Source organism: Ochotona princeps, chromosome 16 (genome assembly GCF_030435755.1).
Source record: "Ochotona princeps isolate mOchPri1 chromosome 16, mOchPri1.hap1, whole genome shotgun sequence".
Classification (NCBI taxonomy): Eukaryota; Metazoa; Chordata; class Mammalia; order Lagomorpha; family Ochotonidae; genus Ochotona; species Ochotona princeps.
In genome coordinates this window covers 10563597-10633031 of record NC_080847.1, presented here as the reverse complement: position 1 = coordinate 10633031, position 69435 = coordinate 10563597, and the positions used below count along the sequence as shown (strand labels likewise).

The 69435-nt window shown below is 51.0% G+C and overlaps 3 protein-coding genes across 8 annotated transcripts in view; 2 read left to right on the top strand and 1 right to left on the bottom strand.

Annotated features, from left to right (window-relative positions):
- Positions 1 to 9493: 9493 nt before the first annotated feature.
- ZNF23 (zinc finger protein 23) lies at positions 9494 to 22607 on the top strand. 6 transcript variants are annotated; one of them, XM_058674595.1, is made up of 6 exons: positions 9494 to 9628; positions 11428 to 11626; positions 14877 to 14941; positions 17500 to 17626; positions 18200 to 18313; positions 20410 to 22607. In XM_058674595.1, the coding sequence occupies exons 3-6, from the start codon at positions 14918 to 14920 to the stop codon at positions 22182 to 22184; spliced, it is 2040 nt and encodes a 679-aa protein (XP_058530578.1). In that variant the 5' UTR covers positions 9494 to 9628; positions 11428 to 11626; positions 14877 to 14917; the 3' UTR covers positions 22185 to 22607. The 6 variants fall into 6 exon arrangements, with proteins under 6 accessions (XP_058530578.1, XP_058530583.1, XP_058530580.1 ...); XM_058674600.1 differs by having other exon boundaries at positions 17450 to 17626; XM_058674597.1 differs by lacking the exons at positions 9494 to 9628; positions 11428 to 11626 and adding an exon at positions 11745 to 11962 and having other exon boundaries at positions 20413 to 22607.
- Positions 22608 to 34575: 11968 nt separating this feature from the next.
- Positions 34576 to 36773, top strand: TLE7 (TLE family member 7; the record flags this gene model as incomplete). Its single annotated transcript, XM_036492766.2, has 6 exons — positions 34576 to 34935; positions 35048 to 35289; positions 35464 to 35605; positions 35714 to 35867; positions 36187 to 36260; positions 36508 to 36773. Coding segments are annotated over 6 exons (1077 nt in total), but the record flags the coding sequence as incomplete, so codon positions are not given.
- Positions 36774 to 53804: 17031 nt separating this feature from the next.
- The window catches only part of CALB2 (calbindin 2), a 19141-nt gene continuing 3510 nt past the window's right edge, over positions 53805 to 69435 (bottom strand). The window contains exons 2-11 of the mRNA XM_004584009.3: positions 63586 to 63662; positions 62640 to 62729; positions 61086 to 61166; positions 58137 to 58193; positions 57806 to 57883; positions 57324 to 57379; positions 56987 to 57026; positions 56778 to 56831; positions 56372 to 56443; positions 53805 to 53941 (exon numbers count right to left, since the gene is read on the bottom strand). Coding sequence (XP_004584066.1) covers positions 53825 to 53941; positions 56372 to 56443; positions 56778 to 56831; positions 56987 to 57026; positions 57324 to 57379; positions 57806 to 57883; positions 58137 to 58193; positions 61086 to 61166; positions 62640 to 62729; positions 63586 to 63662 — 722 coding nt within the window. The 3' untranslated portion in view covers positions 53805 to 53824. The remainder of the gene's footprint in view (positions 53942 to 56371; positions 56444 to 56777; positions 56832 to 56986; positions 57027 to 57323; positions 57380 to 57805; positions 57884 to 58136; positions 58194 to 61085; positions 61167 to 62639; positions 62730 to 63585; positions 63663 to 69435) is intronic.

Sequence of the window (69435 nt, the reverse complement as noted above, 5' to 3'; positions counted from 1 at the left end):
TACCAGTTCAATCCCTGGTGGCTCCATTTCCAATCGAATTCCCTGGTCTTGTACTTGGGAAGGCATCTGAGGGTGGGCCAAGTACTTGGACCTGTGCCACCTGCAGGGGAGACTCAGATGGAGTTCTTGTATCCTGGTTTCCAAGTAATGCAGCCCCCTACTCTGTTTCTCCCTCCCTTCATACTTCTCTCTCTCTCTCTCTGTTTCTCAACTCTGCCTTCAAATAAATAAATAAATAAAGAGGGAGCAAGGGCAAGGCACTCAGAGGCATTGCACGTGGGTTTGGATTCTGTGGCAGTGGTAAATCTTTGTTAACAGCACAGGGCACGAAGACCCCAGAACGGGTGTATCTGACTGGTTTACATCACAGAAGAGAAACCACCATGTATGGAAACAAGAGTCTTCCTCAGAGGACAATGGGCATGGGAGGTGGCAAAGGGAAGCTGAGCCAGTGTGGAGCAGATTGGAGACAGAACTTGTGTTTTTGTTGTGTCACCAGCCTAGGACATAATGAAAGTTAGTTTAAAATTTATGAGGTCCAGCCCACAACCCCCAGAATTTATTGTTTGGGCAGCCGAAACTGGGAAAAGCAAAACCGGGGATCAGCGAGGACTACTGTACTTCTACAGTGTAGTTTCCCAGTGGGGTGGTAGGGGGAAGGGGATATGCTCGCTCTTAGCCTAGTTAATGCTTGTAAAGTTTTTCTTGGCCACAGTAGTTCCCTGCTTGCTTATTTGACATAATTTGCCTCCACCCATTTTTAAAGATTTATTTTTTATTGGAAAGTCAGATTTACAGAGAGAGAGTGAGCAGAGAGAAAGATCTTCCATCCATTGGTTCACTCCCCAAGTGGCAGCAACAGCTGGAGATGAGTTATTTTGAAACCAGGAGCTTCTGCTGGGTCTCCTACACATGATTCTGGTTCCCAGGGCTTTTGGCTGTCCTTTGCTGCTTTCCCAGGCCACAAGCAGGGAGCTGGATGGGAAGTGGAGCAGCCAGGACATGAACTGGCACCCATATGGAATCCTGGTGCAGGCAAGGTGAGAACTTTAGCCACTAGACTATTGCGCTGGGTCCCCAGTTTTGTTTTAGACCACCACATACCTATTCTGAGTGCTTAACACAATCGCAAGTTAAAGAGTTGTCTGAATGAAAGCTACATGGGAACAATAATTCTTCCTCTTACTGCCAACCAGACTGCTTGACACAGGTGTATGCTTCCATAAACACGTGTTGATTGGGAAGGGAAATATAATTATGATGTGAGGTTGTCGGTACATGGTAATATAATGTGAGGTAATTGGTATATAACACGGACTACAAGCCAGGCAGATTTCACTTAGATTGAAGCCTCCAGGATGCAACTTTCACACTGAAACTTTAAGGGTGAGGATTTAAGCATTTCAAGCCCCAGCTTGGTGCTGGGCATCCTGTGTGGAAAACCAATGTGTCCCAGGTGCTCCACTTCCCATCCAGCTCCCTGCTCATGGCCTAGGAAAAACAGTGGAAGACAGTCCAAGTGTTTTGGTCCTGCCACCCAGGTAAAAGACCCAGAACTTGGTTTCTGGCTTCAGTCTTGCACAGCCAGCACTGGCTGTTTGAACCAGCAGACCAAAGCCCTTTATCTGTGTATCTGCCTTTCAAAAAATAAATAAATCTCTAAAGGAGAGGGCGCAGGCAGGGATGCAGCTTGGGTAAGGCTATTGGGGCAGAGCAATAGCAAGCGCTACGGTTCTGAGTAGGGACCCATTGTTTTTTGTTTGTTGTTAAGATTTATTTACTTGAAAGAGCTTCATAAAGAGAGGGAAAGTCAGAGACAGAGAAATATTTCATCTGCTGGCTCACTCCCTAGATGACTGCAATGGCCAGGGCTGGACCAAGCTGGAGCCAAGCTGGAGCCAAGCTAGAGCCAAGTGCTTGTTTCAGATCTCCTGCGTGAGTGGCATGGGACCAAATACTTGGGCAATCTTCCACTGCCACTATTAGGGAACTGAATGGGAAATGGAGCAGTTAGGATTCAGACCGGTACCTATATGAAGTGCTGGTGTTGCAGGCAGTGGATTACTCTCTGTGCCATAAAACCAGCCCAATCAGTCAGGGTTTTTTGTTTAAGATGTATTTATTTACTTGTGAGGCTCTTAGAGAGGGAGGGAGATCAAGATCTTCCATCCACCGGTTCACTCCCCATACAGCCACAACAGGAGCCTGGAGCTCCATCTGGGTCTAGTATTTGAATGACAGAGGCTCAAGCCCTTGGGCCAGCCTGCTGTGCCTTCCCAGGCACACAAGCAGAGAGCTGGCTGAGAAGCAGCGTGCTGAGGTCCGTGCAGTGGGTGTGGGTGACACAAACGTGTGAAGAGAAGAGCTCCCCTGTTTGACCTGGCCCACAGGAGTTTCCAGCTGTTTGGGAAGGCCTGGTAGATGTCTCTCCAACCACCTTGACGTAGTCTCACCCCCTTTTGCTTGGACACTCAACCATCCCACTAAGAATTCTATCATCTATTGAGGCATTGTTGTTTGCCCGTGTGGGATGGTTTTTGCAACCGATGTGAGCTTGGGAGTTAATGTCGCTGGTAATGTCTTGGTGAGTGGGTCTTTAACAGTTTACACACAGGAGCACAATTAAGATTGTGCCATTTTTGGACACCGTATTATGTGCCTATAGTTGTAGGGAGATTTAATATTTGAAACTTTTGTCTTGGATTTTTATGTTTTTTTCCTTGTGACATATTTTTTCCCATTAAATGATGGGTAAATTGTAGAAATAGAAATGTGGTAGGAATGTATTACTGATTAGCAGGTAATCACTTGTGCCTTAGCCTTGGAGTCCTGGCTGTCATTCCATGGCTACTACTGAAGAATGAACAATGGCTTACTTTGAAGAATATGAATACAATATTTTGCAGAATTATCTTTAATTGCTTAGCCATGAAGTACAGACAGAATGACCAAATGTCTGTACATGCCGCTTTAGACATGAAGTGATGATAGAACAATTAAATGTTTGTGCAGCAGCTTGTGATATGGCTGGGTAAATAAAAAAGGACAGCTTCTGGAGCTGATACAAGAGGATACCAACTAACAGTGTCTGTGTCTTTCCTTATTACCGACTCCACACATCCTTTTTGAGCTCCGAACTCTGCTGGAGCTAGCCTCCAGCAGTACAGTAGTTGGGACCTGAGTGGGTGTTCACAGTAACAACCCCTATTCAGTTATTTCATATTTGTACTGTGATGTCGGGGGGTTGGCTGGGCAGAAGCCAGGAGCAAATTTTGGGTTTTATTGATGGTTGCAGGACCCCAAGGACTTGGGTCATTTTTTACTGTTTTCCCAGGTATGTTAGCAGGGAACTGGAAGAGAAGTGGTCCATAGGGGATGCTAATGTTGCAGGTGGCAGGGTAAGCCGTGTGCCGCAACACCAGCTCCTGACATATTTTATGTTTGAAAATTTTTACTTTGAGGGAGACACATACACACACACACACCTGCACACACACATACACACAGATACCCCACCAGCTGGCTTACTCCTCAGATCAGATGGGGTGTGCTCAAGTCAAAGCCAGGAGACCAGAACTCCATCCGTTCTCTTAGATGAGCGATAAGGACTCACATACTTTTCTGCCTTCCCAGCAAATGCATAGCAGGAAGTCTACCTTAATTGCCGGGCCATATACCTGATACTCAACTTGCTGCTTTCTGAATCTCTTAATTTCTGTTTACTCATCGTGTAGAGAGAACAAGAAAAAAAAAAGCCAAATCCCACCCTTGTGTAAAAGGGCATTACAAGAATTAAATGAGAGCTCTGCATTAAGCATGTTGCATAATGCCACACATCATAGACTGGTAGTGAGATTAAATTACTACATTCGTGGATTGGTTTGCAGGAAAGTTGACATTTCTAAGATAATAATAATACTTTCCATAATATTTCATGTTTTTTTTATTTTTATTACAAAGTCAGATATACAGAGAGGAGGAGAGACAGAGAGGAAGATCTTCTGTCCGATGATTCACTCCCCAAGTGAGCCGCAACGGGCTGGTGCTGCGCTGATTCAATGCCGGGAACCTGGAACCTCTTCCAGGTCTCCCACGCGGGTGCAGGGTCCCAATGCATTGGGCTGTCCTTGACTGCTTTCCCAGGCCACAAGCAGGGAGCTGGATGGGAAGTGGAGCTGCCGGGATTAGAACCAGCACCCATATGGGATCCCGGGGCGTTCAAGGCGAGGACTTTAGCCACTAGGCCACGTCGCCGGGCCCTTCATGTTTTTTGTGAATTTGTTATGTTTCTTGTTAAGTGTATTCCTCGTGTGTGTATATATTAAGTGTGAGAAAGCAAACTTATCAAGTTCTCACGCCTCTTATCTGTGCACCTCTATGGTGTCATGGTAACCAATAGACACACCTGCATGGCTAACTGCCCACATGGCTGTTATGTAACTGATTGGCTCGTGGCCACTATTGTCGATAAGCCCATAACAGCTACTGGGAGGAGGGGGGCATGATGAGACGCGGCTGCTTGTGGATCGATGGGGACACACGGATATGACTGCCTGTGGCTGTGCGTGTGTGTGTGTGTGTGTGTATCCGGCCACTGTCCCAGACACTAAGATAGATCTCTCCTGTGGTCCTGATGCCTTGGAGGGGCTGGTGACTGTTCACTGTGCAAGTGAGGAAAGAGGGTGGGAGCCCTCAAACAGCTCCAAGTTGGCATCTGAATTTGCTTGTCCTGGGTCCTCAGTTACTGGCACGCAGGGAGGGTGCATGTTTGGCTTTGGTTTGCTGTTGTACGTGTGGTGTGCATGTTTTGTTTTATATACTGTTTCTCTGGGGAAGACAATATTCTCTCATGGTCACAAATACAGATCTAGAATCCCAAAGTAATGACTTCACTTTTTAAGTCTCATTTTGTCATTTTGATGAAGCGATAGTATTACCTATCTCCTGGCCCCTGAATGAACACAGCATCATTTCAATTGGTGAGGGTTGAATCGAAAAACTTTTTGTGTATTTCAAGGGAGCAGGGAATGCCTGATCCCTCAGAGCCAGGGGATTCCAGCAAGGGAGACAGAGGCCCACGGCTAGCTAGGGTCTCACCAGGTCTCTCTTCCCATCCTGAGGGGTTCTCGGCAGGGCTGTGGCTCTGGGATTCCTCTCCTTCCCAGTGGGGTAAGGAAGATGCTCACCTCTGCACCTCTTGGCCCCTGTGGCTCTCAAGGAATGCTGCTAGTAAGTGAATTTTTGGAACGAGGTCAGGTCTCCGTTCCCCTTGGACCCACATTTCCTTGGGCTCTACCATCTTCTAGCCTGTGTCCATGGGCTTTGTGCCCACTGAGCCGCTCTGCTGTACATTTCTCTTGATGCAGCAGGCCTGGCACTGCAGGGAGTGGGGAGGGGATGTTGGGACACCAGTGTGAGACACCAGCCAGAGCTCCATTCCCCAACCCCTGTTTTCAGGGTGCCCAGTTTGTAGACTTTCCCGAGAGAGAGGATGGTTACCTGGGGGCACAACATGGTCCCCCTACAGGCAGGGTTAGAAACATCTGCCAAGGTCGGCAGGTAGGCTTGGAACTGGCAGCTGTGGTCCCTTGTTGGGCGTATGTCTGAGCATTTGCTGTATGTAGGACTTAGCTCAGGAAGCTATGGATGGTACTAGTTATGGAGACAGATATGAAGATGTTCATTCTTGGTAGTGTGTGATATCAGCAAGAGGCCGTGGGAGCATTTCACAGGGTTAGGGGATTCCATATTCCATTTCGGAAGATCAAACAAAGCTCCTTCAGTGTCAGGGTTGTTTGTTCCCAGTTCCACAGAGAAGAGTGTTTTTGCAGGGAGGGTGTTGTGGCATAGCCAGTTAAGCTGCTGCTTGGGTTGCCTGCTTCCCATAATGGAACACCAGTTTGAGTCCTGACTGCTCTGTGCTTCCCATTCCTCTTGCTGCTAATGTGCCTGGGAGCGAATGATGCTCCAGGTACTCCCGCCACCCATGTCCTGGGCCCTCAGGACAATGATGCTCCCGCCAGCCATGTGAGAAACCAGGATAGAATTCCTGGTCAGGCTTGACTTGGCCCAGCCCCAGCTGCTGTGGGCATTTGAGGAGGGAATCAGTGAACGGGAGATCTTTCTGTCCCTGTCTGCCTTTGAAGCAAATAAGTAAATCTTCAGATGGGGGTTAAAAAGAAAGATCATCTGCTTGGAGAAAGTGACTACAAGATCTAATATAACTTCTGAGATAATGTATTCTCAGACAGAGGGTTGACACGTACCAGTAAAAACAAATAATCCAACTAAAAAATATACTAAAGCAATGAACAGGCGTGACACCAAAAATGGAATATAAATGGCAACTTACTGTGTGAGAAGATATTCAGTTCCTTTAGCCTCCAGAAAATGTGATTGGAAGCCACAATGGGATACTACATACCTGCCCTGTATAACAACATGTGTAATTGTGAAGAGCTTTGTGGTTGAACATGGGGAAATCATAGGAGTAATTTAAACATGGATGATTCTAGAGCCTGCCTGTGAGCGTTCATTCTTCTTTTTTTTATTAAAGATTTATTTATTTATATTACAAAGTCAGATATACAGAGAGGAGGAGAGACAGAGAGGAAAATCTTCTGTCCGATGATTCACTCCCCAAGTGAGTGCAACGGCCAGTGCTGTGCCGATCTGGAGCCAGGAGCCAGGAACTTCCTCCAGGTCTCCCACGCAGGTGCAGGGTCCCAAAGCTTTGGGTCATCCTCGACTGCTTTCCCAGGCCACAAGCAGGGAGCTGGATGGGAAGTGGAGCTGCCAGGATTAGAACCAGCGCCCATATGGGATCCCAGAGCGTTCAAGGCAAGGACTTTAGCTGCTAGGCCATGCTGCCAGGCCTGCCTTCATTCCTCTGTCTTTTCTGGTAAGCAATGAGGAGCCTAACACTGAGGGCCAACAGCCTAGGAGTCTGTAGTCACTGCCACTCTGTGTTACTGTGGTATGCTTGTACCCCACTTTCACTGCAGTTAAGGGATCCCAGAAAGGAGTCTGCCCTGAATTTTATATCCTGGAGTAATACAATCACAAGGGGGAAAAAAAAAACCATTGAAGAACATTCCCAGCAAACACATTCTGTGGTGTTCTTGAGAGCTACAAGGTGCCAGGAAACTGGATGGCACCCAAAGAAGGCCACCCCAAGAACAGTCCTGTATGTGCTTATCTTACTTACATGACAATGTTTATTCAGCCAGTTGTTACTCAGTATGCATTTTGTAATAGGAACCATCTGAAATACTGGGAATATAGCAATAAAGAGAGTTACTCTTCTACAGGAACATTTGTACTTCAGTTCTGCAGACTTTGGGAGAGTCATCTGTGTTGGAAAGTTCATTGATCCAGGATTCAAAATCCAGTGTCCTTGTGCCCCTGCACTAACGTTTGTTTTATTGGGTGCTTTCTCTTTGATATCTGTGTTCCTGGGAAGCTCACAGGGAAGCAGTTGGATTAGTATTCTCTAAACACCCTGAAATATTGGCACTCTCATCTCTAGTAGAATTCTGCAATGACATTTGCATTTTCTGTTTTTTTATGTCAGGTGTTGCGGTCACGTTAACACACAAAATTTTTGACCAAAGAGACGCAGCAATGGAACATGGGATGCCAAAGAACACTTCTCAGGAAACCAACTTTTCAGAAACACACCAGTGCGTGCCCACAGCGACACAGATGGCAAGAAAGAATGAGAGTGTGCCATGCAAGGAAGCCCTTCAAATGTGAGGAGTATGGGAAATCCTTCAGCTTTTTTTTTTTTTCCTTGTTCCATTAGACACCAGAGAATCCAGCCTGGGGAGAAACATTACCCATGTGAGGAGTGTGGGAAGTCCTTCAATGGCACTTCCTCGCTGGTTCAGCAGCAGAGGATCCACTCAGGGAAGAGGCCCGGTCCCTGAGTGGCATGCAGGAAGGCGTTTAGTAACAGTGCAAGACTCATCAGGCATCAGTGGATCCACAGAGGGGACAAGCCTTATCCCTGCCAGAGTGTAGGGGCAGCTTGCCCAGTAGTTCTCAGCTAGTTATACACCAGAGAATCCACTCTGGGCAAAGAACCTACCAGGGCAGTGAGTGTGATGAGCTTTTGGGATCAAGTCCCCGCTAAGCAGACATCCAAGAATCCACAGTGGAGAGAAACCCCAAGGGTGCACTGAGTGGAAGAGCCAAGTCCAGGTTAAGCAGGCATCAGAGAATCTACAGCAAAGGGAACCCCAAAATCTATGAGTGTAGCAAGTGCAGGCAAACCTTTAGTATACCTTCCCAGTTACACTCTCATGAGTATGCCCATTCCAGAGAGAATGCCTGTGCTGGACTTCGGTGCTTTTGGCCTCCTAACTTTTTTGTGTCACATTTTCATGGTGGTTACTGTGCTGCTGTTCCTCTTCTCCTCCTTCTTCTTCTTCTGTTTTTTTTTTTTCCAGATAGTGCCAGCTCTACCTAATAGTTCATGTGTCCCAGATGGGACTGTGTTCTGAGTTGCAGTGGTGGAAAATGTGACTCATACCAGTCCCTCTACACTGTTCATTCTGCAGAGCCACAGTGTTTCAAAGACCCACAAGGGGCACTGTGATTTATAGTGCCAGATCACTTAACTTACTATGAGGAGAAATATATTACCTGATGCTAATGTTTGTCCCCAAACCATAAAACCTGGTCCCTAATGTGTCAGTGTTTGGAAGTGGGCTGATGAGAAAAGTGCATGGAATTCAAAAAGTTTTTGGACCAAGATAAATGTATCTTTCAACCTCCGTTAACTTTTTTGAAGTACTATAAGGTGTTTCACACCAGGGTGTGGGATTCAGTAACTGCCCCTTCTCTACCTTGCTACTGTATTTGATCACTTCTGCACAATTATCAACCAATAAACGATGCACAGATCTGTAAACATGACATTGTCATAACTACAGGAACATGGTGCCAACCTTCTTTAGTCATTTGGTTTGCCTAATTTCATGGAAACTTGCTAAAAAGCAGGCTCAGAAGCTGTCTACCCAAGAGAGCAGACCTAATACTTTGTGTGTTTCTGGAAAGAAGTTAGAAGTTGGAGGTTAACAAGGCAGGAGAGGGTATATTTGAGTCAACAGCCTGACTCCCAAGTGGTCATAATATATCTTCCTTCTCACATGCATAGTAGCTTGCTTCTTACCCGGGAATTTCCTCATACAAGTACTGAGTATCTTTCTTTACATGGCAAACCACATTCCTCCCCTCCCCCAACCCTAACCCCACCACCACCCCTTGAAGGATGCTGGCTTCCAGAATAGCATAGTGGTCCTGGGACCAAATCCCACAGTCCAATTATGAACTGATATTGAAGGTCCTGTGGAAGGAAGAGAATCCCAATCCTCCTCTTAACATGATTAGCCTTCTAAAACACTAATGGCTTTCAGAGGATTACAATCTCCAGGTACCCAGATGTGAAATGCCACCTGTGCTTATACTGCCCTCCAAATACAGAGGAATGCAGCAGAAAACAAAGACTGTGGTTCTGTCCAGGGTGCTACCAGCCTCACGGGATCTTGGTGGAGCTCTCCAAGGTCCTGGGTTGGCCTCTGGTGCAAAAGTTTAACCCTGCTACAACACAGTGCCGGCCCCCAAGGTATCCTTTCACTGAATATATATATTTTTTAAGATTTATTTTTATTACAAAGTCAGATATACAGAGAGGAGGAGAGACAGGAAGATCTTCCGTCCGATGATTCACTCCCCAAATGAGCCGCAACGGGCTGGTACGCGCTGATCCGAAGCCGGGAACCAGGAACCTCTTCCGGGTCTCCCACGTGGGTGCAGGGTCCCAAAGCCTTGGGCCATCCTCGACTGCTTTCCCAGGGCACAAGCAGGGAGCTGGATGGGAAGTGGGGCTGCCAGGATTAGAACCGGCGCCCATATGGGATCCCAGAGCGTTCAAGGTGAGGACTTTAGCTGCTAGGCCATGCCGCCTAGCCCTTCACCATATATTTGTAAAAACATTTATTTATCTGAGAGATGAAGACCTAGAGACTGAGAGAGTTTCCCATCTGCTGATTCACTTCTTAAATTACCAAGACAAGCTGAAATTAGAAAAGCTTCAATCTAAAGCTGCCACATGGTAAAAGCAACCCAGCTACTTAGGCCAGCACTGGTGCCTCCCTGGGGTTGCCTTCCAGGGGCTGCACTAGCAGGAAGTAGCAGTCAGGAGCCAGAACCAGGAAACAAACCCAGGTGCTCAATGCCAGGAGTTCTCCTCACCAGCCTAGCTGCCTGCTGTCTCCCTCTCTAACTGTACCTTATTAAATCCTCAGATAGAGATTTATTCTCTTCCAGGAGTGCCACAAAGCTCTCGGTGCACAAGGTATTCTGGTCTATTGGGAAAATAAAAAGTCTTTCATATGTCTTGTTGGTCACTCCCAAAGGTGAAAAGCCCAGTTACAAAGCTAGAGCTCGGCCTGTTCATTTTTGCACAGCTCTGACAAATGCTGATGTTCCAGTATAAAAGTACTAAAAATTCCAGAGATCACAATTATTTCATTCAGAACTCGAACAAAAGGACCGTTCACTGACTTCTGGAACACCAACCTAAGATGTAGTTGTGCAGCTGTGGCATTCAAATTCTGTATGGAATGGACACGTCATTAGCTTTCCCACAGCATTTACACATCTGAGTAGCATGGGGTCCAGCATTGCAGTATGACAGGTAAAGCTGCTCACTACGATACCAGCATCCCATATGGGGCCCCCGTTCATGGCTTGGCTGATCTACTTCTCATCCAGTTCCCTGTGAAAGTTTCTGGGAAAAGCAGCTCTGAGTGTTTGGGTCCCTGGTACGCAAATGAAGGACGCAAAAGAAGCTCCTGGTTTCTGCCTTTGGCCTGGCTTAGCCCCTGCCCTGGGGCCATCTGAGCAGTTAACCAGTGGACAGAAGATGTCTTTCTCTCTGATTTTCAAATAATATATATTATATAATTATATAAAATAAATATATATTTATATAATCATATAAAAGAAAAAAATATAGATGTTTTAACACGACAAATTATGGGGCCATCATTGTGGCATAATGTGTTAAGCTGCTGCTTGCAGTGCCAGCATCCCACATGGGTGCTGGTTGGAGTCCAGGTGATCCACTCCCAATGCAGCTGTCTGCTGATGTTCCTGGGAAAACAGTGAGGGTGGACCCTTGCACCCACGCGGGAGACCCAGATACAGCTCCTGCCTCCTGCCACTGGGTCCATCTAGGGAGTAAACCAGAGGACAGATCTATTTTCCCTCTCTCTCTGTAACTCTGCTTCTCAAATAAATCTTCAAAAAAAGTTACAAAGTATGTTTTTATTTTTCCTTTGTTACATTTAATGCTTAGCACCAGTTTTTACAACGCAAGGATTATTTATGAATATCTACGCCGTTATTTCTGAGTTCCAGGGCAAGGAGAACAAACTGCACACCTAGAAACACTCCTGGGAAACGGGGCGCAGGGCTCGGCAGTGAGCGACGATCCAGTCCAGTCGCCCCGCAATGCCTCTCGCTCGGCTCTCATTCTTGCCTTCTACCGGAGCAAGAAGACCCGCGAGCGCGAGCGATGACGCACTTCCGGCTGCGCCGCGGCCGCGCCGTTGCCGAGGTGAGGGAAGCCGTGGAGGCGGTGGGCGGTGGGCGGTGGGCGGTGCCCCAGCCCCAAGGTTCCGGGCCGGCAGCCTTCGAGTGGGCAGGTGGGCCGGGCTCCGGGACTCGCGCTGTGGACTCGGCGGTCGTAGGTGCGCGAAGCGGGCACAGCCGCCCAGTGCCCGCGGTTGGCGCGGGAATAACCCGGGCGTGGAGGCGTGCGGTGCGGGCCGCGGCGGCACGGGGCGCCCTTGGCTGTGGTGAAGGCGTGCGGGGGGCGGGTTGTTCGAGAATGGGCCGCGCGCCCCCAGGGATTCCCGCCTCGACCCGACCCCTCCGGGCGGCCTGCAGCCAGGTGCGTCCGCACAGGGAACGGCCCCGCGGGTGTTGGGGTTGTGGGTGGGCTGTGACCAGGCCGTGGGTTTGCTGTTGTTTGTGTTTGATTTGGGGTCATCGCTGCTTCATCGTGTGTGTGTGTGTGTGTGTGTGTAAAAGCAGTGCTTTTTTGGGGGGTGGGTTGGCTTTAACATATGTATGTATGAGTAGTAACGTGAGCATCACCTAATTGAGAAAGAACAGGACGTGTCCTGCTGCGTCCATCCGTGTGCTGCCCCTCATCACCTGACCCTGGGGAAGGGGGGGAATACTCAGGGATAAATCTGCACGTGTGTCTGTAATTATTTTGGCTTCATATAGATAGCGTAGTCTTTAGTCGTTTGGGACTTGCCTAATGTTCCATTGGGAGAAAGATTTGGGCTTATTTCCAGATTTTTGTTGTTAAAATAGTATTGATGGTGAATATTTTTGGCACCTATGATGTGCCTGCGTTGTTCAGATCTGAGGTTTGTTTCGTGTATATATATTTTTTTAATTTGAAAAGGGAGAAAGTGAGAGACTCTACCCAGAGTAAAGGTGTTAAAATGAGCTGTGAGTGCAGAACTTTAGCTTCTGTTGAAGGTCAGTACTCCTGTGTTCACCTTCCTTGTAGGAAACACTGATCTTTATCAATGTGGAACGTGGGCGGAGCTCCATCCTGAGGTGGTCTTTCGATGCGCTTGGCTCCTGTCTCTGCCCCTTACCATTTAGAGCGCTCACATCAGTACTGTGAGACTGGTTTACGTATTAGTGTTGTGCTGACATTAAAAGAAATGAAAACGTTTTTGTTTTGTTTTTGCTGCTTGTACTGCAGCTTAAGGGGTGTTAACATGAGCCATTTCTTAAAGATTTAAACAGATTTGCTTGTGAGGCGTGTGGGCCCAGTGTCTTGTAAGAGTTAGCTTTTTATTGGCTGCCTTGGTTTGATTGGGTGAAATTATTACATAGAAATCTGTATAATGCGGTATAGTTGGTAGAGTCAGTTTTCTAAGTTCAGATGGAATTGTACATTCTTCGATTATAGAATCAATTTTAAATACCATAGGATAGTATTAAGTTTTTTATGTGCTTATTTATTTTTTATTTATTTGAATGGCAGGCAGCAAGATAGGGAAAGAGAGAAGGGTTGATGTTCCATCTGCTGGGTCGCTGTTTGCCGGAAGCCTGGAGCTCAGCACAGGCCTTGTGAGGCAGGAACCAGTGCCTGGTGGTATCCCCGCTGCCTGCCAGGACACTGCAGCATGTTAGCAGGGCCAGGTCTGTGGTACAGGATCTGAGTGTTGGAGCCACTAGGCTAAATGCCTGCCCTGAGGTGTTTTTTTTAAATTGACACTTCAGCTGCATACCCACACAGGAGCGACACACACACGCAACCCAAATCCTCAGGATTCTGTTACATAGAAGTCGATAGATCTCTTTATTTAAGCAGTACTTACAAATACAAAAGAAGTTAGCAACAGGTTGTTCTGAACAGTTTTTATGTCAGTGGTAATTAAAATAGAGGTGCCAAGGGGACTGGAGCAGTAGCCTAGTGGCGAAAGTCCTTGCCTTGCACATGCCAGTTTCCCATATGGGCGCCGGTTCTAATCCCAGCAGCCTTGCTTCCCATCCAGCTCCCTGCTTGTGGCCTGGGAAAGCAGTCAAGGACGGCCCAAATCCTTGGAACCCTGCACCTGCGTGGGTAACCCAGAAGAAGCTCCTGGCTGCTGGGTTTGGATTGGCTCAGCTCTGGCAAGTTTGGTCCCTTGGGGAGTGAACCAGCAGACAGAAGATGTTTCTCTCTGTCTCTCCTCTCTGTATGTCTGCCTTTCCAATAAAAATAAATGAATCTTTTTTAAAAAAATTCATTAAACTAAAAACAGTTGCTGACTAACTTTAATATTGCAATTAAAATAAGAAATGTAAAACTTTGGGAGCTTGGCTCATAGTATATTCAGAGGGAAAATTGTGGCCTTTTGAATTTTAATTGCCAGATTGGGAGAATGAAAACACATGAACAAATCATGCACTCTTACAAAGATGGGGGAAAAACATTTGCAGTCCAGCTTTCCCTAGAAGCAGCGTGTAAGGCGAGGATCTGTGTCTGACTGTTGAGGGATGTGGCTGTAGGGACAGAACACAGGAGAGTGAGACTGAGAAGGAAGGTGAGTATGTTAACCTCAGCAAAGAGAGACTGAGGGACCCGCCTCGCGCTGGAGGAATTAAGCCATTGCTTTTCATGTCAGAGTCCCCTCATGGGTGGCAGGGGTCAAGGCACTTGGGTCATCCTCCACCGCTTTCCCACGTGCATTAATGGGAGGTGGGTCAGAAATGGAGCTGTTGGAACTCAAACCCATGCTGTTCTGAGATACTTCCATTGTAGGTGGTAGCTTAACCGGCTGTGTGGCAACACTGGCCCTGATACACTTTGGAGACTGGTTCTAGCCACAGGAAGAAAATCAGAGAGTAACTGGTTCTTGTGTCTGCTGAGCAGAAAGCACTGAGTGGCGGCATTCTGGATGCTGTGCCCTCCCAAGATTCCCATAGAGGGGCTAGAGGCTGCCTCTCTGCGGTGTTGGGGGAGGGGAGGATGGAAGGAAGCTTGGCCTGACTTCTCCCACAGAGAAGTCGAGGTTGACATTTGTTTAAGGAAAGAGAAAGGAGTCCAAGATCTTAGTGATGTTCTGTCTGCAGCAGACTTTCTTCCATGAGCCTTTGTTATAGTCGTCTTTAAGATCTGCGCATGTGTTACTTATGCCCTTTTGTGTGTGTGGTTTGTGACCTGGTCGTTTTCGGTGGGCACTAAGCCAGCGCACAGGTACCTCCCTTCTGTTGGTGCTCCTGTCCACTGCAGGCTGCCTGTGCTGCCTGCCTTGTGTTGTCTCACGCGCATATCTCTTTCTGTTTCTCCTTAGCTCCAGCCCTTCCTTGAGAGGGAGACCAGGTGACGACCACCATGCTCCTGACTGCCTGGCCCCAGGTGAGCTGGAGTCCTGCAGCCCGCGCTCTGGGGAACACAGAGAAAGGGCACTGGGGAGCCTTGGGGTGTGAGCTGGGACTTGTGTTAGAGAATGAGGCCAGAGACTGCCCTGGGGAGGAGAGGGAGGCAGTGTAGTGAGCACTTCTGTACTCAGGAGCCTTCCCTGCCAAGGGCTGCTCACGTAGAATGATGTAGAATCACAGGAAGGGATGCTTGGGGCAGTTGGTAAAGAAGAGTTGCAGCAGTAGCAGAAGGCTGAGAGTGGCTGTTCCGTGATGTGGGTAAAGGAGGAGACAGTAGACTAAAGGGTCAAGAGAGAGGAATGGCAGGAAGTCCTGTAGGGTGGAGTGTGCCCTGGTGTCCTTGTGAGACATTCAGATTGAGGTGCAAGTCGTCAAACTTTTGTTCTTGGATAGAAGCTTCCAAGCCTTTCCTTTGCACTATAGACCCAATCTTCCATACACATTCAGGAACTTCAAGGATCCCCTCTCAGGGGCCTTCCCTAAGACCATCAAGGAGTGAGGCGACAGTGCTCTTCAGCTGAAACACTGGAGACACACGGGTGGTGAAGAATGTCTGTTTATTTTAGAGAAGTCACCAACTTATATAGGGTAGGAAAAGGGGACAGGCAAAAGGCGGTCCCAACAGTACTTCCACCCAGCGACATTGTGACTGGCTAACAGATATGTCTATCTCTCTGGACCCTCCAAGGAAGTTAAAGGTCAGGAAGCACAGGAAGCTGTGTCTCAGGGCAGACTGGTTAGCTGCTGAAAAGCAGGATGAATGTCACATTTGACTTCCCAGAGTTGTTTACCAAGGAAGTCCTAGCACAGTTCATTAAAGGGGCAGAGAAGAGAGACTGGGGTGCAGCCCCTTGCTCTTGCTGTATTCCCAGTGAACAGACCATGTTGGGGTCTCAGGCAAGGGCACAGTGTGCCATGTGCCTGTGGCCTGCCATATGGGCTGGGCAGGTGGAGATCCAGGGTGATCTCCCACAATCCCCAGGTTGCATCTGTGGACCGCAGGTTGGGAATAAGCATTGTAGTTTGAGACTTAGCACACTTAGTGTGCTGCAGGCCCCAGCCAAGCGCTTTGCATGGGTCATTGTCTTCTCTGGGAGGCACTATGTCCTATTCTTTCTACCACAAAAGGGAAAAAAAAAGGGGGGGGTTGGAAGAGGAGTGGAGCAGCCTGCCCAGAGCCCCAGATTCACAGTTAGCTGTGTGATGCATAGCTACTCAGCAGGCCGAGCACTCTAGAGCCAGCTGTGTCTGGAATCATTTCCAGGAGACTTTGAAAAGCCAGGCGAGCAGTAGGAAGGCAGTGCAAATGATGCAGCGTCTTCGAGGAGAGCAGTTGTCAAGACAGAGGGATCCAGTTCAAGTTATGCTTACAGTGGAGCAGAGTTGGAGGGTCGGGAGCTGAGGTGCAGTCGGGGAGAGGGCAGAGTCAGGAATGGGCTCCAGGTTTCTGGGTGAGGTTCCCTCATGGATTTTGCTAACATCAGCTGAAGAGTGAATCCAGGTGGAGGTGCCCTCTCACTTGGAAAAGGGAAGTGTGGTGGTACACAGGGAAGGCATTCAAACTTTGCAGAGAAGTTCCTTGACTTTCCCAAGACCCCCATGGAGAGAACTCAGAGAAACATCTTGTCTGGATGGGACAGAATTAATGGTGGGTGGTGGTCAGTGGGAGCCAGGAAGACAGACGCTGCCAGTGAGTCCCTTGTTACAACAGAAGGCTGGAGTGGGCAGAGTAAGAGTGGGCAGACTGCAGCTGCCCCGGGTGGCACAGGGCAGGTGATGCTGGGAACCACACACACTACAGCCCTGAGTGACGGTGTGTGCTGAGCACTCATGCAATTTAGTTATGCAGAGAGAAGCTGAAAGGGAGTCAGTGGTCAGGGCTGGTCTCTCCTTTCCTAACCCTTCTTGGAAAAGCTGAAGGCCAGGGAATGGTTAGAAAGAATTGGTCTGGAACCAGAGAGGGCAGCAGAAAATAGAAGAGCTGCAAGGAGTGGTGCTGAACTTCCTAGGCCCCAGGGGCCTGAGTGGAGGTTGTACCGCCACCTGTTGGGGGCCAGAGGTGGAAGTCTGGCAGTGGATGGGGCTGCTTGAGCTGGAAGCCAAGACTCTTGTTGGGGGTGTGAGGTGTAAGGGTGAGGACAAGGTGTGGAAGTGGAACAGAGGAGCCGAGACCTCACTGGATAAAGTGGGAGTGCTGGTGGATCTGTCCTGCTTGCCCACACGGGTGTGAGGTGTGTTAAAGAGAGCAGTTGCTTTAGGGAAGTTTACTCATGGGATGTGTTTTTTCGCTCTGCTAACTTGTATTAACTTTTTTTTTTTGCATATAAAGAATGGCATGAGGTTTCTTTGCTGTGACAGAAGTCAGATATTTTTGTGATTTACTTTCCTGACACCTTTTCTCAAGACTTTTTTTTTTTTTAATTAATTTTGTGCTCTCACAAGCTCCCTCCCCAAGCCCTTATATTGCCCTCTGCCCCCCACCTAGGGCCCGAGCCATGGAATTGGCCCTAGGGCAGCGGGAACCTGTTGTTTCAGAAGTCGGTGACCTTCGAGGATGTAGCTGTGTACTTCACCCAGACGGAATGGGATGACCTATCTCCTGCCCAGAGGGCCCTGTACAGGGACGTGATGCTGGAGAATTATGGCAATGTGGCATCCCTGGGTAAGGCCTCTCTTCCTGGATCTTCACTGTGCTGTTTGGGGACGGGGTTCCTAGTTTCCTTTCCCATTAAAGATGCAGGTAGGGTTTATAGTAATTGCTTACTGAGCAGGAACCCCAAGACTGTTCGTAATCCCCTGGACTCAAGGCTTGCTTGGAGCCCTAAGTCCTTTTGGACCTGATGTGAGACTTTGCTGGGATGGCTGTGCTCTTGTGATGTGCCTATGGAAGCTGTGTGGTGGACACTACACTTTGGGGTCCCTGTCACCTTTCTTATATGTTGAGACTTTCCAGGGATCTGGGTGGGTTCTGAGTATTTCACTCCATATTGCTTTGGACAGAATCTCCCTGCATGAGGTTTTTAGGGTCCCATCTGGCAAAATCTGCCTTCCCCACCCCTTTTAAAGCTCCCTAGCTTTTGAGAAGTGTGACTGCCTTGTCTTTTTCCATAGTCCTTGTCCTTGAGGCCCCCTGGGCTCCAACCTTGCCTTCCCATTTCTGAGACAAGCTCAGAAGAGGCTTAAAATTGTCTATGGGAGACTGTTCATCTATTTCTGTTTCCCTCCTCAATGCCAGGGTTTCCACTTCTCAAACCTGCTATGATCTCACAGCTGGAGGGAGGAGGTGAACTGGGGGGCCCATCCCCTCCAGCCCCTGGAGCAGGAGCACGCCCCCAGAACTCCTGGACTGGTAAGGGAGACATTTACTGCTCATTATTTGGGCACATTTAACCCTTGAGGAAGAAAGCCAACATTGGCAGCATACAAACATCCAACATGCAGGATGCAGTTTACGTAAGCTTTGGTGATTTGGAGTTAGGGATAATCCATTCTGTTTTGGTAGTTTACTGTGTCCAATTTTAAGAGCACTTTTTTTTCAAGTACCTCATTTTCTTTCCAGTTCAATATTTGGCATTCTGTTTTTGTCAGTCAAAATAAATGGATTTGGTCATTTTTGAGGCTCTTTGCCATTTTCTGAGTGTGATCTGCTTAATGTGGAGGTGCAGATTAAGAGTTTGTCCACACAGGAATACAGAAGTGGCAGAAACATGATTTTAAAATAGATTTTTCTGGGTTCCTATTCCAACTGCTGATTCCAAGTTTTGTGATGCAGCATGTCAGTCCTGAGTGCTCTAATATTCAATATTTGTATCTCTGAAAGTGGAGTACAGAACAGTAACAATAAATGAGTCTTGTGGGTAGTGATACTCAACTTGCCACAGCTGTCACATGGCCGTGACAGATATGGAGAAGATGGAAGATGTTTATTGCTGGTTATACTGCTACTTCTGGAAATGAAGATTGTGGAAAATGACATGAATGTTGGCATCGGCCACAATGTAGGATTTGATAAATAGAAGATCATTAGCAGGTAGAAGCTGGCAGAGAATCTGAGTGGTTGATCTACATTAGGAAGAACAAATACTGATAAAAGGGGAAGATGTCCACCCTCAGAAAACCGTATACCAGTTACTGGAATGAGATTGCAATGAGAGATATTTCACCTAGCACTCTGAGAACTATTATATTACATGCAGTATTGGTTACAGTGCAGCCGAACAGGAATAGACTTCTGGGAGTAAATGTGATTCCAGGATGACGGCTTTGTGCTTGATAACCTGGACATTGCCCGCTAGGACTGAGCCTTCTAGAGTAACTGAAGCTTTATTATGTGAGTGTATGTATAATACATAAATTTTATATTATATAAGATCATATGTATAATAAAATATTGGAAACTGAATTTTCAGTATAATGAGAATGGTCAAGTGAGATACTATTGTAAAATGAATATTAAGAAAAACATTTTCAGTTTTGAAAAAAATGCGTAGTTGCGTTTAGAAAAATGATTTAAAGGAAAATGATTGGTGAAATGTAATTGGTTGTATTTCAGGTAACGTTTACTTTCTTTAAAAAAAACTTTTTTTAAAGAAAAAGACAGTTGAAGGTTTGACATGATGGCTCAGTGACTAAATCCTTGCCTTGCATGCTCTGGGATCCCATGTTACTATCCTGGCTGCTCCACTTCCAATCCACCTCCGTGCTTGTGGCCTGGGAAAGCAGTAGAAGACAGCCCAAAGCTTTGGGACCCTACACCCACATGGGAGACCCAGAAAAAGCTTCTGGCTCCTGGCTTCAAATTGGCTCAGCTCCGGCTGTTGTGGTCACTTGGGAAACGAAACCGGATAGAAGATCTTTCTCTTTGTGCTTCTCTGTGTAAATCTGACTTTCCAAAACAAAAGGGGAGGGGAGCAGACAGACAGATAGACCTGCCTGCCACCTGCTGTTTTTCTCCCCAGATGCCTGCAGTGATGAGGATGAGGCTGGGCCAAAGGTATGAGCCAGAAACTCAATCCATGTTTGCCATATGGATGGGCAGGATTTTAATTGTTAAAATTGTCATCACTGCCTCCCAGGGTCTGAATGAGCAGAGCTGGGTATTGAATTCAGGTACTCCAGTATGGCACATGGGCACCTAAACTAATAGTTAAACTAAACGCCTGCCCTTTATAAATTTGTGATAGTACGCTGTACCAATAGCAGATGTCTGGTAAAAGAATACCATCTAAACTTGTGCAGGTACGCTCTGTTTTCACCACAGCAGTGTTGCCCAAGGACGTGTTTCTAAGGGTGTAGCCCTGTCGTAAATGGTGTCTGGCTCTACAGGTGTGTATGTATATGTCTGTCCTGAAAAGTCCCCTGGTTCCTGAGGTGGTTTCTGTATCACACTTCTTGTTCTTCTAAGGTGTTTCTGACATGAAATTTTATGTTTTGTGTTTGTCATAGTAGATACTGGTATCCAGACTGGCAGTCAGTTGACAAAGGACAGACACAGTGAGAAGGATGGCACATCCTTTATGTGTCACAAAGTCTGCTCCCAGGAAACAGACGTCTCAGAAGTTCTTACTCCAGAGCCTCCACAGGAAGTCCACTCGGTGGGAAATGCGAAGGTGGAAAAGAGCAGTGCCCTTGCTGGGACAGTGAAAGAGGAGGCAGACCCTGTAGAGGAGGGTTTCTCTCACCTGAGTCCAGGCATGAGCGGGTGTCTTAGCCCCTGCACAGAAGGGCAGTCCCCTGTGTGTCCAGGATGGAGGAATGCCTTCAGCTTTGATGTACAGCTTGTTACACATGAGACAGTCAGTTCTGTGGGAAGACCTCCAAAACATGAAGAATCTGCAGAAACCTTTACCTGTGACTCTCGCTTTAATCAGCCTCAAGAAAGCAGCACCGAGGAGAAGGCATGTCATCAGTGTGTGGAGTGTGGCCAAGGCCTCAGTGTTAATGTAAAACTAGTCAGGCTTCACAGAGGGGAGTGCGGGAAAAGCTTCAGCTACAGCTCCCACTACGTCACGCACCAGACCGTTCACAGTGGGGAGAAGCCCTACCAGTGTAAGGTGTGCGGGAAGGCCTTCAGCATTAATGGGAGTCTGAGCAGGCACCAGAGGATCCACAGTGCAGAGAAGCCCTATCAGTGCAAGGATTGTGGGGATGGCTTTAGCTGTAGATCCACCTTTATCACCCACCAGAGGGTCCACACTGGGGAGAAACCTTACGAGTGTACGGATTGTGGGAAAGCATTCACCGTTAATGCCAAGCTCATCCAGCATCAGAGACTCCACACTGGAGAGAAACCCTATGAATGCAGTGAGTGCGGGAAGGGCTTCCGGTGCAGCTCCCAGCTGAGGCAGCATCAGAGCGTCCACACGGGAGAGAAGCCCTGCCGGTGTCAAGAGTGTGGCAAGGCCTTCAGCAGTAATGCCAGACTCGTCCAGCACCAGAGAGTCCACAAGGGCAAGAAGCCCTACACTTGCCCTGAGTGTGGAAAAGCCTTCAGCGTCAAAGGGAAGTTAGTCCAACATCAGAGGATCCACACGGGGGAGAAGCCCTATGCATGCAGCGAGTGTGGGAAAGCCTTCAGATGTAGCTCCCAACTTCGTCAGCACGTGAGGAGCCACACAGGGGAGAAGCCGTATGAATGTAGGGAGTGTGGGAAGGCCTTCAGTGTTAATGCAAAGCTGACACAACATCACAGGATCCACACCGGCGAGAAACCCTTCCAGTGCAGTGAGTGTGGGAAATGCTTTACTGCCAAAAGAAACCTTCTTGATCATCAGCGGATCCACACAGGAGAGAAGCCTTACCAGTGTAAAGAGTGTGGGAAGGCCTTCAGCATCAATGCCAAGTTAACCAGGCACCAGAGAGTGCACAGTGGCGAGAAGCCATTCAAATGCACACAGTGTGAGAGAGCCTTCAGCTGTAGTTCTGATTACATTGTGCATCAGCGGATCCACACTGGCGAGAAGCCTTTTCAATGCCAGCAGTGTGGGAAAGCCTTTCACGTCAATGCCCACTTAATCCGGCATCAGAGAAGCCACACTGGGGAGAAGCCCTACAGGTGCGTGGAGTGTGGCAAAGGCTTCAGCTTCAGTTCTGACTGTCTTATACACCAGACTGTCCATACTTGGAAGAAGCCCTATTTGTGTAATGTGTGTGGGAGAGCCTTCAGGTTTGGATTCCAACTTAGCCAGCATCAGAGGGTACACAGTGAAGGAAAAGCCTAGCAGTAAGGAAGGTGTGGGGTACTGCCAGGGCTGGTGCCATGCTGGGTCAGATAGGAGCTTCACTCTGGTGGGAAACGCAAGAGAAATGAGGGCAATAGTCTTCTGTGGAAATGTTTTTGTTCTGTTTTATTCGTTTTTTAATCAGGAATGGATGACCAATTAAAAAGTCACTTATTTTAAAATACCAACAACCAATTAGAAAGTATCATGGAGGAAAATAGCCTATTCCCAGCAGCATCACACGAAGTTGATTTTCTAGAAATGGGAAATTGTTTCGCAGGACCTCAATGGAGAAAATTACAGGCCACCAGAGAGTCGAATAAATATGTGGGGAGAAGCCTTGTTCTTAAATCAAAAAATACATATAATAAAGATATTCACTTTACGTTAATTTCTGTTTAATTTTTGACACCAAGCATGCATTACTTTTGTAAAGGGGGAAGAATAAAAAGTTCCTTTAAAAAATATATGAGTAGGGCCCAGTGCGGTAGCCTAGTGGCTAAAGTCCTTGCCTTGCATGTGCTGGGATCCCATATGGGTGCCAGCTTGTGTCCTGGCTGCTCCACTTTCCATCCAGCTCCTTGTTTGTGGTCTAGGACGGCAGTCAAGGATGGCCCAAGGTCTTGGGACCCTGAGCCCACGTGCGAGACCCGGAAGAGGCTCCTAGCTCCTGGCTTCAGGTCAACTCAGCTCAGCTCCAGCCGCTGTGGCCACCAGGGGAGTGAACCAGCAGACCGAAGATCTTTCTTTGCTTCTCTCTGTGTATCTGCCTTTCCAATACAAATTAATAAATCTTTAAAAACATATATGAGTAAGCATTTTATTTTTATGGAATAGAGAAAACCTTTCTAAACATCAGGTGAAGGCTAGAAACCAACCACAAGAAAAGTGCTGGTAAGTTCAAAATTAAGTGCTTTTGTATTTTTTCCTTTAAAATAATCCCAAATAAGGTTAAAAGATGAAACACTAATAGATTATGAGTCAGTGACTTTATAAAGTTTGTTATTAAGTTCAGTGTCAGTGTTGCTGTTTGCATGGCGCAGCAGTATGTATTATTACACAGCATGCCGTTCAGCCCCAAGGAATGCCATTAACTGACCCTGATCCTAGCCACAAGGCTGAGGAACGTCAGGATGCCATCAGGTATAGATGCTCCGTAGTATAAAATGCAGTCAGGATAGAATGGTAGAGGGTTTTGTCTAATTCTAGAAACATGGCTCTTGAGATCTGAGATCTGCGTTGAATTCCTCCTCATCATGGTGCTTTTAGAAGTCTTGAATGAATGCCATCAAAATCTTGGAAGCTTCAGGATATCCTTCAGAAGAAATTAATCCACTAAAAAATTATAAGTAGTAAAAACATCCGAAACTGTTAGCTGAACAGCAGGCACGAGACAAAAATGGAGAGCAGGATCAAGAAGCGCAGGTGGGCCTGGAGACAGGAGAGCCTGCCCTGCCGCACGCACTGCACACCTGCCTACTGTGAGTTCTTGCAGGGCCGGTGTCTGCCAGCCCCAGTATTCCGCCGTGCTAAAGCTGAGCTGTAGGTAGCTTTTGGTTGGTTTCAGTTTAAAACTGGAAGAGTACTTCGTTTCGGCCAATTTACCTTCTTGGGGATGTCTCTTGTCTTCAGAGTCTTCTGTTCCAGGTCTTTTCAGCTAAGAGGAAATGCTGCATTAAAAAATGGCCGCTGATAAGTGAGAATCTCCACCGCTAAAACATGCCCCTAGAGACAGTGCTCCACAGGTAACAGGCCGCTCCAGGAGCCATAAGGAGGGACGGCGAGGCCGGGCCACTGGAGGAGGCAGCCTGCAGTCAGCTGCGGGCGGTTGTAGTGAAGCAAGACAGAAGTCCTGTCGATGTCAGAAAGGAGGTGTGAGGAACTTGGAAATGAAGTCTCAGCTTCTGTGGTGTACAGCAAGACTCTGGCTGTTTGGTAGGAGTGACTGAGTGTAAAAAGAAGATTTCTGTGTGTGTGTGCTGCCACTTCTGATAGACATTAACAGAAAATTGTACTAGACATTCCCCAAACCAGATGGGTGTCTCACAATTTGGTTCTGACACTACCTAAAAATAATGGCATATCCCACAGGTGAAGGGCCCAGTTTCACAAGCTCCTATCCCCCGACCACTTTGTGTCTGACTTGGCTACGAATTGGAGGTTCCCATGGCCCTCTTTTCTCCTTGAAGAATTTCCTATAATAGCTCACAGTCATCAGGGAGAACAATCTTTGCTAGTGAGATCTCTGTGGACCGTGCAGAAGGGTCCTAAGTGTGGGAACTTTTGCCCACATGACCTTGGGGTGCACCTCATCTGACACCTTTGCTTTCAAGGAGGCACCATGATGAAAGCCATGGTGAAGGTCCCTGCAGCTAGATGGTAGGGTTGTTTTTCTGGTATCCTAGACTGTCACCAGGAGACACACTATTAGCATAAACTCCTTCAGCTTGAGAAGGAATTGCTGCAGGTGGCAAAGGATGGCCCAAAGCCTGTGTGGGAGGCCCCGGAAAGGCTTCTGGCTTCACATCAGCTCAGCTCTAGATCAGCTCAGCTCTGGCCATTGTGTCCACTTGGGGAGTTCTAGACCTGTCACTGGGGAAAATTCGGGAGTTTATGCCAGAAACTGGGAACAAAGACCAAATACACCACTGGCAGAAATCCACTCGCTTGGTTCACATACAATTTTAAAAACCTATTTGCCGTGCTTGCTTATTCAAGGTGGTGGCTTGAATAAAAGACCCATAGGATGTTCACAATCACAGCCTATGGAAAGTAGATGTTTTCCTCCACTGTAGCTACATTTCCTTCTGAAATGCCTTCATTTACATACACATAACAACTTGAGTGCTTTCCTGTGTACCTTTCACTGACAGTCCGTGCATGCTACGCCACTGACAGGCAAAGGAACAAGCTATCTTTCCGGCCTCAAGGCCTGCAGGAGATGGGTTTGATTCCTCTTCATGACACATCTACCAGCCACCATGGCGGGGAACTGCTGGCCCATATATGGAACAAAAAGGGTGAGAGCTGGATTCTGAGAAATCGCTTCCCCAGAAAAACTGTAATAATTCATCCTGTGTATTAGAATGTACCACCCCTTCCATTAAACAACCTTAGATAGTTAAACACAATTCAGAGGTGAGGCACTTCTGAGTGAGCCTGACTTCTTGCTTTGATGTGTCTCCTGTCACAAGAAGATGCTGCTTGCTGTATGCTCTTCTTGGTCTCTCATGGATCTCTCACAGTGAAGCGAAGAACGTGGGTACCAGGCAGTGCATGTGTAATGTTTGGCACCTCCGTCTAGATCACCAAGATCTAGTTTACATAGAACTGTTTTTAATGGAAAGGCAGATTCATAGAGAGGAAAGACAGATCTTCCATTGCTTGTTCCCTCCCCAAGTGGCTGCAATGGCCAGAGCTGAGCTGACGTAGAACTGAGCTGATCTGAAGCCACGAGCCTTTTTCGGGTCTCCCACGTGAGTAGTGGGTTCCAAGGCTTTGGGCCATCCTCTACTGTTTCCCAGGTCACAAGCACAGAACTGGAGCAACTGAGACAGGAACCAGTGCCCAAATGGGAGCCTAGCACTTGCAAAGTGAGGATTTAGCTGCTGAGCCATTGCACCAGGCCCTAGTTTATAGAACTTTTAAATACCTCAAAAGGAATCCTGATTTCTAAGCCATCCTTCTCAATCCCCTGCCCCACCCTACTTCCTAGCCCTTGGCAGCCACTAAAATGCTTTTCATCTGTATTGGTTTTCTCACTTTTTCAATATCTGTTTTTCTTTTGAGTATACCTAGAATTAGACTTGCTTGATCAAGCGATAATTCTGTATTTCACTTTGAGGAATAAGAAACCTGTATTCCATAGAAATTGAAATATTTTATATTCCCATCAATGATGTATGAGGTTTCAATTTTTCTATATCCTCACCATCGTTATTATTTACCACTTTCTATTGTTTTAACTGTAGTCAACCTCGTGATAATGAAGTGGTATCTGGTTTTGATGGTTTGAGGAAAGAAGGAGGGAGAAAGGGAGTGGTCTTCCAGCCGTGGCCACTACCACCATGGCAGGGCCAGTCTGAGGCCAGGGGCCCAGGGCTTGGCCATCCTGCACTAACTTTCCAGGCCATAAGCAGGAAGCAACCAGGACACAAAGCAGTGCTGGCACCACAAGCAGAGGGAGGCCTACTATGCCACAGCACTGGCACCCAGAAGCATTTTATTTTTTTGATGCTATTGTAAATAGGATTTTCCCACTCCTTTTCACATTGTTCATTTCTAGAATATTGAAATTGCTTTTTGTGTGTTGGTCTATTCTGGGGAATGTACCATCTGCACTTGAGAATTCTTCCATTGTTTCCTAGTGTTCTGAATATGCCTGTTCAAGTCTGGTTAGCTTATTGTGTCGTGCAAACCTTCTGTTTACATATTGACTTTCTATGTGTTTATATCCAAGTGGAAGGTAAAGTATTGAGGTCTCCAGTTACTGTTGGGGTGTTGTTTATTTCCTGCTTCAACTCTCAAAATTTTGCCTCATATTCTAAAACTCTGTCATTTCAAATGTGTCTGGATCTCTCCAGGCTGCCGAAACAAATGCCCTAATTGGGATAGCTTATAAACAGTAGAAATGTGTTTCAGTCCTGGAGGTTGATCAATGCAAAACCAAAGTGCTGGGAGACTCAGTGTCTGGTGAGGGCCTTGCCCTTCTTCCTGTGCATAACATGACGGAGGGGGCAAGACTGCTGTTGGGGACTTTTGCATGAGGGTAATAATCCCAGATGACTAGGTTTCAATAAATTGGTTGGGAAGTAGGGATACAAATTATAACATAGATCATGGTAATGTGTATATGTTCACAATTTTATATTGTCTTGAAGAATCACTTTTTTAAGGCTTATTTTTTTTTTTATTGGAAAATCACATTTATAGAGAAGAGACAGCGCAAAGGTCGTCCATCCACTTGTTCACGCCCCAAATGGCTTCAATGGCTGGAGCTGAGCCAATCTGAAGATAGGAGCCAGGAATCAGAGCTGCTTCTGGGCCTTGCATATTGGTGCAGGGTCCCAAGCCCTTGCCTTGGCTATCCTCCCTCTGCTGTTCTCCCAGGCCACAAGCAGGGAGCTGGATGGGAAGTGGAGAGGCCGGGACATAAACCGGTGACATATAGGATACCAGTGCTTGGGGGATTAGCCAATCAAGTCCACATGCTGGCCCCTGAATCACCCTTTTATCAATATGTAATGCTCTTCTTTGTTTCTTGTAGAGTTTTTGTTGTTGTGATTATTTAATGTTTCACCTAAGATTTATTTTATCTGTTATTCAGCAACCATAGTTCGCTCTTGGTTTCTGTGTGCATGATCTATCTTTTCCCATTCTCTCACTTTCCACCTATCTTTGTTTTTGCATCTAAACTGAGTCTCTTATAGGCAATGTTTAGGCGGATCATTCTAAAAAATCCATTCTGGGCCTGGTGCAATAGCCTCGGTGTTAAATTCTTGCCTTGCATGTACTGGGATCCCATAGGGGCACCAGATTATATCCTGGCTGCTTTCACTTCCCACCCAGCTCCTGCTTGTGGCCTGAGAAAGCAGTAGAAGATGACCCAAAGCCTTGGGACCCTGAACCCATGTGGGAGACCCAAAAGAAGCTCCTGGCTTCTTTCCAATAAAAACAAATAAATCTTAAAAAAAAAAAACACAATTCTTGTAATATTTATCTTTTCACTGGAGTATTTCACTCATTTATTTGTTGTAATATCTAATAAAAGGATTATTTCATTTACTTTGCAATTCATTTGGTTTTATTGTACCTTTTTTATTTCTTCCCCCACTACCACTGTTTCTATTTAACTGATTTTTTTTTTAGTATACCATTTGATGCCTTCTTTTTTAAACTTTATTTGAAGGACAGAGCATCAGAAAGAAAGTGAGCTCTTCCAGCCGCTGATTCACTCCCCAGCTGTCTGCAATGGCCAGAAGTCAGGAACTCCATCTAGATCTCTCACGCCAGTGATAGGGATCCCAGTACTTGAGCCATGACTGCCGTCGCCCAGGATCTGCATGGGCAGGAAGCTAGAGTGGAAGCCGAGGTGGGACCTGACCACAGGTACTCCAATGTGGAATGGAAATATCCCGAGTGGCAGCTTAAACCTGGTGCCACAACGACTGCCTTTGCTGAATACGAAATCTTGGTTGATATTTTTTTTCCTGCATTTTGGCTTCCACAGTTTCTCATGAGAAATTGGCTGTTGATTATAGTGAGAGGTCACTTGTATGTAATGAATTGTTTCCTCTCTTGCTGTTTTCAAGAGTCCCATGGTCTTGGTCTTTCAACAAAGCGCCTTCTGCTGGCCTGCTGGCACCCTGATGGGCCGAGAGATCTTGCTCCCAGACGTCTGCCTCTGGCTGTGTCATTTGTCCATGCAGGGACAAATGTGTGCAGGGAGGGGTGGTCTGCAAGGGCTCCTCAGGCACCTGTGGGTTCAGGCTGGCTCGCAAAGCCCCACACAGGCGTATTTATTCATGTCCACCTGTTCTCAGTAGCAAATTTATTTTGAGAGAGGGAAATAGTTAATAATAATAATAATAATAATAATATCCTTCTGTCCACCTCCAGCCCATGGATTGGCTTGGTGAGTTTCAAAAGTTTTGCACATTCCATACTGGGACTGATTCCCACCTTGGTGGGGGTGCAGACAGCAACTCACTGTGGGTTCACAGTTGCAGAAGGACAATCCTGAAAAACATTTGTTAGTGTCTGTTTGACTCAGAAAACAGAAAGACTTGGTTTTAAGAGCCTTAAAGAGAGAGATTTACATATCCAGCAAAGTTAAAGGTTGAGAAGTTAGTCCTGCATGGTCAGGAAACTAATCATTTAGGGTGGGGAGTGGGAGACATCATTCCATCTGGCTTTGTCAAGACAACCGTAGGCGGGACTCCAAATTCAGTTAAATCCATAGCAGGCTAATTTTTAAGTTGATGGTTTTGTATGGCCCTTTTGTATGGTGTCTGCTCCAAAGAGGGGAGCCACTGAATGAGAAAGAAACTTGAGGACAGAGCAGCTTCAGTGGGAGGAGGGTGTCAGGACGGGGGCACCTGGAATAGACCAGTAGAGGGGAACACCCCAGCTCAGCACAGTTGCCCCTCCTGCCAGGATGGGGCCCCAATGGAGGGAAATTGCTAGAAATACAATGCCTGGGGCCTCACCCCAAACCACCCAAATCCAGATTTCTAGGGAGTGGACCCAGAATCTGTCTTTGGAAGCCTGCATGGGTGTGATGCATGATTAAACCTGACAAGGTAGGCAAGGTGTCCTTGGGGATGCTTGGCTTTCCAGGTCCTTGTTTTTTGGAGGTGCTGTGGCATGTAGCGTCAGGCCAGCATCAGGAAGAGAAGTTAAGCAGCCGCTCCCTCCCAGGATTCCTCATTATTGGCTTCAGCCCAGTGGGCCTTTCTGAGCAAGAGGATCGCCTGCTGATGAGCTTCTGCAGAGCGGCTCAGTGCAACTCCTGCTTCACCCAGCTGTCTCCTGTGGTGCAGCTACAATCCAGTCCCAAGGCTGCTTTGCCTCCAGATTTCTGACTCACCGTGAACTTGCCTTCTGGATTCCCCTCCTTTCTTCACATCCCCCATCCACTCAGGACTCAAGTGCTAGTAGCTCAAGTTGATTGTGGTTGTGCTGGGTAATTGGTAGGCCTGTCAGGCCTGGGATCCCTGGCCCAGGATCAGGTTCTAGGGATTGATTATCCACTCCTTATATTGGGGCAGTGCCTGGGAGGGGAAGGGAGGATATCCTGGCCCAGCGGGGTCGTTGCTTCACCCACCTCCCATCCTTGGGCTTTGAGCTTCTGCCTTCAGAGGTAAGTTTCCTGCGTTTGGAGGCTGTGAGTGCTGCCTGTACTCTCTGCCTCATCTTCAGGCTTTGGATGGAAAGTTGTTGGGGTGGGAGAGGGCCTTGTGTTGCCAGCTCTGGGAGTGAGAAAGGACTCAGGAACATGGCCTTACCCTTTTGCTCTTTCTAGAAAGCTTTGTGTTCTTGAGGTGAAATTCCAGTTGATGTGAGGTCTGAAGTCTTGGTCAGACAACTGCACTGCTTTTAAGCTTCGCATACAGCGGAACAGTAGGCAACTGTCCAGCTCCTTAGGAGTCTGTCACAATAGGCTGCGCTCCATGCATTCCTCCTCACCCAGGATGCAGCCCTGGGGACCTCAGGTAAAGGAGGGGTGGAGTGTATCAGAGAGAAACAACTAATGGAAGGTGCAGGGGGAAAGACGAGAGGGAAAGGATTTAGCTGAAAACAAGGCTGCAGGTCCAACGGTTCTTAATGTAGGCTCAAAGTCAAAATCCAGCAACATGGAAAAACGAACCAAATCTGCCAGTGGGAGAGCTTTCCTATTGTTGCTTACTTGCAAATTCCCACGTTTCAGAAATTATGTTTTCCAGATGGTTCTGAACCTTGCATTTCTGCCCCATTTACAAATATACCTTGGTGTTTTCCCTGCCGGTGCCTGAGCCCTTGTTATTTTTAACAGCTGCATATTCTTTCACTGTAGGTGAAGCTTACATAGGTGAAGTTTACATAGACTAATTTTAAAACTCCCCTCTATCTTTTTTAACTTACTCACTTGAAATGCAGAGTTAGAGACAGGAAGGGGCACACAGAGAGCTTTTCTATCAACTAGTTCTCTCTTCAGATAGCTGCAAGAACTGATGCTGGGCCAGGCTGACGATGGCAGCCAGGACCTCCCAGAGTCTCCCACATGGGTTGCGGGGGCTCCAGTGCTTGCTCCATCCTCTGCTGCTTCCCAGGTTATAAGCAGGAAGCTGGGTCTGAAGTAGAGCAGTCTGGACATGGACCAGCACCTGCATGGGATGCCAGTGTCACAGGTGCAGCTTTACCTGCAACACCAGAATTCTGGCCCATCAGTTCCCTCTTACAACCTTCAGCTTGTATGTGAAGAGGGTTCTTTCACAATTAAAAATTAAGGTTTTTTTTTTTTGCAACAAAATAACTTTATCCTCTAATTCAGTTTCCCATGAAGGTGTGTTTATTTTTGTTTTTTTGCCTTTCCCTCAAATTATTTTTGCATATATTCAGTTGCACCTTGTGGTAGATCCCTGAACGCAGAAATACAAAGGCAGAGTGGTGATGGCGGTGGTGATCACCTTCATTCTGTGGTGAAAATGGGAAAGGAGGCTGGTTAGATGCTGACAGGGCTGGGCCAGTGCCTCTGGCTTCTCTGTGCTTCCAGCCCTTTAGTCGTGGTCCCAAGCTCAGTGTCTTGAGCTTCAGTATTTAAGATCAGTAAACTGTGACCCACCCAACTAAAGAGGAGAATTGGCTGCGTAAAGTTCAGGGCCAGCTAGCAGAGAAAATGACCAAACTCTCCTCAACCTCTTTGCCCAGGACAGGCAGCCTGGCCCTCACTGGGGCCTGCTGGAGCCCTGGGGCACAGCCAAGGACTGAGTCTGGCTGCTGAACTGTTGCTTCTCACTGGGCTAGGCTTCCCCTCTCCGCCAGGTTTGGTATTCTCTATGTGCTCTGGTCTCCACAGGGCCTTCCTAGGGTAGACTGTGATAGAGCCTTCTTGAAGGAAGGCACTGGTCCACCTGAAATTCTTAAGGCTGTCAGCACAGTCCACAGCTAACCACACTTTTCCATCTACACTAATGTGAGAGGACTATTTCATGGGAAGGGGAATGAAAAGAATTTTGTTTAGGGTCAGGCACTGTGATGTTGTATCCTATGTGGGCACCAGTTCAAGTTCTGCTTGTTCCACTTCTAATCTAGCTCCCGGTTACTGCTCTGGAAAAAAACATAATAGAATGGTCCAAGTTCTTGGGCCCTTGTGCCTTCTAGAGAGACCCAGAAAAAAAATTAGACCCCTGGCTTTGACCTGGCACAGGCCCAACTATTTCAGTCATTTAAGGAGTGAACCAGTGGATAGAAGATTCTCTCTGTCCTCTCCTTGTAACTTTCTTTTTAAATGATTTTAATGATAACATAGTTGATCATAGTGGGATGGGTCAAGGATTAGGGAAAAGTGGATGCAGTCGTCTCCAGATTTTCTATTTCTCCATTTGGAGGAGCTGTGGACAAAGGGGGAAGCTATACCCAGCTTACCAACCACGCTAGTATCCAGGGATGGGGAATGGTCATCCGACATCAATCCAGAGTCCTAAACTCTGTCTTTCAAGTAGACAAAATATTTTAAAAAGGGGGGGTGGCTGACACAGTGGCACAGTGCTCTAATCCTCTGCATGCTAGCACTGGTATCCCATTTGGGCGCCAATTTGTGTCCTGGCTGCTCCACTTCCAATCCACCTCCGTGCTTGTGGCCTGGGAAAGCAGTAGAAGACAGCCCAAAGCTTTGGGACCCTACACCCACATGGGAGACCCAGAAAAAGCTTCTGGCTCCTGGCTTCAAATTGGCTCAGCTCCGGCTGTTGCAGTCATTTGGGGAATCAACCAACAGAAAAAAGACAGGAAAATTTCACTTTGGTGCAGAAATGTTTTAAATTCACTCATATGAGGAATCTTCAACATTTAGGAAAATACTGTATTGTGGCTAACCTGTGTGGATTTAATTTTTTTTTTTTTTGCACTAAAATAAACTTGGTTTCATTCTTCCACTGCCTGTGAAGTGCCCTGCCCTTAGTCTCATGAGGTATTGAATGTCGTCCTTGTGATTCCATTCAGTTAATACTCAGAGTTGTTTCAGCAGGCAGTTGTTCCTGACCCAGGCATGCGTGCCGCATAGGACACCTGTGAGGCTCCTGGGGGATGTTGAAGCCCTCGGAGAGGGCCACAATGGGGTACAGGGGTTCCATTGTTCTGTGTTTTATTTTGGGGCTAAGCCCTTCTCTGAAAAGTCTCTGGCAAGGAGAGGAGGTGAGTTAGATTTTCTGTGGTCAGAAACAATCTGTGAAAGGAAAGTTGTAACACGTGGTGCCCTGTTTCCAAGTCACTCACACTAGCATTAGGGAAAGATGCGAGTCTGTGGCCCCAGCCAGGGAAGCCTCAGCAGGGCCAGCCTCCTGGGTGCCTTCCATGTAGACCTGTAGCACCTGTATGCCTTCCTTCTCTACCCTGATGCAGGGGTCAGGGCCGGCTGGGGACCTGGGACCTGCCCTGCCGGTTTCTTTCTGGAGACTGCGAACCGGTGGCCTAGGTGCGTCTTCGCTGACCTCTAAAATGAGTGGAGAGAAGGAGGAAGCCTTCTGTTTGAGGATTCGTGGTAAAGCAGAGAAGATGCTGAACCCGGAGGAAGGTTCTGGGGCTTCCTCGGGGCCTGAGCAGGGAGGGCAGCAGCAGCTGGGCCAGCCGCAGGGAGCAGCTATTTCTCAAGACAGAAGTGAACTGTCCCAGCCACAGGGGCCCCTGCCAGCTGCTGTCACACCTCAACCCCAGACCAAGCAGCTGGAGCTGGCAGGAGCAGCAGAGGCTGGGGCCAGGTGGGTCTGGCTGGAGCAAGACCCAGTGGGAGGTGGCACACTGTCCCTGAGAGAGGCTGTCCCGGAGCCCTGAGCTTCCCATTCTGTCTGTTCCCCTCCCCGCCCCCCATCTGTCACAGCTTTGAGCCAGGATCTGGGCTTGGTAAGTAATGGCTGTGATAGGGTGGAGGGACCAGGCTGGCTCCAGACAGGTGTCAGGAGAGTGCGGGGCTCTCTGGGGGTGTTGCTGTTTTTTCATTTTTTCCTGCAGGTCAGCCCTGTTCTCAGTGCCCTCCTAGTGAGGTTCAGGAGCTCCTCAGAACCATTGTGAGTGTCATCTTGACCGTTGGGCTCCTTCCCTTCCCACCTGTCTCGCAGTCAGGTCAGGGGGGGTGTGGGCGGAGTTGATGCTTCCCTCTCCCCTGTGGGTGGTGGGTGTTTAGAACAGAGCTGTGCTCCTCTGGTCAGCATCTTATGAGTGAGGCCTCTAGGTGACACTCGTTGGAGAATTCTTGCCCAGAGGGATGAGGAGCCAGGTCATGTGTTCAGGGCCATGGATGGCTAGCAGCTCAGTGATGAGGCCACGGATAGGCTGTCTCCAAGGCTCAGGCTTAGTCGGGACAGCCAGCCATCTCCTCTCCCCAATCCCCCTGTTGGGGCTCAATAAATCCGAGCGAGACTCTAAGGTAAGTGAGGTTTTAATTTCTAGTCCAAGGGGCAACCTCTTGCCATAAGCAGGAAGTGCCCTGAATGAAATAATCATGGGGTTTTTATAGTAGGAGTCAAAAGCTACGTGACAGTGAGCAAGTACATGATTAGGGGCTAACAGTGACACAAAACAAAGCATGTGATAGGAATTTACAATGCATAGGCTTGGGGGTCCTGATCATATCACTCAATGCAGACCATAATAAAACGGCATGCCTTGAAGGTAGCGGTCTTTGCCATAAATCTCAAACTCCAGATTCTCCCTATCTCCTGCCTGCCTCCTGGTCTTTCAGGAAACAGCTTTGCTTGTAACAGGATACAGGTTTTTCTTTGGAGATTCCAGACTTCCAGGAGTACAGTCACCTTTACAATTAACTGTTTCACCTCTCCCCAAGCCCCCTGTCCCACATGAAGCTGTGGTCAAGCAGAAGATCCCCAGAAAATTATGGAAGGTTGGAATGCTGCGACATAGGAGCAAAGTCCACGCTGTGGCAGTCAGCGGCTCAACCCACAACGTGTACACGTGTGGCTTGGGCTACATCAGGGTGTGGGATGAGAGTTCTCTGCACGCGTGGGAAAAGACCCCTACGGCCCAGCTGGACCTTCAGGTGACAGTCACCTGGGGAGGGCTGGAAGCAGGGTAGCACACACAGGGGCCCTGAGCCACAAGACTTCTTGTCAGAGCAGCAAGGAGATGCAAGGGCATGACTGTCCCCACAGGACCCCCAAAGGTGTGTCCTTGTCTGCAAGCTGACCCCCGATGAGCAGAGCCTGGTCACAGCAGGCAGGTCGAGGACCTTGACTCTCTGGGACTTGGCACCCACTCCCCGTGTCAGGGCAGAGCTGCCTTCAACAGGCTCCTTCTGTTATTCCCTGGCCATCTCCACCGATGCCCGCATCTGCTTGGCTTCCTTCCGAGGCTTTGTTGAGGTCTGGGACTTGCAGAACCAACAGTTGATCAGGTGTGAGATCTCTGCAGAGCCCGTTGGCTTCCCCTGGGGGAGGGCTTGCCCATTGCCACCTTACATCCTCTCTGGTCCAAAGGACTTGGAGTATGGGGAACCTGTCTGGGGTTTCCTGGCCTGGAAGCTTCCAGAGGAAGCAGACCTGCTTGTGACCTCTGAGCTGTTCCCCAGGAACCAAGTAGTGCCCATATGTGGGTCCCGATGCGTCGACATCACAAGCACTAAGTTTTGGACAGGAGGTGAGGACGCCAAGCTGTATTCCTGGGACCTGAGAAGCTATAAGATCCTGCAGCAGCACTTCTTGCAGTATGAGGTGGTGTCTGGGTGCTGGCAGCAGCAGGTCCCACCATGGCAGGGGAGGTAAATGTGACTGAGGGCACCGGCAATCCTGAGCACTGACCCCAGCCCTTCTCCCCGGCAGATCCTCAGCATCACTCATGACCCCAGCGAGGAGTGGATGCTAGCAGGCCTGGGAAATGGTGAAATCGTTACCATTCACACTCAGCGGAAAGAGCAGTTCAAGGTTGTTGGGCTGGAGTGCAGCAGCCAGCACAACCTCAAGTTTGCCGCCAATGGTGAGTGGAAAGCTGGGGGCACCCTGCTTGAATTTGCTTTCTTCTCTTTGGTTTGCTGGCTCCTTCTGTAATTAGCTTCCTAAGTGGAGTGGCAGCCTGAAGGCTGCAGGCAGACCTCCAGCTTCCTCTGATTGTCCTGTGTGTGGTGGGAAGGTGGGGACAGAAGAGTGGCTTGGGGTGTGGCTCTGATGGTCACAAGCAGTGTGTCTGTGGCAGAGCAGAGAAAGCCCTTGGTGTGGCCTTGTTGAGGACAGGAACCAGGTGGAACTGGAAGGCAAGCTTGGTCTGTGACCTTGCCACCTGCCCTCTCCTTCCCCAGGGAGCTGCTTTGTGGACACAGTGGATGATTACATAAGGTGCATAGAGGTCCCCTCTCTACGGAGGCTGTTCCAGGTACTGGAGGAAGGAATTTGTAGCCAGGCTATGGCTCCCAGGAGTGCAGGGAAGGACAGCTGAGATGGTGTTCAGGGCTGTTTTGTAGGATGGGAGGGCAGTGTGGACATGGGAGCCTGTGAGCTCACTGTTGTGTCCTGTCTGGAGACAATGACTCAGGTCTCCACTAAACCTGGCCCTGGAGGATGCCAGACTGTAGCTGTAGCTGATGGCTCGGGGATGGGGGTGGGGTCTCCCCTCCCTCCAGGTCCAGGAGCCTTCCGAGATCCTGTGTTGTGATCTGTCGTCTGACAACCAGTACCTGGTTACCGGCTGTAAGAATGGTGCAACGGTGTACCAGCTCCTGTACTGAAGGCTGTGCACCGTGCATGGCTGGGGTCAGGGTGGGTGGGGAGGTGATCTTGGTTTCCTGGTCATTTTCAATACCTGCCACCCATCCACCTTGGCTTTGTACTCCCAGGTTCTTATCACATAGCTTGGGCTTTTTTCCTAACCAGCAATTTCTGGGTTTGGGTGGGAGCTGACATTCGTAATTAATAAAATAGCAAAGCAAAAATTGAAACCTGAACATGTTCTCTTGAAATAGCCATCATCCCTACTGGGTGCTGGGGCCTGTGTTAAGCATGTGTAGGCAGAGTTTCCTTCTGTTCTTACTGGGGTAGGGAAGAATTTTAGACCTGACGTGCTTTTAGTACCATCTGGGGGGCAGCAGGGCATTTTGGACTCTTAAAGCTTGAAAGAACATCTGGACCATCAACCTATTGACTGATTCAGCCAAATGCACATTAAAAATATTCAGGGAAACAACTGTGCCTGCACTGAACATGTACAATACACTATAGTGACTGACCATAGGACTTGCAGTAGGTGTGTGAGTGAGCTAGAGGTAATTTCAGGATACCAGGATGTGGTTTGGGGCAAGTCAGAAATGCCTGTCTTGCTGCTTCGGGATGTTTTCCTTCATATCCAAGGGGTTGACACTGCAGTGTTTCATGTGGCCTTCTGTCTGGAGGGAAAATCAGGGAAAAAATGTATTAAGAGGGTACTCTTGGGGTCAAGCATGATGGACTAACAGGCTAATAATCCTCCACCTCCAAGCAATGGCATCCTATGTGAGTGCTAATCGGTGTCTCAGCTGCTCCACTTCCCTTGAAGTTCCCTGCTTGTGGCCCGGGAAAGCGGTGGAGGATGACTGAAATTCTTGGACGCCTGCATACACATGGGAGATCCAGCAGAAGCTTCTGGCTCCTAGCTTTGGATTGGCTTAGCCAAGGCTGTAGTGGCCATTTGGGGAGTAAGTCAGTAGACAGAGGATCTTTCTATCCTTTTATATTGGAAAGGCAGATTTGCAAAGATAACTCTTTTTTTTTTTTTTAAGAAGAAGGTACTCTAAAGTTCTTGGAAAATTGATTAGATGAAAAGATGGAATCCAAAGCCTTGTCATAAGCTGAATTTTCATGGGCTTTTTGAAGCATTCATATACATAGCCTTTAAAAATGTTTGCATAAAAACCGTATTTGAAAGGTAGAGGGACAGGGAGAGAAGAGATACTTTCCAAGTTCACTATGTGAATGGTTTCAGCTGCCTGGCCTGGATTAGCTTGAAGCCAAGAGCCAGGAGCTTCATCCCGGTTTCTTAAATAGGTGCAGGGGCCCCAAGCACTTGGGCCATTTCTGCTGCTTTCCCAGGTACACTAGCAGGGAGTTAGGAAGTGGCACAGCCAGGACTCGCACCAGTCTTCTACTATGGGATGCTAATATGAATGGCTTAACCTGGTATACCACAGTGCTAACTTCATAATCTTACCATTCAGCGCAATTGTTCCAGGAATTTTAGGAATCGGAATTTCTTTAGCCTCATGTTGAGTGGGCCTCCATTAGGTGTGGGGGTAAGGAGAGAGAGCTTGGACAAAATTGTTTGAGACAAAACTGGTTGCTTTCACAGCTCTGCCCAGCAGGGGCCTTCTTGGCCTGTGTTGAACACCCAGGGTGAGGGGCAGAGATGCCACGGGTGAGTGAGGTGCCATCAAGGCTCACAGTGTCTGCATTTGAGACATTTCTGTCTCACTAGTTTGCATTCTGTTTTCCCAGTGGCTCTTACTTAGAACAGCTCATCATTCCCATGCACACTGCTGTTTTTGTATATTCACCACAATCACTTTGTAAACATTGTGTCAAGCCACTAAACACTACTTCAGTAGTAGACCTTAGCAGTTTACTACCTCCAGGTCTTGCATCAGCCATGTACCTCCTTACCCACCTGCTGTTCCTTCAGATGACCACTAGTGGACTTTGTCTACAGAGATTTGCCAACTTCTAGGTTTTCCTTAGAAATGGAGTCCCTATAGCATATATGCTCGTCAACATGATCTACCTCCTGATTCAACGTACCATAGAACACCATTTGTGCGTTAATCTTTTAAAAATATTTGTATTGGAAAGTCAGATATACGGAGAGGAAGATCTTTCATCTGCTGGTTCACTCCACAAGTGGCCACAATGTTTGGAACTGAGCTGATCCCAAGCTAAGAGCCAGGAGCGTCTTCCAGGTCTCCCACGTGGGTGCAGGGTCCCAAGGCTTTGGGTCACCTTCTGTTTTCTTAGGTCATAAGCAGGGAGTTGGGTGGGAAGTGGGGCAGCTGGGGCACAAACCAGCACCCATATGGGATCCTGGCGCATGTAAGGTGAGGACTTAACCCATGAGGCTACCACACTGGGTCCTTCTGCATTAATCTTGCCTGACATGTACAATCTGGATTGAGTTATGAAGAAATGATAAACTGATTCTACAAAATTTTTTAAGCACTTTTTAAGGCAGACAGCACGGACTGTCTGAGGTTGGAGAGATTTGAGACCAAGTGTGAGCAAAGGGCTGTGTGGCAGACCATCAGTAGGCTAGTGCATGTAGATCCATATTCATTTCCCAGTGGTGATCATCCCTTTTACATTGATGCCACTTTTAACATGACAGGGAGAGTAAGGGGTGAGCAGTGTATGGGTGCTTCCTTTTTACAGTGGTTGAAGTAAAAAATTAACAGCAAGTGAGCAAAAATAGAAGCCATCAGCATTACACCAGAGACTGGGAATCAGGAAGCCTTTGGGGCAGTTTTACAGGTTTTTACATCAAGAAATGCATATGCTAACATCCATGTTGCATTCTTTGGTGCTGCCTCTAACATTCATGTGCTTCTGAACAAAAGCCAGCTCACCAACTCCAAATGCCTCCATTAGGGGGATGCTGGGGTGGGAAGGGGATAATGCCTAAAACAGCTCCTGTTACCCCAAGAAGCTGATAGTGTAGAGCTCAAATTTAGCTCCAGCAGAAAAAGGGTCAATAGGATGCCTGCAGGCAGAAGACCTTGTGAGATAAGGAATGGCAGAAGACCTTGCAAGATAGAGAGCTAGGAGCCGTTGGGTGCTTTCCAAGAACTAGGAACAGTAAGCTTCAGTTTCCCAAGTTTCTATTTTACAAAAGAAAGATAAGTTTCCATTTCTCAGACATTGAGTCATTCTTGAAGACTGCTTTGAGCAAGGGCAGCTCCTGTACCAATCATAGCCTTGTGTGACTTAAAGGTGCCAATGGGATCCCTGTAACTATGCATCTGCTTTTGTAACCCCGCTTCCTGCTTCCCATATCCTATAAAAAGACCCAGCTTGTGCGGCTCGGTGCGACTCCTTACTAGATCAAGCGGGAGCGCCCACGAGCCTGTGTGAAATAAACCTTGCCTCATGCGTGATTGCATCTCTTGGTCTCCTGTCTCGTGTCTGCCGGAGGGCTCAGTTCGTCGTGGGGCGAGGGGTCCCTGGCCCCTGCCCACTCGGGTTTAACAATAGTTCATGGAAAAGGCACGTACACTGAGGACCAACTGGACCAACAGGTTCAGGTTCATGGGGGGTGAAATGGGGAGCCCCGGAGAGGGCAGCTTGTAAGCAGCTTGGTGTGTACCCTGCACAGAGAGCCAGTCCAGAGGCCAGGAGCTGGCGGTACGGGCCCAGCCTTCTGGAGGCAGGGAAGAGCTGTTGGGTTGCTGGAATGTGGGGAGAGCCAGCAATCCAAGAGGCAGTTGGAGGGGGTTCTGAGAGGACCGTTGGGAGAGTGTGCCTTCAGTTGAAGCCAATGGATCAGGGCCGACAGGAGCCCTGTGAGCAAGAAGGGACCTGGGCTTGTGTGGGAGGCTGGTCTGATAATGGGGAGAGGCCCAGATCTCCTGTGCATGTGGGGGCCAGAGAGGCTCTCTGAATGGGATCTTCCGCCCAGCGTCCCACAGCTCACAGCCACTAGGAACAAGCCTCCTGGACAGGATGAGCTTAGTGACCCAAAGGGGTACCAGGGAGGAGTTGGTCAAGTCCTGGACAAGGGTTGGGGCCAGAGGTGGGGCTCATCAGCTGTCAGGACAGCCAGTCTTCCCAGGGTTCCACCCCATGGGCCTTCCGGTCAGAGGAAACGATCAAAGTTCAGGCCAGGGGCTTAGATGTGCCCTCACAACTGTCATGTCGCCAAATGGGTTAGGAAAGGAGAGGAACGTGGAGTGGCTGAGGTGGGATCCTGGACTGTCTCACTGCGGGAGGGGATGGGTAGAGGAGAGGGGTGCCACAGCCAACAGTCTTGACTTGGGACTCCTGTTGTGTCCACATGCCAGCTCAGCCCTTGAGCTTTGTCACCTTGAAGTCAGGAAGCAAAGCCCACCTGGGAGCAGCAAGATGGCAGAACTAAGTGATGTCCACTGTGTAAAGCGGCTCGACAGATGCAGCATTTTCACTGCATCTTCCTGGTAACTTAAGAGCAAGAGAAGACTGAAGGAGCAACTCAATACAGAGAATACCAAGGAGGTACGAAGTCACTGCAGCCCTGGATAGAGCAGGTGACTGGGAGCAGAGTGCAGGACGTATGTAGAGTGTGTCCTCCCAGACCTGCTCACCGTGACCTTAGCTAGAGCCTTCTGGGAACATGCCCTGATGTCCTGAAGCAAGCCCGAGGGGGCAGGAGCAGGCCTTGCATTTCCAGGTATGATTAGGGCCTTGGGCTAAAGCCTGGGGCCTCTTATAGAAGGTTGTTTATTGGCAGGGTGCCTTCTGAGGGTCAGGACCTGGCCACATGCCAGGGACCTGAAGGCGAATGGCCTCCATGAGCTCCCTGGGAGAGGGTTTTGTTTTGACTTCCTCCCTGGTGCCAAGGCCACTACAGGGCAGGACAGAGCCCCAGAGGTCATGCCAGGGCGCAGAAGTGCTCCCCTCCCCTGATCTCTGTGACCCCAAGCCCAGGGTTGGGTCAAGCTCTGCCTAGTCTCAACTTTCTTGCTGCCCCAGTTTTGCCTCCTGCTGTTGCCCAGCCCTTGCCTGGGGCCCCAGTCACATTGGTACCTCTCCAACCCAAGATTTGTTGCTGTCTTGGTCTTTGAGTCTGAAAGGTAGCCCTCTTCCTCCAATCTGTGGCCCTCTCCCATGCTCCCCAGCCCTGTCCCGCCCTTTCCCCCTGACTCAACGTGAAGCCAGTCTGTCTGCAGGAAGGCTTCCTGTCCCCACACAGCCTTCTCTCTCTCTTTTTTTTTTTTAATAAAGATTTATTCATCTTATTACAGCCAGATATACACAGAGGAGGAGAGACAGAGAGGAAGATCTTCCATCCGATGATTCACTCCCCAAGTGAGCCGCAACGGGCTGATGTGCGCCGATTCGAAGCCGGGAACCAGGAACCTCTTCCGGGTCTCCCACGCGGGTGCAGTGTCCCAATGCATTGGGCTGTCCTCAACTGCTTTCCCAGGCCACAAACAGGGAGCTGGATGGGAAGTGGAGCTGCCGGGATTAGAACTGGCGCCCATATGGGATCCCGGGGCTTTCAAGGTGAGGACTTTAGCTGCTAGGCCACGGCGCTGGGCCCACAGCCTTCTCTTTCTTCTCCGTTTTCCTAGATTTCAACAGGCTGCACAGCATGTCTGGAGGTGAGGGACCATCCTTGGCTGACATCACGTGTCCATACCGAGTTATGTGTGAGCAGGAAAGCTTCCCTGGGGTGCCCCCAAGTATTGGGCCGTGGCTCTGGAAGGCCCCAGTACACACCCCCACATACCCCACCACCAACCTCCAGCCTCTGTTGATTGCCATGTTGGTCCTGGATACAGCTCTGGATTGGAGGAGCATGTTCGGAGGGGGTCAGAATCATGAAGTCTGTGTCGTGCTGCCCATCCCTGGCCAGGGGCCTGAAGCAAGCAGATTGTTTCCCATGGGCTTCAACAACCCGCAAAGACCAGGCTCTGCCAAGCTTCAGAGCCATCCCTGACTTGACCATGGTAAAGCACAGATTGTTATTCCCTAGGTTTGGGTGGGTCTGGAGGTATGACCAATCAGGGTGAGACCCCCAGGTACCTTTGAAGTCACCTAGAGCTAGGGCAGCCAGGCCAGGGGTGCCTGGCCCTCACTGGACCCTTAGAGAGCTTTGAGAAGCTGCTGCCTCTCATCCTCCTTGTTTTCCTTCTTCACTGCCAGTGTTTCTGGGCCGGGAGTTGGGCCACACCTAGGTGCACTGAGTCTGAATTTGCAGGGGTGGGTGTCCCCCATCAACGGAAGGGCTGTTAATGCCTCTGGCCCAGGCCAAGGACAGTGCCCAGGTAGCACCCCAGGGTGGCCTTTGTGTTCCCTCATCATCAGGCTTCCAACTCCAATTCTGGACAGAGACCAGAAAATGGGAAAGGGATCAACATGGCAGGCATGGGGTAGCCCCCATGTGAGTGGGCAGCACTCCACACCTGCTCCCAGAAGACAGGGGAGGGCACAGGGTCCTGGTGTAGTGGGAGTAGCTGAGACCCCACCCCCGCACCTGCCACCCACAGGAAAGTGACCCGAGGGGCTGCGGTGGCTGACAGAAAGCCTTGGTGATGGGCAAGAGCGTGTTCTCAGAGGTCCCTTAGTGGGTGAGTGACAGGCTCAGAGTGAGGGCTCAGCACTCTGGGGCTACATTCCTGCTGCTTTTGTCTGGGTTTCCTCTTGGGCCGCCGCCACCGTGAGGTGCCCCAGAGGCCCAGCATCACCCCAGCCAGGCTTGCTGATTCACTTGGGAGCAGGGGTGAGGGGTTCTGCCCAGAGGACAGGAGGGCAGTAAAGCAGGTGAGGGGTTCGTCCCAGACACTGCAGGGGTGACAGAGGCAGCCTTTGCTCTGAAGGCCTTGGGCAGCACCTGGGGGCCTGTTGTGCCCTTTTCCTGTCCACAGTGCCAGCTTCACCAGCACCAGGGTAACCCGGGCCCCTGGTCCTGGTCATACCTGCTGTGTGCGTGTGTGTGAGAATGTCCCATGGGGAGGCCAGGGGCGCTGTGCCCACGTGGGTTAGGTTTGCATCTGCATAATGGGAGCTGCTGGGTGGTGCTGAATGAAGTTTCCTGATTGTCGGCTGCTTTTGTTTAACAGCCTTCAGGCCCACAGAAGCTTTCTCTGGAATGTGAAGGCAGATGAGGAGTCCCTGCAGCTCCCAGCTCCTGAGCCTGGGGCCCACCCCAGGCCACAGCCTCCAGAGGGAAGAGGATGGGAAGTTTGGTTCCTGTGTGGCCACCCCGTCCACAGAGAGACCCAGGAAGAGGCCTGCCCGAAGCAAGACTCACCTCACTGGGGTGCTCATTTCGTTAACTCCCAGGAGTAGGTCGTCTAAGGGCCCTTTTAGTGGGCAGGCGGGTGATGGGTATGGCACAGATGGCGGGGTTGGAGCCAGCTCACTGGGCGGGGAGCTGGGGGTGCAGGGTAGGGCTGGAAACACTCAAGAAGCTGATTGGGGGACTCACAGGTGTGGTGTGTGGGTGGCAGTGGCAGCAGCAAACGCTGTGGGACTGCATCTGGAGTCAATTGCACCTGCAAGTGATAAGGACAGCTTTCTGGAAACCCCTGGGAAGGGCAGTGTGCTTGCGCTGGTCAGGGGGCCTAAGGTCAGTTTTTATAGCCTTCACCTTCAGGAGTCAGGGGGCGGAAGGGGCTGGCTGAGATCTCTGTGGGCTCCCCATGTGGTCTCTGAGCCTGATGGGCGCGGGTGGGGGATGAGGGGAATGGGTGTGTGTGGGGGCATGATGTGCCTCTGATCCTGCCGCTTGACTAGCTGTGTGTCACCTGGCAAAGTTGTCTAATTCTTTGCCCGGTCTTTTCCTCTGTCATACAATGCTCTTGAGAATTCCAATGATGGGGGCGGTGGGGGACTGTGAGAGAAATGAGGTAGCATATGCAAGGCGAAACAAAGAAACCCCACAGCAGAAGTAGGAATGCTCCCTCAAATGCAGTGGTTGGCCTTAGTATGTCTGGGTGCCTGAGATTCATGGGTGTCCTCTGAAGGGAGTGGGGCTGGCCAGATGCCTCCAACCCTGCAAAGCTTTGTGTCTGTGTTTGCACAGGCTGCTTGAGGACTCTGGACTGGGCATGGATTCCCCAGCCTGTAACGGGTGCTCACAGTGGTCATGACTTCAGGTCACACATCCAGGGGGCTCTGGGGAACTACATTCTAGACCCAAGTCTCAATCTTGGTTCTTGACACATGGGGTTGAAACAGTTTTCTGCCACATGGAGCTGTCCCGTACAGCATGGGGCGGCTAGCAGCATCCCTGGCATGACTCGCCTCTACTCCTTGGGTAGTCTGAAGACACTGCCCAGCATCTCCTTGGCGTGGGAAGTGGGGTGAAGCCTGCCCTGCCTGGGTGTTGCCTGAGCCATTCGCAGTTGGTGGTCTCAGCCATGTGGAAGCTGAGTGGCATTTGTTTTTTGAATCCTGGAGGTTCCTGCCTATTTCATGCACGTTCTGGGGGAGTTTCCCAAACTCCAGCCTCTCATTCCATTTCAATTTCCTGTTTCCTGCCCCTGACTGGGGTGCCGGATCAATTGCAACTTGGGTGCTTTGTGTTCATTCTTCCATTTCATATTGTTACAAGGTTTTATTTTTTTTTTTTTTTGGTTGTTTTTGTTTTTAGAACATTGCATGCAACATAAAACTCAGTCTTTTATGTGTCATTGAAATGCAAACTAGGTTAAGACACCAATAGTTAATTCAGTGGGAAATCCTCTATTGTTTCAGAGCCTATTGGTTCATGGATGAGCACATCCTTAGGTGCACAAGTGCTGCAGAGGGACTGCAGGGGCCTGTAATGATTGTTTTTATGAGAGCATGTCCTTGGTTTTCCTCATCTCGCCTGACTCTTTGCACACCTGCCCTCCCATCTCGCGCTGGAGGCTGTATCTCTTAGGGGCCCAGAAGATTCCGTCCACAGGCCAGCTTTTAGAAAATTTTTGGATCATTTTTTATACCTGCTAGACTAGTCCTCAGGTGTGAGTTCCTGGTTGTGGAGAAGGTGGCACGCAATGCATGGCAGACAGGCTTCTGTGTAAAATTAGTACCAAGAATCAGTCATGGGTCAGGCTCTGGGGAGCATGCTCCAGGGTAAGCCACTGTCCTGGCTGTGGAGCCAGGCCATCTCTTGCCCGTACCATGGCTGAGCCAAAGCCAATGTAGGGGCGTGTGGTGCGGGGCTAGGCATGTGCTTTGCTGCAGGAGGCCAATTGTTGCTGGTCGCCACTTGCTGCTGGCCACTTTGCAAAGAACACATGGCTGCAACCACAGTGCCGTCTTGGCAACAATACTGGGATCCTGGTGCTGTGTGATATAGACGTATTAGGATTGTCATGTGCTGCTACACGGGAGATTCTTGGAGGCCCAAGAGGTAAGAGTGATTGCCACAGAGCCCGAGTGTTGGGGTTGGAGTTGGTTGCCAGGGGCAGCCTCCCACAGCGTGGTCTCCGAGAGCCAGGTGTGCAGCGGTGTTGGTTGTCCTTCCAGCATGGGCCCTCCCATTAGCTGTGCCTGCAGGCAGTGCTACTTGAGGGTGTCCCCACAAAGAGCCCAGGGGAGGCTCTGAGGAGCAGCCTGGAAAGCCGAGGATGGCTGTCACCAGGCTGGCCATCTAAAAGCTGAGCTTGGTCCTCTTTGATGACCCTTTGACCCAGTGGCTGGTGGGTACTGACAAGCAGAAGTGATGGCTTTTGGCAATGCCCAGGTGGTATGAACCAGGGACAGCGGGTGGTGTTCTCAACAGGCACTGTCTCCTTCCTCGGCTGGGCTCTCCCCAGGGTGTGACAATGAGAGCCTTCAAGTTTGGCTCTTTGTTAGTGTGGGAGGCACGAGTGTGAGGGTGAGGCCTTCTGCGTGGCCCTTCTGAGTGGCCCAGAGACCTCAGATGGTTGTCTGCATACACTGTCTTGGGGACACGGAAATTATTCAGGGCAAATATGGATTGGCTTTGCTCAAAAAGGCCCAAAGCACATGTGAAGTGGAGGGAGAGGAGGGCCAGGGAGGCCACCCAGCAGGTCTTTGTTTTGTGGTGATCAGGGTGTCTGGGTACATGACCCATGGCATCTGGCTCATTGGATGAGAAGGGTTTGACATGCCTGTTGGTGGGAGACAGAGGAGGCGGTGCTACATCCAGGGCCTCAGGGGACCTTCGGAACTGTGCTCATGGCGGCGTCCTTCCAGTTGGGGATGTTACTGATCGTGAGAGGAGGAAGACTGGTGCCTGCTTTGGAAAAAGCCTGTGGTGGTTGGGGGCTCTTTTGAGGACATCTCCAGCATCCATTATGGGTTACTGACACTAGGTTTGTCCCACAAACACGTGTGTGAGGTGGGTATCTCCTCCCACCCTGCATAAGGAAGCAGTGTTGTTCTCGCACCATGCATGGTGGCCTTCAGTCAGAAGGTGGCTGTGGCCTTGCTAAGAGCTTGCTGGGGCGGCTGACTTTTCACCCAACCCTTGGCTTTTCTGTCTGTTCACTTCCATTTCCTCAAGCAGCTTCTGCTCTTTCTCCTTTCTGCCCATCGCAGTCCCTGGGGCAGGTATGGGTGCTGAGGGGGCAGTCTCCAGGCTCTGTTCTCCCTGCCTCATCCTCCCTCCTCCAGCCCCACGCCTGGCCTGTGGCGAGAGGCCTGGCTGGTGGCATCTTTTTCAAACCACTCTGTTTCTTCCTGACTTTCTTTGTGTGGCAGAGCTATGATTGGCTGCCAATGCCTCTGGAGGCTCGTGCCCGGTTTCCTCCTGGTTTTTCGGTACATCTTGGGCCGTATCTGTGACACAGCGGTCTCCGCCTGGCATGGTCATGGGAGGGAGGTTGGTGGTGTGGGGCGGGGACGGTGCTTCCACAGGCAAGGCGGAAAGTGTCCGCATTTGGTCCTGGGATCATGGTGCCCCAAACTCGCCGGACTTGTTGCTGTAGGGCAACCCTTGGGACTCAACTGCTTTCTGGCTTGCAGCACATGGGATGCTGAGGGGCGAGCAATGCCAATCCCAGATGCCCAGGACGGGGTTGAGGTCTGGGGGGATGAAGGCAGGGGTTACTTCTTCAGGACCCGCCAGGTCAGGCTGTTTGCGTCCTTCTTTATGCTTTTGCCTGTACCTCTTCAGCTTTTTCCTAAGGAGAGGAACTTTGTCCCCGATAAACTCTCCCATCTTCCCAGCAGTGTCTCCTGACGTTTGTGACCCTTGCTGGCACCAGGGGCTGCATCCCAGAGACCTGCTGATGCCCAGTGTGCTGGCTCTTCTTGTATATTATTTCTTTTTGTGTGTTGACAGGAAGTTGTGGTCGACGTTGCCGTGATAACTAGGCAAGGCTTCAGTGGTTTAGTGCTTGGTTTTATGATCATGAAAGACTCAAGACTTTCCTTTGGTTTCTAACACTTCACATTCATAAACCTTGTTTTTATTCTTATTTTCTCACCTAAGATTCCTTTTTACAGTTCCTGCGTCGGACCTGCCATCCTCGCAGTTCCTTTTATGGGGAGGGGATAGAGGTCCCAGGCTCTCTGCTTCCAGCTGGATTTTGTTGCTGCTTTGCCCTCTGCATAGCCCTGGCCTTGGTGTCTTGCTGGATTTCCACAGGAGGAGGCTTTGTGTTTTCTCTTCACATAAGGTCCTGCAGGTGACACACATGGACCTGGGGGCAGGAGAGTGTCCTGTGGGTGCTGGACACGGGAGAGGGGAGGAAGAGCCTGGTTCACCGAAGCCCACTCTTTCAGTGAATGGGATTTGGAGCAGGATGAGGGCTCAGGCACTCAGGGTTGCTGCAGGCTGGAGCAGCCTGTTTCTGCTCCCTACAGCCCTTGGGTCCATGTGGCTGGAGCGATGTGTGTGGATTTGGGTTGACAGGACCAATAAATGGCTGGTCTCCTTATGGGCAGTTTCATGGTTGGGACTGTGTGTTTGAGTCCATATTAGTGAGCCCTGCCCCCCGATGCTGGCATCTCGGCAATCACCCTGTGATTCTCCAACACCTTTTTGGACCTTCACCCTGAATTCTGGCGTTCCCCCCGACCCTGCCCATTGACATTTGCCTGCAGCCCGATCAGGGCCAGCACCCTGCTTTTTCATCTCCCTCCACTTAGCCTGCTGCCCTGCTGAATGGCAGCACAGCCCTGTGGCTCACTCCAACCACATTTTCTCTAGTTCTGAGTCACTTGTGATCCGCTGCCCTCTGGGCCTATGTAGTTCCTGCTCCTGGAGAAACCCTGCATGTCACAGAGGTCGTCTGAAGGTGTTTGGTGCGTTGTCTTTTCCCCCATGCTCTCCAGCTTGGCCCTGGCCTGGCCTGGCCCAGGCGGCTGCTCCCTCAAAGGGTCTCTGCATGTGTGGATCAGCTGGACAAAGCCCTGTGGGACAGGGGGCCCTCAGGAGGGTGCGGATGCTGGGGCTCCTGCAGCTACAGCCGGGCTAAGGGCGGGGATTCCTAGAGATGCAGGTGGTTACCAAGGGTCCAGGCAAGGTCCCTGTTATCTCAGAATCACATTGTTCACTCGCAGACACTGTTCTAAGATCTCCACCCTCCAGCCTGGGAAGGTACTGAGATTATGCCCAAGAGCTTTGCTTTCTATGGGTTAAAGCCTGTGGTTCTTGCTACCATAGAAATCGACACAGAGAGACTGCCTTAAAAAAAATGCACGTGTGTCCATCTGTTTTGAAAACAATTGTAAAGGCCCTCTTGCATACCAAAAGCTGTAACGTTTCTATGAAAATGGTTTTGACCTTGATGACCCTCTGTCCCGGTGAAGTGCCGGCCTGTCCTAGGGTTCTGTAGGTTTCTTTGTAGGCCGCAGAATGGAGTTTGGTTTGCATTAGCAGAGCCTGACAAGAAATCACAGAGAGTGTGAGATGGTAGCAAGGCCCATGTGATCAGGAATGACGAATCCCTTTGCCTCAGGAAAGTCGTTCTGGCTAGCAGGGATTGTGTGTCTGCCTGGGATACTTTCTGGTGTTTTTGGTTGAAATTTTTAATGTTCCGGAACAGATGATTTTAAAACGCAAAGGACAAAACTTCCTCACGAGCAAGCTCTGTTGATACTTCTAGCTTCTTTTACTTATTTTGAAGTTCATGGCAGTGTAGATTTCCTCTCCCCCCAGCCACAGCAAAAAAAAAGTGTGAAATGTTTTTGTCCTTTTTGGTGGTTTTTGGGGCTCGATCCTTGTCCCCAAGCCACCACAGTCTCTGAGCTTCCTGTGTGGTGGCCTCCTGCCCCTGGACCATCACAGAAATGGGAATCACGCAGTGTTGCCTCCTGCTCATGCTTTTTGTGCTCAGTGTGGTATGTTATAGCTGGCCCTCGATCACATGCCTTTTGCCCTTGGGATCTTCCCACTCAGTGGCATTTGTGACTCTTGCACACACTTGGTGCTGTGTGCTTCTTGATGCTTTCATAGCCCCGCCCTGATCATGTGTTAATCAAGAAAGCACACCATCCCCAGATCTGTCCCCATCTCCCGTCGCCAGTCTGGGTTCTCAGCCTTCCCAAGTCAGAGAACAAGGAGAAACAGGAGCCTGCTGGGGACTGCGACATCAGTGATGACCTCTGCAACTTCGCTCAAGAAGGAAACTTGGAACAATCAGCTTTGGGGGTTTTGTAGGTTTTGTTTTTCTTCTCTCCTTCCTGAAAGAAGGCTGCTCTGAGTCCTTGGGGGCCCTTTGCTGTGTTCCTGGTGTGAGTTTGCACAGGAGGAGGTGTCAGATGCAGGGACACGATTGTCCCAGCATTGGTGGGGAGGAGGTGGTTGCTCTCATTCACTGCAGTTGAGGGACCACAGCTACCAGTTGTGTTGTTGGCACGGGGTGCCTGCTTCCCTCCAGTGCTTGCTGGAGCTCTGGGCATGCCCTACGCTCTAGGCTGGGCTTGCTTTCACCCTGGAAAAGAACTTAGAACCTCCTGGCTGCCCACTGCCCCGGACATGGGCAATGGCTGCCCCTCTAGAGAACAGACTTGCTGACCATCCCTCAGCAACTCTCAGGGATCCCCAAGGATATTCAGGGTTCCCAGGGCTCTCTGGAACCCACCAAGTAGTAAGTGGCAGATACAGCAGAATAGGAGTTAGTTCCATGGCTCTGTGAGAAGCCACGAGGGCACTGGGGTTAGAGTGATTCACTTAAGCTGTTCTTAAGCTACTGCTGTTTTATGGATCTGCTTTTTTGCTCCATGAAGAAGTGCCTTCTCATTTTGAGGTTCTCATAATGCACAGTTTAATGGGCTCTGCTCTATGTCCATTGCAATAAAAAATTTGGAAATGGCACCTGATTTGCACACTGCTTGGGGATGTCTCACAATTCAAGCTTCCATTCCTTGATGGCAAATGGCATTCTTCTGCTTCCCTGTGTCTGCTGGTTGGTTGTCTTCAGTGGTGTGGCAGGAGAGGTTCTGAAGGCGTATGCACCACCCATCCCCTGCTCCCCATCCTACACATGGGCACCTGGAGACCCCAGCACAGCTCGAAGTGGACCTGAGCACCCTGCACCAGGCCTCGGGCAATTTCAGGTGCCTTCTGTTTGGCATGGGGTGGCTAAGCCCAGGTCAGCTCCCTATGTCTCCCCCACAGAAGAACCTGCTGGCTCCCAAGGGCCAATGCTGCCACCAGAAGCGGCCTACAATGTGCCTGGGAGGGGGTGGGCAGGACTTGTGAGCTTGGAGCCAAAGCTATCCCTAGGAGTTGTGGGGCAGGCATAGAGCATAAACCTGGGAAGGCAGGAAGAAGCTTCTGACTTGAAGTTCAGAAGCTTGGGACTGGCCTCGGCGGGCTGGCTCGAGGGTACTGAGGGTGCCTTGTGCTTTCTCAATGCTGCATCATGTTTGCCTGCCCCGCCTCCCTGTCAGAGCCCATGGAGGAAGCTGGAAGGGCCTTCCCCGTGCGGCTGCATCTCTCCAGGACTGACCTGGCATGCTGTGTTGTGGTTTCACCATCCTCTGTAAGAGTTGCCAGTGGAGACTCGGCTAGGCACCCACCCTCCTGCCCTGATGGTGAAATCATTCATTCTCTGTGTCTGTTCTTGTGCCTCTCAAAAAACAAACCATGGAGACTTAGAATAAACAGATAAGTACATTTTGGTGCAAGAGATTTGGAAATCCAAAAATACATTACTCTATACATTTCTATGAATGTTTTTGAAGATCCTTAATTTGAATGTGTTATCTATTTTCTATTGGAACCTGGGCTGAATTTATAATTGGTGCTGGAGATGGCCCCTAGGAGCTTCTGCTTGGTTATTCTGGGATTGGGTTGATGAATTACTCCTGAAGGGCAGAACAGCCCTCCCTGCCAGTAGGACATGGGGCATGAACCCTCAAATAGATAGTTGGTAGTCACAGAGATGACAGGCAGGCAGGGGAAAGCATGGCAACAAAAGGGCATCTGAGCTTTCCAGAGTCTCATGGATTCTTGGGGCTGTAGAGGGCATATACGGGGAGCAGGAGACTTTAGAAACCCCAGCCCCATCCAGTCAAGCTGCAGGAAGGCCTTGAAGGGTCCCCTCCTCTCATTGGCTGAGAATCCAGGGCCAGGAGATGTGACCAGGCTGTGCATCTGCATCCATGGCTACAACACCAGGGCAAGGTAGAGTAAGAACACCTGCATGGACCAGCTGAAGGCCAAAGAAATGGGGCTGCCAGTGTTGCCCTGGATTCCACCCCACTTTGTCCCCTGGGAGCAGCCCCTTCTCCATCCCATCCTCCTCACTCCATCCAAGGTTGGGAACCCAGCCCTTTTCTGCTGACAGCCTTGAAATGGCTGAACCTGCACTGTTGGCCCCTGGGCTGACACTGACTCCTGGGTGCCATACCATCTTTTCCTTGCTGGGTCCTTCCCCATCCTTGGCACATGGTTTCCCTGCATACACTTGTTACACTCCCCCAAAATGACTGCAGTGGTCAGGGCCGGACAGGTTGAAAGCCAGTAGCCTGAGACTTCACCCAGGTCTCCCATTTGTGTGGCAGGAGACCAGAGATGCTGACTGTCTTCCCACTGCCTTCCCAGACACGTGAGCAGGGAGCCGGACTGGAAAGCAAAACAGCTGAACCTAATCCAGCACTCTGCTGCAGGACTGGAGTTCCAGGCACAGACTTGCTGGTTTTGCCAAAATGGAGCCCCCGTCTTTCAAGTGTGAGTTCCATGAAAATACTCAACCTGCATTTTTTTTTTAACCATAATTCTTACTGAACAAGCACAATGGAGCAAATGCAAAGTGCCCATGGGAGGGGCACCCAACCTGGACAGCAGGAAACTTGGGGGAAATGGTCTGTGAGCTGCACAGGCAGGGGCGCTGCAGGGCACCAAAGGGTGTCCTCAATGTGTATCCAGAGTGGACAGGGCCATGCCTTGCCAGGGCCACTAGTCCTGGTCCTCAAGTAACACGTGGTAGGTGGTAGGAAGTGTTTGCCATGAGCCCTTTTCCCAGAAAAAGAACGATGTTGGGGGAGGGGTAGTCTGCACTTTGAAGGGGAGGAGTTAGCTTCATGCTGATCTAGAACTCCTGGCTGGAGGTCCCCCATTGTCAAGACCCATTGGGGCCCCCACTGTAAAGGAGGGGGTGCACTGGCACCTCCCGCTGTGAACTTGGTGGGAAGGTAGAAACAAACATGAGAGGAAGTGGCTCAGGCTGGGGAGGGGACGGGCAAGGAATAAGAAGGTAAAGCCACAGCCAACCCAAGGTGGTCCTGGCACCCTCCTCTCTCGGCAAGGCAGCTGGCCACCCGCCAAAAAGTGGCCCACACGCAGCCAGAGCATAAGGTTTCTGTTTTATTGTCTGTAAACTCTTCTTTGGTCAAGGAGACAAAGGGAGCCAAGGAGAAAGAGGAGCACATCAAGGGAAGACGGCAAGGCAGGGGCGGGTGCCCCCCACAGGAGAACTCAGAGAGACAGCTACACCAGCAGCAGGGGGTGTAGGGGCCCGGGGGCCTGGGGCAGGGGCAGCGGGAGGGACAGAGAAGCCTACACCACACAGTGACGGAGCTCATGCATCACACAGGGGGTTGGGACGCTCCACCCACGGCCCCCATCCACCATCCGTGCAGCTAGGGATGCGCTTGGGGCAGAGAGTCTGCTTAGCTAGGGCTGGGCGCCAAGAGGCCACCCGAGGGGCCAGCAGCAGTCCACGCGCCCTCTGTCTCCTTCCCTGCAGGCTGGTGTGTGCCCATAATCTCTGTCTGCATCTGGGTGGGACGTGTCAGAGCGGCAGGGATGGCTAGGCGGGGGTCGGGGTGGGGTGGGGGGTACAGACGCAGCCCGTCCTCCACCCCCACCCCCTTTTACATGGGCGGCTCGCTGCACAGCACGATCTCCAGGTCCTTGCGGTAGAGCTTCCCTGCCTCGGCCAGGGACATGACGCTCTTCCTGTAGCTCGTGAGCTGCTGGATGTTCATCTCCTAGGAGACGCAGCAAGAGGGTGAACACAGGCTCAGGGGATGACTCCTACCAGAAGCCCCGCCCCTCCCCCACGTGGCAGACACACCCACACGTCTAACTGGCTCCTGTGGTACACCGGTGTGAGTGGGTGGGGAGTCACGGGCTTTGAAATCAGACAGACCTGGTGACTTTGGGGGGGAAAGGAGTCACCTTTTCGGAGATTTAGCTGCATCCACCTGTACAGTGGCACCTGCCTCAGTAATGAGAATCAGATGAAACAACACAGATAAACAGCCCTCCACGGAACGGTAGCCATGGTAATGGCAATCATGATCTGTGTGTAGCCTTGGCTATATTCCACCAACTTGTCTGGCCGCCACCCACTCATCCCATGCTGGGGACAGACGTCCAGGAAATCCCCAGTTTAACAATCCCTGACTTTGTGCCACCATCTGGCGCAAGGGTGTTTTTGCAGGCCCTGCTAGCTCAGGGTGGAACACAGGGCATCTCCTCCAGTGTTGGGTACTCTCTGGAAGTGTCACCTAATACCAGGATATGCCTGAGCTCTCTGTCACTCAATCAGAATCCAGGGAAAAGACCCCACATTACAACTCTGAGCTTGAGAAGACTCCCATGGTGAAACATGGCTGCGATAGTCAACAGCTCCGAAAGACGAGCTGCTTCATGTTTTCTGCTTGTCAGCAGAAAACTTTAGTGAGCTGACAAGGCCGAAGGAGTGCAGCTTGGTCCTCCTGGCCGTCTGCTGAAACGTCATCTTGGTCCGAGCCAGCAGCATCTGCCATGCAGGGATGGGATTCACCCAGAAACGGTTCTTCCCTTCCCACCGCAGGCACTGCTAGGTAGTCCAGCTTGTACTTTGCCCTTTCTGTTGATTCCTGGTGTCAGAGTGTAGGTGCCTGCCCGAGCCTGGTACAGGTGGCAGGCTCTCAGGTGCACAGCTTCACTGATACCCTGGGTCTCGAACCCTCGGAGCCCCAACACCTGCAACTTGTAGCTTGTGTCTTCCCATCTGGGCTGCTCCTATGGTAGCCACATGTGCTGCCCTTTTATTCAGAGTTTGATAAGCTCACAGGCACTCTGGGTCCCTCAGATTCAAGCCTTCAGGGTTTGTGGACCTCGGGTGCCAGGCAGGGCCTCATGAAAATTAATTACACTTGATGAATCCAACTGCAGTTGCAGGTGTTCGTGGACACATGAAGGACGCGGAAATGTCTGTGCAGAACTTGGTTCATAGAAAATGTTGGCCACAAACACCTGCAAAGGGCTTCCTTCTACTTGCAAACTTTCTTTGGGTTTGTTTTCTGCCTCTTTCAGAAACGCAATTACAGGTGACATAAAAAAAACCCCATAAATTTAGGCTGAAATATGCGAAGGGTGATATTTAGGACAAGGATAAGGAGATCAGAAGGTACTTGGAAAGGGAGACAAATAGACTTGGAGGCTTCAGTGATTTTTCTCCTGAAATTGAGCATTAAATTTAGCTCTTGCTGCAGGCAGCCCAGGCAGGCAGACAACTCCAGGAATTACAGGGCTTTCATCATCTGATTAAAGAAAGCAGCAAGGCCATTTGCTCAGTGCAAGACCAGTTCCAGGAGGTGCAGGCAGGCAGCTGCAGGGGCCAGGGCTCCAACCGAACCCTCCCATCCAACTGCAGGAGATGAGCCCACCAGAGGGCCCCTGCGGGCACTCTCAACACCAGCAAAGAATGGGGTTCACTGTGAGCGGCTCTTCCTCTCAGCTGCTCCCCTAGATACTGTGCCCGTGGATTCTGCACATCCCTCCCATCCCACTGACCCCTGGTGCCGACATCTATCTGCATCAGGTCTCGGTGAGGTGGTCATTGGCAGCGTGCCTTAGTCCCCAAGCATCCTGAGGACCAAATCAACCCCAGTGTCCACAGCTGAGGGACAGGCCGAAGAAACATGGTGCAAGCACACGACACACCATGATCCCGCTTCAAAAGGAAACGACCGTCTGTCGCGTGGTGTGGCCGAGATGACCATTAGGACACTGAGCTAAGTGACACAAGCCACTCACAAACGGTTCGTGTGGATTCCCCTTGTGTGAGGTGCCCACAGCAGTCACAGAGATAGAGCTGGGGTAGGGACCAAAGGGGCATTTACGTCTCATGGTGCAGAGGCGAGTCCACACAGCACTGGGACATGTACTCAGTGTCACCAACTTGAGCAGCTAAAACTGGACAAGATGCTACATTTTCTGTTCCGGGAATTCTGACATCATTCAGTGTAGGAAGAATTCTCACTCCGTGAACCAAAAGCCCAAAAGCCAGAGCCGAAGCCAGAACCGCGCCCTTGCCATGTGATGGGGGGCCCAGGCGGAGCAGCGTGCCCTGCAGCAGCCTCTCATCTTCCCCCTGGGGGCTCCCCCTCCCCAGGGACAGCGTCAGGGCCCTGCGGCCCGTCACTCACCTTCTTGTTTTTCTCGTACAGATCCTTTAGGAGGGCGTCCAGCTCGTTCTCGTCGATGTAGCCGCTGCCGTCCTGGCGGTGGGGCAGGCAGGCAGCTCAAAGCGCTGAAATCTGGCCACTCCGGTCTGGGCCCTTCCCTCCCCCTGCCCAGGCAGCTCTCAGGGGCCAGTCCTCCTGTTACTCTCCCAAGGAAGCATATACACCTCCGTAAAGATACAGTGGCTCATCCCTTCCCTCCTCTGCAGTCAGGTAGTGCAAGCCTGGGGTACCTCACTGCTCCCTTCTCATAGCTTTCCCTTTCACGACATTCCTCTTCTCAGACAGCAGAGGGCGCTCCAGAGCCGCGCCCCTGGCGAAGCCCACTTCCGGGGTGACAGGGCCTCCAAATCGTGGCACTCCCTCTTACCTTGTCGTAAAAGGTGAAGATGGCATTGAACTCCTCCGAGGTCAGCTTCATGCCCTGGAAGAACACAGGGGTCACCAAATGTTGCAAGCTCCGAGGGAGGGAACCAGTGGAAGTGCCCATTTGGCTGGACTGGGAGTGAAGGGGAGGGTAGCAATGCAGCTCAGACAGGAGGGGGAGGAGGCAGTGGAGGAAAGTGTAGCAGCTGTTACCTGGAACTTAAGCAGGAAGTTTTCCTGGACAGGCAAGAGTCTGGAAAGAGTGTTACAGCAGAGGTCAAGAGCAGAACCTGGGAACCGCGGGGACGCTCCCCCAACCAGGATGGGAACTGCGGGGACCCTCCCCACCCCCAGGAGCATGGAAATGACCTCTGAGGATTAGTAATCAGAGTTACTGCAAAGTCCAAGAAAGAACGGGGACGCACAAAGCGGGGTTGGCATCAGTTGCTTCTGGTGTGTCTCCAGCTGCCAGACCCGTCACTTTTGCCGAATGAGCAGAGCAGCACTGGGGGACCCCGATGGGGAGGAAGGGGTGAGGGCAGGTGCTCACCGGGACATCTCTGAGAGGCCCAATTTGCCGTCCCCGTTCAAGTCAAACATCCGCAGCTGCAGGGGGAAGAGCGGGCGGGATTATTTGCTTTCACCTTTCCCAGGTGGGCCACCGACTTGCCACAGTCAGCCCCTGGGGGAGGCAGCGGGTAGTCCCTCCTGCTTCTCTCTCCCCTTCTTAGGGACTGCGGTGGCTGCCATACAGTAGGCCAGCACCCAAGGCCCACCCTTTCCAGGAGCTGAAGGGGTTGCTATGGAAGCAGACACTTGGGAGCAGCAGAGAGCTCAGAAAGAGGAAGGGATGGGGAGCGGGGCAGGCAGGTCATGAACTTGCATCCTTTGTGTCAACTGCCACCCTGAGTTACTTTATCTGGACCTGGAGAGGCTGCAGCACAAAGACCTCCCTACCCCCAACTGAGCCCCAGCGGCACAGGACCCCTCATGCCCCGCACCCTGGGGCCGGGTACCCTCGCTCCCACTCACTATGGTGTGGGTGTACTCCTGGAGCTTGGCTTCATCATATGGCCGGTTGGCCTTCTTCAGCAGGTCAGACAGGAAACCCTGCGGGACAGAGCACAGCCTCCTTGGCTCAGTCCCTCGTTCATCCACTTATCTGCTCATTCAGCCCCTGGGTGCCCTCTGACCCCTGACTTTTCCCACTGGCCCCCCAATGACAGTTTCTGCTGGTGTGACCACAGGCCTTGGGCCACCTTGGAGTGACCACAAATTCCCACTTCTCCTCCAAATCCTTCACTGCTCTGGCCTCAGGTCCCATTCCCCGGGCCTGGTGCCCCCTGCCCAAGCCCTGCCCTACCTTGAGCTCATTAGCTTCGATGTAACCGCTTCTGTCTGTGTCGTACTTCCGCCAGGCCTATGGTAAGAAGTGGAAACATCAGGCTGCTTATGGAGAGGCAACAAAACTATACCTGCGCAGCCCCCTGTTCTCTGCTCCCTCCCTCCGACCCAGCCAGGCTGGGTCTTGGTTATTTACAAATATTGAAGTGGGCCTGGGTTGCCCAGCCCCTTCACTGACCCGAGGAACAGATTGGGGCCACTGTCTCGGTCAGGGTCATAGGAAGCGGTAGAAAAGCCCCTTGTTCAGATCTCCCTCCTCTGCCTTGGCACAGGCGTGGTTCTCTCTGGCTTAGCTTTGCATCCAGGGTTGGTGTTTTCTAAGGGGATAACTAGGCAGCAGCTGCTGCCATGGCTGGAGCAAGGCTCTGCTGGATTGGAGCTTTGCTGTAGGTATATGGGAGATTGACTCCTCCCACCCCAATCTCCAGAGGTAGGCGTGTGGCCCAAGGCTGGTGGACACAGGACCCATGCCTCCCTGGATGCCCATGTGCGCTGGCTCTGGGCTCAGCTCCGAGTCCCCGCTGTTTGGGAGTTGCATTGGATTCCTGGGAGGAGCCAGGACACAGCCTGCTGACCACTGCATCTGGCGGGGTGTGGGGATCTTAATCTTTTCAATGAAGACTGGTGACAGGGGTTCTGTTACAGCCATCCGGGAAGGGACAGGCATTGCACAGGTGAAAGAAGAAAAAAGGTTGCCACAGTGTTAAGAAGTCCATAAATTATCTACTTCCCTTCCCAAGATGGGACCCAAACCCATTTCCTGGGTGATTCCTGGGCTGATCTTAGCGACTCACTTCCAATGAGCACACGCCCAGCAGCTGTGACTTCTGACAATAGGACACCTGGTCATAAAAAGTGCTGTAGCTTCCTTCTCTCTCTCCCTCTCTCGGCTCTCCCCACCTCCTCCCCCCATCCCTTGCTCTGAGGTTGTGAGGTGCTCAGGGAGCCCTTGCTGAACCTTCCTGCCAACAGCCAGCCAAGCTTTTAGCAATGGCCGTGAGAACGAGTCGTCTTGGAAACACATGCTTCAGCCCCAGTCGGGCCTTCAGATGCCTGGGGTCCTGTGAGAGACCTTGAACCCGAGTCACCCACCTACACTGCTTTCAAATTCTTGACCTCAGAAACTCTGAGATAAGTCATGCCTGTTGCTTTAGACTGCCCAGCATTGGGGTTAATTTGTCACGTAGCAATGTGTACAGTCAACCACCTGAGGACACTTCAGAAAGTTCATGGGAAAAGGAATCAAAAGATAAGTTTGGTAGAAAAAAATTATTCAAAATCCATGCATAGGTTATTACTATTTTTAATGTTCATTTTTCATGAACTTGTGCAATGGCTCTTGTTTACTTGGATTTCAAGGTATTTTGTGACAAAATAAGCTTGTCTTTTCATTCCATTTATGGTGAGCATTTTGAAATCTGAGTTTACCTCAGCATTTGACTTTGGATGACCAATAGGCATTGATCCTGGTGCTCCATTTTCACCCCCACCTCCCCCAACTTCTCCACACCGTGTGCCCCCTGTGAGCATTAGGGGTGCCAGAGTGTCTGGGTCTTTCAGGGTCTTTCTCGCTAGCATGCTGGGCTGGTTAACTGTCACACTTCATCACTACCAGGGCTCAGGGACTTGGGTCCTGGTTTTTGCTTTCCCCTTATTTGAGCAAATCTCAGTAAAACAGTAGACTGACACTGCAGACAATTTGGGTAGATGGGCACATAATTAGGAGTGGGGTTTTTTTCTGTCAAGAGAAGAATGCTGTGGGACCTGTCAAAATATTCCTTCTTCCTCAGGATGCTCATTCAGCGCCCAGATTGGGGTGTCACCCGGGGCACATGTATCCCAGATTGGGGGGCCTGGATTCACGTCCTGGCTCTGCTCCATCCAGCTGACCACTCAGTCCCTCCTGGATCACGTGGAGGTTTGCGGAACATCGGGGTTGGTCATGTATCGCACTGAACCCAATGGAGCTTCAATGTTTGTGAGTAGAAAAATGTTTTCGCTATCAGCAAATTCTTAGGGTTCTCTCTTGGCTGAATATTATTGAAAAGACCCTTGTGTTTGTGTGGCCTCTTTCCCAAAAGGATCTCAGAGACTTTCTATTGCGAAGAAGGCAAGACTATTTTAAGGGAGCCACAGAGCCCAGACCACAAAGATCAGGCCCTGGAAACCAGAATCCTCACAGCAGGGTGCGGGGAGGGGGGATTCCTGGCTTTATTTATGCATTTGAAAGGCACGGGGGGGGGGGGGGGGGCGGGGAGAAGTGGACAGGCAGAGACCTTCCATCCCACATGTATACAACAGCTGGGGCCGGTGGAGGCTGAAGCTGGGAGCTGAATCCAAGTCTCTCATGTCAACAATGGGGACCCCAAAACTTGAATCCTCACCTGCTGCCTCTCAGGGTGGACATCAACAAGAAGCTGGAATCTGAGGCAGTCCTGAGGCTCGAACCCAGGCCCTCCAATAGGGGCTTTAAGCACTCCGACCCTGTGCCCAGCTCTTGCCCCTTTCATGACTCCATCCTGCTGAGCCTGCTCCTTGGCAATCTGACAGTAGGGACACAGATGTCGCCGAATGGTGGGATACCCCAGGCCACCATGTCTTGGTTGCAACATATCTGCAGAAGTCTATGACAAGTCCTCCAATGCAGGATGCAATTCCCAAATATCCTTGACCCCAAACTGACCCCACACTCTTACCATGCACCCACATTATTCAAGGGGCTCGTTAAAGTGTAGATCCTTCATCTGGCAGGTCCGGGAGCCTGTCACCCCAATAAGCACCCTGGGGTGCTGATGTCTCCAGGCCACCCCAGAGTGCTGAGGGGCTGAGCCCACCTCAGGACCATCCCCAGACCGTCCCGGTGAGAGGCAGAGCCCAGGGCCCAGAGCGAAGACGGTGCCTTACTCACCTCCATGAACTCGGCGCTGGAGCCCACGCACTGCCTGAAGCACAGAAGGAAGCTCTCTTCTGTCGGCAGGATCTGCGCCAGCTGCAGGGGGATAGGGGACACAAAACGACACCCAAGTCACAGAGGGATTGAACTCTTGCCAAGGGTGGGGTGGGCAGGGCAGTGCCGTTCTGCTCCCTGTGGCTGCCTTCCTTGGGAATGGGGGTTGGGGCAACGGCATCCTGAGAAGTGCCAGTAGCAGCCTCCTGGCTCAGAAGGGTACTGAAGCAAGGGCTCTGTTCCTCTGCAGGTCTCCAGAATGCCAGGAGGTCAGGCTAGACCTCCCACCACCTGATGCTCCTGGAAATCTTGGGGCCATGGGAAAATCCTGATTAAGTCAACCACATGATGTCTTCCTATTCGCATGGCCAGTGGTTGGCTTATGGAGAGACACGTGACCTGGTTCTGGCCAACAAGAGGTGAGAGGAGGGCTGGCTGAGGGGCTTCTGGGAAAGGCACTGTTGATCACGGGGTCAGGGTTGCACTTGGATGTGATGCCTGGAGCTGCTGTGGCCACCATGCCACCAGCCTCAGGGTCGGGGGAAGGAGGAGGCTTGGGAGGGTCAGAGGGCAGAACTAAGAGGTGTGTAGAGAAACAGAGGTGGGGCCCTGCCCTACTCATGGCCTGTTTCACCGGGAGCTCCTCCTGGCTTAAGATAGGAGTCAGTGAGCCACCACGGCCCACGAGCTGACACAGCCAAGGCCTGTTGGTGACGTTTAACCACAATGTGACTGGCTCTCCTCAGGAACGTACTGCCTGCACCTACCTTCAGGCTGCAGCATCAGAGATGTCTTCCGTGGGCCATCTCTGATCTCCATATGATGTCCTTTCTTATCATCTGCAGCCTGAGCATCCCTAAGGTCTCTCCACTTAATGCCCCACCTCCTCCTCCCATGCTTAGGGTGGTGAGGGTTGACTGCTCGTGGCTGCCCCCTGCAGGGCACCTGCGGAGCTCATTCACACCCGCAGGAATCTGTGGCAGGAGGTTCCACTGGGCTGTGTGACCTGGAGGAGGCAGTGGTCTAAACAGGTTGCCTCCATCATCATGCTTGACCCCTTAACTATGGGATGCGTGCTTGTGTCTACCCTGTCTCGTGTAAGACAGGGAGAGGGTGCGTGTGCCTGTTGCATGTGTGAGAAATATGTGATATATGTTTGCATGTGTAAATTACCTAGATAGTTGTTTGTGAACTCTACACACACAGAGGCCAATGTGAATATCTTAAAACATCTGGCCTTTGGATGCCTCTGGGTGGGCTGGGGCTTTCCTTCGTCAGTCTCCCCACCCCTCCTGTCTCAAGGCAGGCTCCTCCCACCTTAGTAACAGCGATTGGACCCCGAGGACACTTCCTGCCTTTCCACCTGTTCTAGGTCACTATTGGTTGCCCTCTGTGGTCACCCCAAGTGCCGTGGGCAGGGGTCTTTAAGGTTCCAAGGAGGATGCACCTGCCTAGAAGATGCACAGGGAGCCGGGGTAGGGTGAGGGGGCGGCCAGCCCAGCAGCCAGTGCTCACCTCGGCCATCTCAATCTTCCCGTCCGAGTTCTTGTCGTACTTCTGCATGAACTCCTTCATCTTCTCCCCGAAGTTGTCGCTCTTCAACATCTGCGGACAGGAAAGGGGGGCTCAGCTTGCTGCCGCCGCCTCTGCTGCACCCCACAGCAATTCCAGGTCTCAGTGCAGCCCAGCTGGCGGTCACCCTGTGTCCCTGACCCACATGGGCGTGGAGCTGGGCTCTGCTGATTCTCTCAGGGAGATCACTCCAGATGCACCTACGTGTCCTTCAGGGTTCGGTCACGTGATTTTCAAAGGCAGGATACTGTGGTGTGACCCTCAGGGTTCCTGAGACGGACCGAAGCCCTCTCTGTAGGAATGTTTGGGACTTGCAGTGGATACCAGCAGACATGCAGCTGGAGGGGAGGGGGTGTGACCAGCCAGGGACCCCAGTAAGCTGGAGGAAGCGAGCAGTTCTGACCCCACAAACTCAGCTCCAAAACACCTCCCTTAAGTGAGTTTAGCAAGTCCTCCCCAACTCCCATGGTACAGATTTTAATAGACACCAGTGCATCTGCACCATGGTTAAGAAATTCTGGTTTAGAACAAAGGCACATGTTGATGCCTGGGGCATCCAATCTTGACCCCTCTGAGTACCTTACGGAGGCTGTAAACTTTGCTAGTAGTGGACTAATGCTATAACTGCAAATGGAATCATGAAACAGCTTCAGGGGGCTCATAACTCCTGCTACCCTGTCACAAACACCCTTTATCCCAGCCACCCAAGGATACTGAGGCAATGAGTGGGCATTACAAATTTTTAAAAATCTGTACAAATAAAATGCTAGGTGTCAAGGCCAGAGGTCTCAGGTCTGTAGATGGGATACACGCCTTGGGAAAGGCAGCCCTGAGAGCCGACGGTCAAATTCACAGGGAATCCCCGACCATGGCAGGGGGTGGAGCTTACCATGCCAGAGCCTTTTCTTGCTTTCTCCAGCTCTTGGAAAAAGTTCTCCAGCTCTTTCCCTTCAATGTAGCCATTTCCTATAAAGGAGGGGGAAGTAAGATGGTGGTGGGGGGACAGTTGGGGGCTGTATGAAAAGAATGTCTCTCCCTATTGGTCCCCAATGCAGCAGCCAGACCAGCTGCCTTAGGGTGGTGGGGCTTGTCCTCCGGGCAGCTGCCCCTTAGGGATCTGACGTCAGGAGGAGTGTGTGCCTGGGGCCTGTACTCGGCAGCTGGGGTATCCCAGGAGGCACTAACTTCTGGGCCAGAAGCTGGGAGCTTCGCCCTCTTCTGGGATCACCTGGGCAAGCACTTCATGGCAGAGGTGCCATGGGAGACAAGTCATCAGCTTCCGAAGTTATCAGCAGGTGGCAGTCCCCAGTCCGAGGCAGAAGTTGGGCCCTTGAGGTTCAGGAGGTGGATGGAACCAAGCTTTCCTCCAGAATCCAGGTCTGAACATCGTAGAAACCCTGGCTGCCTCTAGACACTCTGCAGTGACTGGCCTGGGGTGTGAAGCAGGCATCACACACACATTTCAAAGCTCCCAGGGTGACTTCTGTGCCCAGCCACAGTTGGAATTCCCTGGCCTCATGTCTGAAAACTGGTCCAGAGCAGGGGAGCAGGGTTCCCCCAGATACAGGGTTTGAGCAAAAAGGGGGTCGGAGCCTCTGGGGCAAACAGAACTGTAAATTTCAGCAAGAGAAAATAAAAGCATCTCTCTGCTGTTTCCCCAAGCAGTTCTGTTCTCTAAATAACCTGGGAGGACCCCACTAGAGAAGTGGCCTCCATAAATAGTGAATGGAAACTCACATGGGATAAATTATGGATTTCTGTCTGCAGGGTAAAGATGTGACCAGCGAGCAGGGAGGCAGGGCTTGAGTTTCTTTTTTTTTTTTTTTTTTTTTTTTCTGGGACAGTCATCTTTCTTCTAGGGTGTTCTACAAAGTATCTTGGGAGAAGTGGAATTTTACAGTCTACTGCGGTGAGGGACAGTAGAGTTGGGGGAGGGCAAAGAGGCCACGGTCATGCAGAGAGTCAGACCAGGGTGCTTCTGCTGTTGCAGGGCTCCAGCTGTCCTCTCACTGCCTAGGTGTGATCTCCTCTTGAAGGAGAAGGCAGATTCACCCCCTTTCCCTAGGAGCCTTTGTGGAATGAGACAGGGAGGGCGGAAGCTTGGCTCAGATGAGCTGAGCTCTGGGTGTCTTGGCAGCTTGTAGTAGCCTGAGACCAGGTGGGAGGCTGGTGGCCGGAGGCCGGAGCACTTGACAGGTGACACAGCGGCCACAGGGGCTGCGCCCTGAGGCCACGCTGGGCAGAGGCAGGGTGCGCGTGCTTGTGTTTGGTGAGTGTATCAGGAGGTGGCGGAGATGCGGGAGGAGGGCAGCTGCATGCTGCTGGGAAGCGAGGAGGTGCTCCTGAGAAATGGCTGGAAGCCTTGGTTCTGCAGCCCCATGCTGCACTGGAACCTCACTCCCCATCATGCACGTGGGCCTCACTATGAGCTATACGGAAGTGAGCAGTACCCAAGCCCTGCCCGATTCCACCCCCGCTGGACACTGGATGAGGGCATCCCCCCACCTACTCTATACTGGGGTGGGCCTCTCCTTCACCATGAGTGGCCGCTTGACTCCCGTCTAACCACGTTCTGTTCATGTTCTGAACCACGTTCAGGCTCTCCTCACGCCTGACACCTCCTCCTTGAGCTCCTGCCTGCCTAGTCTAAGTCCACCAGGGGCCCTGCTGCCCATAGGGCATAGTGCTTGACGTTTCCTCTTTTTAAAAACATTTGAGAGGCACAGGAGGCACTCTCCCCTACCCACTGGTTCACCCCTGAAATGTCTGACAGGGCCTCAGCCATGAAGCTGAAGCCGGCAGAGGCGGGAAACTCCTTCCAGGTCTCCCATCGGGGTGACAGGGACCCCAGACACTTGGGGCAGTCCCTGCCACTGCCTGCCCAATATGCACACGAGCTGGGAACATAGCCAGTATTTGAACCCAGGCACTCAGATATGGGATGGGGGCAGGGCAGTGCCCTAAATCTTCTCACAAGTCAAGGCCATGTCCCTGCCCTACAAGGCAGTTCAGAGAGCAGCGTCCATGCAGCTCAGAGATGCACCCCTCTCCACCTTCACGCTGCAGGGTCCCTGCCTTGCCCAGGCCTATCCAGGCCTGTCCAGCCCCATCCCCCTGCTGTCCAGGGGGTGACAGGGACTGTCCCCGCTTGTTGGGGCACTGACACCCAGTCCTTCTCCTCTCTCTGTCAAGCGCAGACTCAGGGATGTCCCCTCTGAAGGTCAGTATCTTAAATGGGGACAAGAACAGTGCCCTGCTCAGCTGGCTGCTACAAAGGCTGAACGAGGTAAGGACCCACGCATGGTCAGTGCTGGCCCACAGGGAGGCTCAATACTCTCACCGTGGCTGGTGACTCTGCTGGGAACTCCGGGGTAGGTGGGGGCCGGGGGCAGACACAGGGAGGCCACAGCCCCAGGGCCAGCACTGCGCAGTGCCCCAGGCAGCACTGGAAGCTGTGGAGAAGCCTCACCACTACAGCCACCTGTTCTTGGGAGTTTTCCTGTGACCGAGGGAGCCGAGGTCTTTCTTTTTATTCTTTCTCATGCTCAGAAGGGCTGAAGGTGGCTTGGCAGCCTCAAGAACCTCAGGAATCCCCAGGGTTTCAGAGTGCTTTACTCGGCTTTCAGGGCAAATCTGAGATGTATGTGTGTGTGTGTGTGTGTGTGTGTGTGTGTGCGCTCCTGTGCGTCTGTTCCTATGTGTCTGTGTGTGCGCTTGGTGTCTGTGTGTATCTGTATGTGTGTTCCTGTGTGTACATGTGTTTGTGTGTTTCTGTGTGTGTCTGTGTTACTGTGTGTTGGAATGTGTCTCTGTACATTTGTGTGTGTCTGTGGCTGTGTGTCCCTGTGTGGGTGTGCACACACAAGTACGTGCAGAAGCTCTCTGCTCCTGCTTCGGCCTCCCATCCATCAGAGGCTGGGTTAGGGGTCAGGTTGGCTGGCGCCCTTCTAGAAGGGACTGCCCACAGTGACCTTCTTACACGGGTGGGGTGAATGGCCACCAAGCAAGTCTCACGCAGCCAGGCAAGGATAAAGATGTGGTTGCCATGGTAACCCTCATTCCTAACCTCCTTATCAAAACATATCCTGTGCATTCCAGGGAGAGGGAGCTGGTGGAGTGCCAAGAACCCAGCACCCTTCTTGCCCCACCCTGTGCCTCAGTTTCCCCAGATGTAACGTGAGATGACGTTGCCCCTCTCCCATTTCCCTGTCCCCCCTCCCCAAGGCAGGCACTCTGTGCCCCCCAGCAAGGTCAGCCTCTCTGTGTTTGCTTTCTCCCTGACTTGCCCTTTGAGCTCTTATCCTAGCTGAACAGGTGAGAAGCACCAGCCCTGTGGCTGCCCACGTCATGCTGACCCTCTCAGCATCTCCAGTGCAGGCAGAACTGTGGCTGCCTGTAACCCTTCAGGCCTCCTGGGAGGGCCCAGCAGGCACTGTTGGTAGAACACCCCCGAAATGCTTGGTTGGTGCAGGGTGTCACTTTTATTCTCTCTTACGAGGCTGCCTGTGTCTACCATAGGTTAGAACCCTTCTGCCTGCCCAGTGTCCAACTCTGCTATTGGGTGTTTTTTTGTTTAAGAGCACTCCTGGTACCCAGCCTAGTTACCAGGACCACCTCCCCACCAAACCAGAGGGGGTGCCTCTAACAATGCCTTTCCCAGGGCCCCACACCTGCCCGGGGCCTCAGGTGCAACAGACAGGGGTAGGAAGATGGTTTCGGAGTTTCTGAGTGATTCTGATGCGCAGCCAAGCTTGACATGTCCCAGACTTCAAGGTGCCTGAAAGCCCCCTGGAGGCACCTTGCTGAGATGAGGACTCTAACTTGGTAGCTCAGGCCTTGCTGTTCCAGTGTGGTCTGAGGCCAATGGTGCAGGAACTGCCTGGGAGCCTGTCGGCGATGCTGTGTGCCTGGGCCCGACTTCCTGTGTCTGCCCTGCTGGGGTAGAGCTCTGTAATCCGCTTTTTCAACCAGCCTGGGTTTTGCCACACTGAGATCAGAGACACAGCTGCAGCAACCCCACTCAGGGGCTTGGTGGGAATGCAGGTTCTCAGGCCCCTGCCCTGGACCATGCTGAATGTTGGGCTCTGGCAGGGGTGGGGAGGACCCTGAGAAGCTCTGGCCTGACTGGGTGCCCTGTCCCTTGTAGCTCAGCAGCCCTGGTGGTCGCCCTGAGTGCGTGTGGTGGGGATTCCACTTCCCGGCTACTCCCCAGCAGGAAACATCCACAAGGCCAGGCCTTTTGGTCCTCTGTCTAGAGGTTGCGTTTATCAGGAACAAATATCTCTCCCACCCACCTCCCCCAGCTTGGGCAACCCTTGCGACAGTTGCAGGCCACCTCCTGGACAGGCAGCTGGCTCCAGCAAGCCCTGCCTGGTGGGGGGTACAGTCCTGGGAAGAGCTGTCCACTCCCCACTTCCTCTGGTCTCCCCAGTTCCATCAGGGTCTCCAACCACTTTGGACAAGAGGAGCTTGAGGGTGGCAGGAGGTGGGGTCATGTAGCTAATAGAAGTCCTGAGCCAGCACCTGCCAGGGACAACTCCCTCCGTGGGGGTTCTGGCTCGCTCTCTCTCTCTCTCTCTCTCTCTCTCACACACACACACACACACACACACACACAGTTCCAGTAACTCCTAGAGAAACAGAATTCACCCCTCAGCGAATGGCTACTGGGTGGCCGTTTGGGCACTTGGGTTTCCATCTGTACTCTCAAGCAGTGATGCATCTGGAAGTGGCTGGGCAGCTGGACCTGGTCTCCTGAACCAGCGGCCATCTGGCAGCCCTAGTGCCAGGCTGAGTCCCAGGAGCAGGGGAGGCAAGAAGGATGGGGCAGGTTGAGTGGGAGTGGGACTTCAGAGAGCCCACAAGGGGGACCAGGGCCATGCTGGAGGCCTCTGGTGGGACTGGGTAGGGAAGGTGGCAGCGGTGGTGCATGATGCAATTGTCAGGAGGGCACCAGGTGGTGGGGCCAGCACTGCAGGGCCTCCATTCTTGGAGAGCCTGAGCTATTAACTGTGGCTCCCGGGGCGATGGTAGAGGTTTCCCGAGGGGTTGTCTGGGCCCTGGGACCTCCCCAGGGACTCAGTTAAGTAAAAATGCTGAAGTCTCAGGTGCATGCATGGGGGAGAGGGGTGGGAATAAACAAGATGAGCTGGCACGGAGTGGCTGAGCTGATGGCCACCATGGGCAAGGCAGGCTGCAAGTCTGCCTAAGTCTCCCAGGGGCATGATGTCAGCCTGGGCAGCTCCCTGGCAGCAGCCTCCTGCCACAACCGGGACAGGCCCTGGGCCCTGGCTCTGGGGATTCACCCCTGGGTGTGGGTGTAACAGCCAGCCCTGCACTATGGGCTGTCATGGCCCTGACCCTCAAACCGTGCCAGCCAGAAGACGTGGCAGGGTCTGTGACTGAGGCTATGCCTGGGGCTCCCTGGGAGGCTGCCAGGGGGACACGTTTCACAAACATGAAGGTCGACGCAGCCCTGGAGAGTGGGGCGCATGTCCATGCCTGGAGAACCACAGGGTGTTCATGGAAAGCATGCGTTGTTACAAACCTGGGCATGGGGCACGGCCAGGCTCGGTCTTGTCTTTTGTACACAAATCCATGTATCTTGGAATTCCAGTTCCACCTGCAGGCGTGTGTGTGTGTGTGTGTGGCTTTCAGCACTGCAGAAATCAACACAGCCAGTGGGAGCAGACTCCCCTCTTCATATTGTTATCCTACTCACTCTGTAGATGGAAGAGCT

Coding starts and splice junctions, on each gene's coding strand:
- ZNF23 (XM_058674595.1), top strand. CDS start 14,918: ATGCTCCTGACTGCCTGGCCCCAG. Junction 14,942..17,499: donor TCCTGACTGCCTGGCCCCAG/GTGAGCTGGAGT, acceptor CTGTTGTTTCAG/AAGTCGGTGACCTTCGAGGA. Junction 17,627..18,199: donor TGGCAATGTGGCATCCCTGG/GTAAGGCCTCTC, acceptor CCTCAATGCCAG/GGTTTCCACTTCTCAAACCT.